Below are 72,089 nucleotides of genomic sequence, written 5' to 3'. Positions count from 1 at the left end.
ACATTAGCATTCCCACGTATGTCCTCAAATGTATGTTCACTATTTACTCTCCTTTTAGCTCTGGTTTGATCTCCACCAACTGCTGATGCAATTACTGTCTCTTTAGCAGCTAAATTCCCCACTTTTTTTGTTCTGTTTCTTGATGAGCACTTATTGTATTCGTATTAGTTGTTGCACTTATTGTATTTATATTAGTTTGTTTCTGCACTGTTCTTTTGCTCTGGTTTATGCTCTTAGATGCTTGTTTAAGAAAGGAGATGCACTTATGACTTCTGGTGACTAGTAGTTCTCTTGAATACCTATGTTGAAATCACTTATTGTAAGTCGCTTTGGATAAAAGCGTCTGCTAAATGACTGTAATGTAATGTAATGAGCAGGTGGCGTACAGGGGGTTTATTAGAGCTTTTTTACTAAAAACAAAATGGGTTAATAAGAACTAGTAAAGGTTACATAACCAGTACATAAGGTTAAGGTTTTATGCACAGGAGGTTAAGTTTTATACCACAAAAACTTTATGACTGAATTGCTCAGTGTTTTTTGTTGTTGTAAAAAAATAAGCTGTATTATTTTTTCTGAAGCCTTTCTATTTTTGTGTTCATTGTTAGAATGGGAGTTGATGTAGTGTACTGGAACAATCTCAAACAGAAACCTGTATTCTAAAAATCTAAAGTAATACAAAGCAGTAAAGGCATCAGGCCTGCATATAGAGACAGACAACCATTTTCACACCTACGGGCAATTTAGAAATTAGATCAGTGTGTTGATGCGGCTTTCAATCAGTAATTCAAATTATACATATATTTGTATCATTTGGTTTCAAAAATAAGGCTGTTAGGTTTTGATTGCAGAGTTTCATTTTGACATAAAAATTTGACAATAATCTCCAAGAGTTGTGTCTTATTTGGTTTGTGTGTAGAGTTGACACAATGACAGCAATGAAATGCTGCAACAAAGCATTTGGAAAAAAGCTGTAACCTTCGGTTGCTAGCATGAAAGGCCTCTTCTTCTCAAAGTCCCCGACTGAATTTCATTCCCAGTACATCGCTGGTCAGATCCAAGGCGGGTATCACCAAAGCACACCAAAAGGCATTTTGATGGGTTAAATGTTATTTCATGGCAAACTGGTTTTAATTCCCTCTTGAGTTTATTCAGTGGATGATCTGCTCTGAACCCATTGCCTCAACACCATATTTAGAATGTATTCAATGTGCCAAACATGGTCCGAGCCATTTGTTCCTTACAAGCCCCTTTTCTCAGAAGACCCTGAGCTGCTCACCTGTCTTAGTGATGAGCCTGGCTTCTGAGATCAGATGAGCAGCGTGATTACAAGAGATCATGGCCTTTGTGCTTCCACAAAGTGGGAGCACAAAAGCCAGACTCCATTATGCTCTACACTGTTACAGCTGCAGAGAGTACTTGAAAGAAAAAAATAACACAGGTAATTTCATTGTCCCCATCAGTGATCAGTGATGGAAGGTTTTGATATCGGAGACATAACACTCTGCTGTGTATCAATTTGCAAGATAGCAAAGAAAATTCCGTATGAAGACGGAAAATGTGTTTCTTCATCACCGTGAGCGCACCTGTTCCCTGTCAGGTTGACTGACTCTGAGCGTGGTGAACTGCATTACACGACACAAAAGAGAAAAAGATTAGGAACAACTCCCCCAAAATGTACAATTACTGGCTAAAAATGAAAACCCTGCTTAATCTCTGTCTGGAATCAAGGATCCACCGTAAAGACAACCTCTAATAATGTGTGACTTTACTTATTTTTTAAACTGTGACTCAGGATGTTGCAATAAATGATTAGACCTTTTAGAACAGCAACATCGTCTCCCTATGTATGTGTGCCAAAGAGTCTGAGCTATTAAAAGTCTGGTGACTCTGTGACAGGGTTATCTGTCACAATGTTATTGGAATTCAGTGGCAGAGCGACACTCAAGAGATCTGGGACTGCAAGGTTTTTAAACCCCAACAGGTGCCTCTTTCCTTAGATATGATTCCTGGGAGGGCTGATGGAAAAGATAAAGGCAATGTAATAATGTCAAATTTATTTGCCCCTTTGAAATGCCCCAAACGACATTTGATTTTGTTGCTGTGTGCGCTCTTATGACAAAGGCAACATTATTTACCCTTTCTTAAAGTGTCTGAAAATGCATTTGCTGTTGCCTAGCAGGAAGATTTATGACAAAAAACTGCTCTTCTCATAGGCCTTTGTTACATAAGGTTCACATGCAGACAATATTTGCTCACACTAGGCTCTGATTTAAAACAAAAAAGTTGAACTTAACTTTAAATCATGTTATTCAAGTTACACTATTTCTGTTATTTAGCACACCTGTCTATGCGTAGTTACTAGTGTTGGTCTGCTTTTCAACCATTTCACTCCTGCTTCCCTCCTCTTTCTTTATGTCATGCCAAAGTTCACCAAAGTGAACAGCAGTGCGTCTAGTTAGTGCCCAGGACAAAACACTGAGCAGCAGGGATGAAACATGGCGGAGGTGACGGTGACATGAAAAAGAGAAACAGCAAGGTGTAGATGAGCAGGTAGTATCAATGTAAAGGAGCCTGAAGACAAGGAGGTGTATGAGTAGGAAACGGTGCGTGTGATAATGAATGAGGTGAGAGCAGTGAAGATGGTGTTTCTAAAACTAGAGTGGAGGACACTGTGGTTTGAAAAGCAACTGAGGGATTGTAACCTCGCTTTGGGCGGCTCAGGGGATGCATGGACGAATTTTGATGAGATGTGAAATTTAAAGTGAAGTCAAAAGCCCATGGAGGCTAAAGTGCATTGTCCTTGTGTCTGAATGGTCTGTTGATCAGCAGCCTGGTTCGGTGACAGTGAACCTGAAAATGGCTTAATGGCGATTACCACTTAGTACACAGGATTGTAGACAAGCCATGATTTTACACTTTTTTTCACAGGTTTTAAGTGAATACTAACCAGAAAAAAGGACATTGAAAACTGTCTAAAAACAAACTACAATTGACATTTCTGTGAGAAATGCAAGTTAAAGACTAAGGATGGTAATATTCTTTTTTGTTATTCTCCAATTACCTATTTTCAAATGTTATCAGCCCATTAGCACTACCATTCTAATCCATCAGGTGGGCCAAACTGCACCTACCCGCATCTTGTTAAAGTGAAACCGTTGCAGTTTTTGGAAAGTGGTTAAAGTTGTGAATTGATACAGAACAACAATAAAACATCTTATTTAGGTTTAAGCAACTAAATGAGTTGGTTAGGTTTAGGAAACGATCATGGTTTGACTCAAAATATGTATGTTTGTTTCAACACTAAAAATAAGTCAATGTGACGAGTTTAGGTTTGACGCAGGACACAAACAGCGGCGTCATGGGTGAAAGTCCTGTCTTTGTTTGACACACCCATCCATCCAACCTGCCCTCCTTCCTATGCAGACTTAGTTGCTCTCTATACTACATGCTCCAAATCCCATTTAATGTCCGAAATCCGAAAAGTTGATCCTACTAACAAGCAGGAGTACATGTTCCTTTACTACAATGAACATGCACACTGTAGTTTATTTTGTCCCAATCCTAATTAGAAGGGGGGCGTAGGAGCCACCTCGGCATCTCGTGTCTCTGCTGTCCATCTCTCCACATGAGGTAAATAAGATGAGTCTGATAGCCACAGGCAGAAAATATTTCCTGTGGTGCTCTGTGGTATATCTTGGTGGTATCAGTCTACTGCTGAAGTTGCTGCTGTGTGTGATCAGCACATGACAAGCAATATTTTATTTATATACATTATTTTAAATATTTGTGAACCGCTTTTAAAACTTTACATCTTCAGTATGAATGAATGGGCTTTGGGCTTATAGCTGCAGACAGGTTAGAGAAGTAGAACAGCACTGAGAGACAGACAGACATGTTGTTGGTTGTAGGCTTTTGATGTGACTTATTAGACAGGAAAATAAAGCTACTTACAATAATTGTGTTACACTATTTAACATGAGTAAAGAATATTCTTTGAATAACAAGACAGAATTGTACAGGTGAAATTCAGTGTGCTGTCCTGACAAATCAAACCTTCTCGGTTTACTATTGTGCTCCTAAAAGATTCCTTGCAACACAAGTAACAAAAATTCCAAACTACAGATGTGTGGACCCCTTCTGTCAGCACTGTCACTGCTGGGCAATAATAATAATAATAATACATTTGATTTGTATAGCATTTAAAAGGTACTCAAAGGCACTTTACATGGTAAAGAAAGAAACATATATAAACAAAGCAGACAGACATTATAACAATAATAAACAAAAGATTGATTTGAGATGAAAGAAGGCCTTTTTTGTGATGAGATTGACGTGGCGTTCGAAGGACAGTGTTTGATCAAAAATGATTCCAAGGTTACGGATATGTGTATAAGCAGGAACAGTGGGGCCATCGATACAAAGGGATAAGTTGTGATGGGATTTGGGATTTGCATGTTTGAATACTCTACGTATACTATGGTAGTGCGAACTGCCGGTATAGTTTAGTTGGTAGAAAAATCTGCCAGGGTTAGCAGTAAGATTTCCATTACGAAATCTAACATAAAAATGTATGAAGTCATGGTGCTGTTAGCTGCCTGCGATAAAAGCATCAGCATAATAGCATATGCTCTGCCGAGATCCCCCCCATGAGCTGTAGACCCACAAGCTGACATGGTGCTGTATTATTCTGACTGAAAAGGCTGGATAGATGCAGGGATACTATGATTAATTTATACATGTGTCTGGGCCTGTCCTCATGCCAGGTTGAGTTTAAGGCCTGGAAATATACACATTGATAATTAGAGGATACAATCCCTCACATGACGCTTTGTTGCATTTCTTAAAGTAGTAATCTAGCAGTTTACTATTGCACATTATCACTATTAACATTGTGAGATCTGTCAGAGAGAACTGCAAAAAAAGATTGGTCATAATGGATGCAAGGGATGCGGAGATGTCCTGACTTTCGGTCCCTATGGGTCAAGCCCTAAAAACCTCCCCCATAATGCAACTTGATAGATCTTTTCTCAGACCCTTCAGCTTGGCTTGTAGTTTCTATAAAAAATTGGTTGTCCCCTTTAAAAGTCAGAATCAGTGCTACTAATGATACAAGATAACGATAGTAATAATTATATGAAAAAGAAGAAAAGACTCACATCGCACAACGTGCCAATGGATGCAGCATAAAGTGCTCCACTCTTGTCTTGTATCTTCCACACCCAGACGGAAAAAAAGCAAACAGTCACACAAAACCAAGTCATTTTAGCACTTCCATTTATAGATGTGTCATACATTTATTTATTCACTTACTTTTTCTTTTAGTCACGACACAGAAGAAAAAAGCCTGGTCCTGAGCTTTTAAATAATTTGTGAGTAACAGTCTTGTGATATCTCTATTTACAGAACTTTCTGAGCTTCTGACTTGGATGCTGTTTGATTTGATGCATCCAGTGTGACTCATTACTTACCTTGATGAAAGAACCTTTGCAAAATGCAAATGTAAGTTTAGGTATACTGTGTACATAATATCTAGAGAGCCTATGATTTCTGGCACTCCTAAGATAGTGTTTTTAAAACTTGGGGCAAATTTGTCATATAACCAATATTCGGAAGTGGCTTTGGTGCTGTTGCAATCAAAGCAACATCATCTTCTTTCACCCTTTGAAATAATCATGTCTGAATTGTATGTACAGAAATATTAAGAAATTCCGTCTTACAAGGTGGAAAAATATTGCAATATATGACGGGGAAAAAACATCTCCACAGCCCTCAATTTTGCCCTTGACTTTAAGCACAGGGCCACTCTGATTGAGAGTTTGTTAAACCGGATCATTCAAATCTCAGATAGCCCCCGACATGCTGACTGTAATTAGTTCCAAGATTAATCCGCACAAGCATTGTCAAATGTGGCCTCCTCCCACAGTGCTTGTGAAATAAAGACTAGCACGGATAATCAAATAATAGGTGAATATCAATGAATAGACCAAATCACGTCAGTCCCTTGCTCCCTTATGCAATTATTTCCTATTCACATTAATTATTGCAAACGGATGGCACTAATGACTTTGAGCGGAAGCTGGCCATGGCAGCCTTGCAAACGATCAATGTTATTTCAAATGGGGTCACAACCCTTTTCACACCTTTTGGTCCCTCTGATTGGAAATGGCACAGATGCAAACAGCATCTGCTACGTGCTAGTGAATAGTGCCAGAAGTTCCTTGGAAGGAACTGGGCTTTCTACACAGAACTTAAAAAGTGGACCTATAAACCATGAAGCGAAGACATTAAACACTGGTCTTTCCAAATTGAGAACGGTACCTTCTGCCTTTTCAGTGGTTTTTGATGCCTTGCAACTTATCAAAATCAAAACTGACAAAAACTAATATTTTTTGTAAAAGTTAAGTTTTACATAAAACATAAAATAGACAAATATATTTTCTCACCTCATGTTTGGGCCATAAAACTGGTTTCAAAAAGTGAAATATTTGGTGTATTCTATACGTATTCCAAATAATATAAGTACTGCGTTTGGTATAAATTGGTTGTCTGTCCTGCGAAACTGTTAAGTTGATAAGTCCATACCAATCTCTATGACCAGAACTAAAAAAAGCTAGTTTAATTTAATGAGGTATTATATTAGTATCAGGCTTACAGCAAAGAAAATGTTGCACTGGTACCATCATAGGATATGAGATATTTTTTTGGATCTCTAGCTAGCTAGTTGATTTCTCTACCTGCCAATGTTGATTTTGTCTTCTTAGTATTTTGTACGAGGCTGATGTTGAACACTCAGCTCAGCAGGATTAATGAGAGCTGTGACACTGTGTAATACATCCTATGTTAGCTGGAAAACCATAACAACGAGTCTGAAGTGTCTACAAGCTGACTGGAGTTGTACAGTGTTCATTCTAAGTTAGTTTGGCAGTATAAGTAACTCATCCACATAACATCACTGGAGGGATTTGGGTCATTAGTCAGGCAGAGAAAATTCATTTTATTTAATTTACAGTAGAAACATGTAAACTCATAGGGAAAAAAACACTGGAGTATAAACCAATAAACCAATCAATCAATAAACCTTAGATAGACAGATGGCAGCTTTATCACTTCAGGTAATTGCTGCTTCAGATTTAGAACTAGGGAGTCTATTCCCAAATAAAATGTATGTGATAAAATATGCAGTGAAAGTCCTTTCAAGGCTTTCACCATTACTTTCAAAGCTACCTCTGTCACCATGTATTTCGCATCAACTGAGGACATTTTTGGAGACAATATTCTGTGATATCAATTTTCTACACCCTTCTATGAGTTATACTTCTGCCTGAGTTACACTAAACTTTTCATTTAAGAGGCTTACAATAATAATAATAATAATAATAATAATAACTTTATTTATATAGCACCTTTTAAAAAAACAAGGTTTACAAAGTGCTTCGACAGACAAGCCAGCAAAAACAGTGCAATAAAGAACAATCGTTAGGATAAAAATGTTATTAAAAATCATCTGAGTAAGAGGAACAGTATGTGAATGTATATTTTGGTTAGTTTTGTAAACTCTGACCAACTTAAAAGCATCATCATCTAACTGCCGTCAGTTATTGTGCAGTTATGTTTGAAATGTGAATCAAAAGCAGACACATCAAGATGCTCCATGTTCAGTGAATCATGTGAGATCACAGAGGCCTCCCTTTAAAACGTTTCATTGACCAGCTTCAGAAAGTTATGATGGTACACCTGCAAGACCAGAGAAACATGAAAACACATCAAAGGCCATCTGAAAATTGGACAGGAAAATGTCAGGGTATTTCTTTATTAGCCTTTGGTTGGAAAGAGACAGCCATGTATTCAGCATATCGATTATTTGGGATCTGTGACAGAGACAAATGGGGAGCCATGAGGAATTCTCATAGTGTGTTTCCTTAAGACTGCAAGGAGAGCCATAATTAAAATAGTTGTCACTACAGACAAATAAAATTGTATATCCTGTTGATTTGTCTCTTTTTTGACAATGCTTTGTCAATGTTAGTCTGCAATGATTACAAGTTCTGTTGATTCACTACATTATAAATTATTTTCCAGGAGGTCCAAAGGAATGGAAAAGCAGGTATTCCTGCAGGAAGGTGGCCCAGCCTGCTGAGTCTAACATGCCCACGCAGTAGTGGTAGCGGCAGTGGCAGTGAACTGTCACTATCCAGTGCTTGTAGTGAGTACTCTAGTGGCTCCCACACTTGGGCAGAGGGACGTGGATTCTCCAAGCAGGTGGGTTTAATTCATCTTAAATTCATCTTCCTTTGATTTGAAGTATAAGGAAGTTGTAAGGGTTGTCATCTTAATGGCATTTTGGTGATCCCTCTGTGAATGCCATTTAATTAATTGTAAATATGATTTGTAATGCACAGTGTGCTGCAAGCCGAGACAAAAGGATGAGTACGGGTTCAGTATCCAGCAACCACTCTGCAGCCATCGAGCAGACAGACCTGGGATGGAAGGAAGGCCACATTCTGAAAGGCCTGAAGCGTCTCCAAATGTGCAGCTCCAAAGATCCATCCTCACTTGCATCTGTGCCACACTGCAAAGATTGTATGACTTCCAACGAGGGCATATACTCGTTTGGTGTCAAATTTAGCCAACAAGGAGGTACAGCCAAGCAATTAGCCCCTACAAGTAAACCTTTGAAGGCCGGAGTAGGGACTACTGCCCTAGACTCAGATGATGCCAATGATGAGTCAACTAAATTACAAAGTAAGGAATCCAGTGACCAACCAACAAAAGACCTTGTTTGCTTGCAGAAACTGGATGTCACAAGGGATGATGACAACAATTTTCAAGAAGACCCTGTAAAACTTCCAGGGAATTCTGGTCTGTTCCCGTCACCTGTCACAGACAACTTCCTATTTGTGCAGGGCCCCTCAGTAAAACCTGGTGTAAGCCCAACAGATAGCCTTACGCATCTGGAGGAAAAACAAAAGCCTTCAAGCATGAAGTTGAGTGACAAAAACAATAACCAGGAAAGGTCTACTGACCGTAAATCCAGACTTGATCATGTCAAAAGACAACAGGGCAGACTTGCAGTCAAGCAAATGGAAGCAGAGACAAATGACTTGAGCTCCTCTATTCAGCATTCTGCAACAAGTGCTCTGAGCTGTGTGAGCGTAGCCAGACAGCGCAGCTCCTCAATGGAGGTTCCTCACTGCAGAGACCAGGCGTGTCAAGCTGGCAGTGAAAAACCGGACAACACCATCTCAGAATCTCCACAGAGGAAACCCAAACCTAAGCATTTTGACTCAGCAAGAAAAGCTTTTATTCTGCGGAGCAAAAGTGCTGATGGAGGGAAAGAACAACCTAAGCAAACGCATTCTCCCCTCCACCAAAAACTAATTAAGGGCCACAGGTCCAAAGGACAGTCAAACCCTCCTGGACACAGTGATCCTAGCAAGAGTACAAATCTCAGTAAAACACAATCTTCAAACAAGGGACCATTACCTAAAGTTGAGAAAGATGACAACATTTTGTTATCAACAAGTTCCAAATCTCTTAAGAGTATTCGCTCTCCCCTCGCTTCCCCTGTGAAACATTCAAAGACATTTAAGCCGCCAGGGATCAATGAAAACTCAAAGAGCCCAACAAAATCATCTTTGCAAGTCACTGGACTTCAATCGAGCAATGAGTCCGTGGAAGAGAGCATCTATGACAACTTACCCTGCTCTCCACGAAAACAAAGACGCCAAGACCAGCACTGTGATGTTTCCCATTCAGAACATAGGTCCCCATCCCCACCACCACGGCCAGGTCGAACTACTTCTCTTGTCCTTCGGCCCAGTTGTGACAGCTTACCTATAGCACATACATCTGCAGGTCAGGTTCAAACATCTACAACTTGGAAAACAACATTGGGCACCACCAAGCCACAATCATATCTTCCTTCTATTTTACAGCCGCAACAATCCAACACAGCAAAGGACAATCAACATGCAGCCCCAGAAATGGGAGCTGATGGTAAGCCACTGAAAAATATCCCTGCCAAGCTCTACCATACCCAGTCATCCAAGATGCCATCGCTCTCACTTCAAGAGTCTTCAGAGTCAGTCCAGCTATCTATGGACAGAACTGCCACATGCCATGATGAACATGGTGCTCCCTCTATATTTCCAAATCAGAGCATCTTACAGAGATGCCAACAGAGTATTAGTGAGCCAAGACTTTCAGATGTCTTGCCTCAGACATATTCTAAGATGTACTACCATGGAATTGCCAATAATCCTCAGAGTTCCACCTCAAGATCTGTAAAAATGGCTGTCCCTGTAAATGCTAAATCCCATGAGGCCATTGCTGGACAGGAAACCAGTACATTCCTAGTTTTTGGAAGACATGACAAAGATGATACAAACTCCACTGCAAAAGGTATCCACACCTTTCAGACTTTTACGTGTGATCCCCAGATGATAAAAGATGACAAAGTCCGCAGAAAGATTGAGACCCGCTGTAACTCACTGGATTCTGAGCCCTCTGTTCAACCTGTTGCATCAGACAGCGGTGTGATGTTAGATTGGGGATTTGATGAGGAAGGTTGGCTGTTTAAACGTTCTGTGTCTGTGTCAACCAGACCTCCGATTAAGCCGGTAATGGGCATGAATGGGGCTAAGGCTCGTAGCCAGAGCTTTGGTGCACGCTACATGGACAGGCCAAGCTTCAACAGATCTGGAAAGGTCCGTACCCAGATCAAAACACACTCAGGTAGCTCCTTGAACTCTCTTAATGATGTCCTTCCAGGAAGTATGAGTTGCTCAAGTAGCTACCATTGTCCAATGAATCGATCCCTTCTGAACAACTTTTTGATTGAAGAGGGCCTGACAGTACCTTCACATTTGGGGTCCTCCAGTGAAAGACTTCAGAGTCTTAAACACCAACGAGAGCAGGCTAGGCGCCTTCAGATTGAGCAACAGTTTTCAAGCGCCTTTGGTGAGCCAGTTTCTGAAGAACCAGAGAGACAAAGTTCTATAACCACAATCGAAGAGAAAGTGATGCTCGGCATAGAGGAGAACTTGCACAAGACTCAGGAACAAGAGAGAACCATTGAAGTGAAGCAAAAATCGGGCTCAACCTTGGCAAATTGGTTTGGTTTTCGTAAGAGTAAGCTTCCTGCTCCAAGTAGCAAAAAGACTGATCCGCCAAAAGTAAAAGAGGACAAGCGGGAGCAAAAGATTACATCACTTCTGGGAGGAAAGCAGACAAAATCTGACAAAAAGAAAGACAGAAGAAAAAGTGATGGAAAAGACTGGTAAGAAATTCTTATAATCAGAATTGAATACCTTAAACCTTCTGTTTTCGTTAAAGCAGATTTCTTCATATCTTATTGCTAGTGAAGTAATTTAATGTAATTTAATTTAAAGTGAAGTAATTTAATGCCTCAGAGGACTATGGCCATTTTTATCAAGTGGTCTTAGACATATCTGCCAGTCTCCTCAGCCCAGAGACCATTTCAGACTTGTTTCATACAGAGGTATCAAAAGATATAGGGTAATTTATCAGCCGAATCGTCCAGGGTATGTTGAGTCAATATCAGAGTATCTCAGTATGTAGTGATTTGTTGATCAGTGTTTCTTTCAGCTCTGTGGGGATAAGAGAGTCTCATGATGCAGTGCGGGCATGCATCTCAATGCCCTGCCCAGGAATGTCGCTGAATGAGATACAAGGACATACTGACATCATCGGGGACCCGAAGGTAAATTAAATTATTTCGTAATACAATAGGGACAGTTATTTTATTTGTATGTGGCAAGTTGTAGTTCTAATCACAAAAATATCTTCATAGATGTGTCCCCAAAACCTGCTTTATGTAAAAGTATGTTTGTTATAGTAATATGAAATTACTGTTATTGTACCAGAGAGCACAGTAAATGCTAAGTAAATAACAAATTGTATCACTGTGTCAATAATTTTAGCATTGGAGTCCATTTATTCATCCAAAGAATGTACCAATAATTCAACAAGTGAATGTAACGGTAGAGCTAAAAACGCAAACAGAATATGGAGCAGATTCTTTAATTTGTAACGTTAGGACACAGTCAAGGTTAGGTGACACTGTACATGCCAAATTATGAAAAAACATGTAGGTAACTTCTCTTTTGTATTTTTACAAAAACAAAAAGATGCAGATGGTGAACCTGAGAGGTGATGGTGAAAATGGATCCACAGTGAAGAGCCCAAACCAGGATGCTGTATTAGGTCAGATTTTTCTATTCTATGTTGTGAATGTCTGTCCAGAATTCCTTACAGTCACTGCAATGAGTAATTCCCCAATTTGCTCTTTGCTCTTTAAGGAATTAAAGCATGCTAGGATTAAGGCTTTATCTTTGCTTACCATTTTACAGTTTGCAGAAAGAAGTGAAGACCAAATATGAAAGATATGTGTAAGTCATAAACATGATGCATTTGCTCCAAACAGCCAAACAAACATGCAAAATGCTCAATTTTGTCAGTGTGTGCTTTTTCCTCCATATTTATGTTCATTTTATATGTTCTATTTCTGCGTTTGTTTATGGTTTTGAGTGGCAGTTTGATTCAAGGCAAACAGGAACCATTTCACCACGATTGTATTTCATTCAGAGTTTGCCCATTACTGGGGATGTTGTATATATCCTTGACCGCTCATCTTCACAGATCCATGCACTGAAAATTTGCATGCACAGGATCATCCAATTGGGATGAACCTATTCATCCATGCTGGGATCCAAGCTCCTTCCTGGCATTTTTGGGTGGGCACCTGTTATGTGGGAAGATCGACTGGATTGTTCCAGCACTGACTGACCTGTTAAGATGTGTTGTCATATGATGGTGTTATTGAGGTGGATTGAGGATAGGATTATCCTTTGTACATTGCTGCACTTTCGGTAATAGTTTCGAAATTTTTGACCAATGAATCAAGTTGCGCTACTTGTTGCAAGTGGATAAACTATGCTGCTGTTTCAGACTTTGGGGAAGAGCAGTTTGACACGTTCAGCTTTAGAATAAATTTGATCACTCAGTAAGAGCTTTTTTCTAATTAACAGTATTTGTAATTTAATGCAAAATTACAGTAGGTGTTTCGCTATAAGCTACCCACTACACAGGTCATCAAATCCCAGCCAACCCTAGGCTGTATGCAAAGCTTACTTGAAACACACATAATAGTTTGTTTAGCTCAATGGCCTTTTTTCAGCTTTTTACTTTCCTAATACATACTTGTGTATTAATAAGGAATGTGCAATAGCCTCTTCTTCAACACATTCACCCAAAAATACTTTTTAGGCTAATGGAGAGGCCACTGCTTGGTCAGTTTCATGCGTAATAAGTCAAGGTGCTCTTGAAGATGAAAAAAAGAAAACCATTTTTTGTGACTCATGCAGAGCAACAAGAGAAGTCCCCTGAATCATAACTTTTTGGGAAAGGACCTTAGTTATTGGTGTACAGTTGCAACCAAACAGTTGCTTGTAGCTGTTAATAATACAAATAAAAATGATAGAAAGTAGTTATATTACTGAAACTCTTTGCCAGAGGTCTCACAGGTTACCTGGGACCAAGACCAAGCTTGGGACACAAGTCAATCTAAATGGGTTATTGAGTCCCACACTTAAAACAGGACTCAATCAGAATGTCTTCATTTTCGGGCTGGTTTTGTGGATTACGTGCTAGTCATGGTTAAATGTTGTGAAATAGTGATACTCATTGCCCAGAGAGGTTGGAAGGAGATATATGTTTCTTGAGAAGGGTAGAATCTATCAAAATGTCCAATTCCAAAATAATCTAATGACCAGATCAGGGTGTGAAATGTAAAGTTCAGGTAGAAATTACATGTATTGCTGCTGCAGGTATTCGTGTTTTCTCCCAATTTGGGTCTGCCTGGTTCAACCACATTTTTGATCTAATTATAAGGGTCTATTCAGATCAGGTTCAACTGTCTTTGGGTCTCTTACGAATCAGTTCTAATTAACCCTGGATGTAGTTCAAACGGGTCTCTTATTTCAAATGTATTCATGTGCAAGTATCGCAAATATGTCAAAACACTTTAGGTCCATTAGAACCTTAGGATGACATACTGCTCAATGACGCTTTGGTGCAGATGCGATCTACCTCGCTCACACTGACCGACACACATGAGTGCTTTTCCACTTACTATTTAGTTTAAGTACAGGTTGTAATATAGTCAAAAAAGTAAGAGACTGAGATTGAGACTAGACAACAAGTAAAACTTTATTTGGTCCTTATTTCATTGCGGTCACTTACTAAATTAAAAATAGCTGCAGATAAAACTCTCCACATCGCTCAGGTAGAGGATTGCTGATGGACACTGCTGGGATTTCAGTGGCCAGAGTGACACCATTGGCAAAGCGCTGCAAATATCAAGCGTGTTTGATTCAAGGGGACGCCTGCCCTCAGGGGTTAATCACCTCATTAAAATTTCAGTACTGCACCAGTTAAGCACGCTCACCCAAGCCACTGCTGAGTGAATTAAGTTTGCCTTCAGCTGTGAGCTGAATTAAACCATCTGGGTAAAAACTGGCATAAACTTGTTGGGCCTCATGAAGAGTTGACAGAGTAGTTTTAAACATGATGCTTTAAAAATATCGCGAAGCAAACAAAAACTAACAATAAAGCAAGGTCTGTAGTTTATACTAAGAAGCAACTTTTGACTATTTGAGTTATTTCTCATCAAATTAGACTCTTATTTTAAAGTTCTATTATAGGCTGATGGGGAGTGACACAGCCCAAAAAGTGCCACAGACACTGAACCAGCAACAAAAGTGTCAGTTTGCAGGATAGACAGCTGATTAGCTAGTCAGCACTTTGAACAACTACAAATGTATCCGCAAATGTTAAACTGCTAAATGTAAAAATCTTAATCCAGACAACTGAGCAAACACTGTCCATCCTCGTCTTGTAAGCTACTACCAGTTTGGTTAAATTGTGTCCCCGTGCTCCTGCCATCTCAGCTGTCAATCAACACATGCACTGGCCAAAGAATAAATCTGAAGATTATCACTGCAGTGTTGCTTTGTGACATGGAGCAGTTATTGATTGAGCTTGGCATAACAGAGTGGGGATGTGATGTGAGGAGGACAACAACTTCACCATACATGTGAGAGGCTTGTTGAAACCAATCATTTCTCAGCCTCTGTGATTCTGCCTTTCCAGGGAAGACTGTGTCACAGCAGTGTCTGTTGACTTTCAACTAAAGACCAAATTAATCAATAGTGTCTCTATTCAGTGTCTTCTCAATTCAATTATTTGGTCTTGTTTACAACAGGGTAAAAATTAGCATTTCCATCTCAAGGGCCGCTTCACTAACAGACACTTAAAGCAAATCTTTTGATACGTGGAAGCAGCAAAAGTGATATAACTGTAAAGGATATTAGTGACATTGGTACAATGTGTCCGTGACTCACGCTCTAAATAAAGCTATTCGGATCTACTAAGATGTTTTCAAAGCTGTATAGGCTACCATTTGCAACTAATCTGTAATATGATGTGAGTTTGTTTATTTTAACGGGAAAGTACTATACATAAAACTGGTCCTATAATACTGCAAGATTTCTGTGTTTTCGTAGCCATAAGTCAAGGTTACACATACGCAAAGTTAACATCCGCCTCCTGTTCACTAGCTTTTTATGCAAGTGAACAGTGGAAAAACATTCTCTTCCGCTGGCGAAGCTACTTCACATGTATACATTTGAAAGGAGTTCAACTTTGGTGAACTTTCAGGCGAACATCACCTTAGCAAGCGATGGTCACTGGCTTGCAATCTGTGACCGTGCCTTAAGACTACATTCTTATGGAAACAAATAGCTTCAACTTTACTTTAACATTTTTACCCTAAGGTGTCAAATTTGAAAAACTAAATTAATTTGAGCACTCTAGCTTAAACATGAAATGAGAAGAGGGGTATAAAGTCTCATGTGTGCACGCCTCAATAAATAAAGAGGGGACAGCTGTTGCCTTTGCTCCAGTGTGAGATTGCCTGCAGGGTCCTGCCACAGGGTACATATAACATGAGCCTGCATGACAACAGAGAGATATCTTTTCCTATTTTTATCTTTGACAAAAGATTTGTTTTGCAAGATAGATGACTCTGATCCAAATGTAAATGAAATGCATAAAGCATCAAGGTTCATTAGTGCAACAACTGTGTTATAATGTGTTATTCTGGAGTCGCGATGTCATCACATCACTAACAACATAACTGTGTGTTTTTGGCAGTTATGTTTGACATGTCGCAAACTAAATACACACATTTGGAGTGTATTAATGTTTCATTTCATATGCCATTCCGCGCCTTTCACATTCACAGTGTGATCGATGCATGCTAGCAGTTGCACACCCATTAAACAACATCTGTAATACAAAGCAGCAGTGGTTCAAGTGGGCTTGAGTTGCATTGGCCAAGTCATCCTCTGTGGCGGGGATACATGTATGGTGTAATTAGCAAAATCATTACGCAGCCTCACACTTACGTATGTGTAATAAGATATACTGAACCACCATTTTTCAACGTGGCTTTTAAGAGGAAATCTACAGAGTGTTATCTACAGCCCAGTTGCCAGGAAAAAAATGTTTGGCATAGTATGTTTCTTCAAACCACTGATGTCAGCGTTTTTGCATCCGATCAGAGCAAGTCATGTATTATATTAAGCGACCATTATTGTAGTAAACAATGACTTCACGCTTGCTACGTGACGTTGGTACGCTTATTACGTAACATTTTGTAAGAAAGTCCCATAAGGGCAGTTGTTGTTTACGATACTTATGTTGTTATGATATTATTTTAACACAAACCATGATCTAACAAGTAGTTTTGTTGCCTAAACCTAACCAATTGTTTTGCAACATAAACTACGTGTAATGTGCATTGCTGCAAGCGTGATACAAGGTTGATATTAAACATGTTTATGACTTGGTTTTTTTTTTCGTTCAGAAACGTCGACATTCAATACAAACAGTGGGTGGCAGAAACAAACAACGCCAACATTCTTTTGTGTTGATTGGGGTGTTATCAATGAATGACAAACAGTTTATTCTCCACATGGAACAACTTCACACAGACTGTCCTTTCAGACACTAGACAGTAAATTATTATGTTAGTGTACATATATCATCAAGTTCCTTTAGCTCCACTTCAACCATGGCTACCCTGTTGTTTCATTCCTGTTGTTGTCCCTCTCCTTCCCATGACCCTGAACCACTTCGACTGTTCTCCTTGTGCCGCAGGCTCCGGCAAGATGCGAACGTTGGACAGTGGAATTGGGACCATCCCCCTTCCTGAATCCTGTTCCTTCTTCTCCTCCATCCTGCACCTCCTCCCCAAATCCTCATCAACCCCAGAGCAGTCCCTCAGTCCACCCAGTGTCCCCGGTTCCTCCAGTGAGGACATATCTCCTTCCCCTTTACCCCGGTGGAGAATACCCTCCAGCTTTAAGGACTGCAGCCATGCAGGGGTGTCAAACTCCCTCTCCGGCTCCTCTATGACCCATATCCAGTCAGTGCCTTTCCCCACTGTGGCCTTCCTCCAGCCCATCCAACCCCAATTTGAACCCATTGTGACCTCTGCCAGTCTGTGTGATACCCAAAGCAGGCTACCCAGACAACGACCAGGTATAGTAAAGCCACAGAAGTTTCTGTAAGAAGCACAGGGTGTGGGCTGCTGAAGTAAAGATGGTGCTACTAGCGTTTTCTCCTTTCTCTTCCATTTGACTCCTGCACTAATCTCATAGATCAATATAAAAAGTAAGGATAGAAAAATGTAATCTTTTTTATTTTTTATACAACAAATTGTTCTGTTTAAGCTATATAACAGACTCGTCACTCGTTCATTAAGGAACTCTCCTTGGGTAACTCATTATTCATCTATCCATTCTGAGGAGAATGTGAAGGAGATGTTGAAGCTACTATCCCACATGAGGAAATGTGTTTCATGAAGATCCACTTGTTACGCTACCTGCTTTAGCTTCACAAGTGTGCCAGTGAAATTGAAGGAGCACATGTATCTTAAAAGCGGCAGCGATCTCAGTGTGTCATTACAGCATCCAGAGCCTCATCTTCACACTGATAACTTTCATGCAGAAGGATACAGTTTACACATGGCCTGCTCAGTATGCTAAACACACAGCATGTGCCAAAGAAAAACACGTATTTTCGCTGTCAAGAGGAAGGAAGTATTTTGCGTGGTGAGGGCTCTTAGTGAGTCATTTTTTAAGAGTGAAGCCCCAAGGAGTCTCCAACACACACATGCTATATATTTTCATCTGCACAGTTTCAGGAGGACTATGATGGGAAGGTGAACATACTGTAGGTACACTTAGGGAGCCTGTGCTCAGTTAAAGCAGCTATGTCTTGCTTGATTGACTTTATTATTTGAAAGTATTCCAAGCTTACTTATGTTCATCTCAAGTCATGTTGCGTTTGCAAAAGAAAAAAGAAAAGATCATTTTTTAAATGTTACAGTCTTGACGACCATCAATTGTGCAGGTTGAAATGACAACTTTCACTTGCAGGTTTTATTAAAGTTGCTTTGGCTAGCTAGCTGATCAAAGTCATGTTTGAGTTGTTTCTTCCGGCTGACTCGTTTTGAAAAGGGATCCCTCTGTCTTAAATATGCACATAATGGCTACATTCATGATGCAAGCAAAAAATGACCATCTTCACCAGTTAATGATAGAAAACATGGAAATAGTAACTCTCAATTTTAACATTTCAAAAGAAATGGCTTCTAGGATGAGGACTAAAAAATGTGTTTTCTGAACTAACACACAGTTAATACGTAAGCTAGTTAGCCAGACATGCTAACATTTGCAATTACGTTAGAGCTGAAAAACACAGAGTTGAATTCATTACTCTTACTTTTTTGCTCGTGTTTTCATATAGGACATATAAAGACACAATTATTTTTTGGGATGTTATTTTGAGGTATTTTGGAAAAACACTAAAGCCCATCTGGACCCAGAGACAGTGCAGATTGCTAACCTTGCGTCAGAATGAAAGTTTTTTCTGTGAAATGCATATTTAAATGTCAGTCATTTCTTCTGAGACACAGTGACTACTTTTAACAGTTTGATTCAGGCCACCTAAACTGTCACTCCATATTTGGCAAACTAGACTCAAACTTCATTTCAGCAGAGTTTGAGCTTAAGTTGTCACTTTAAGGTCAGAATAACAAATTTGTCATCTTTTAAGACATAGTCCTCACTCAACTCTCCTGCCATTTTGAATTCAGAATGATCATCTTGCTCTCTTTGAAGATGTCAGATGTCAGCCTGTCTGTGTCATTATGTTCTCCTAACTCCACATTTGACTCCTCTTCTTGACAGGAGAGAGGCTGAAGTCTGACTGCTGTGAAAACCTCTGAAATGAGTTTACCATTGTTCTTTTTCCAGGTGGGATGGAACCAAAGAAGTTGACCTATATCAAATCGAAAACACGAGCCACTCCAAGCCAACAGAAAGAGCAGACAAGACTTCAGCTTGCCAACTGTAAGAGGCGTTGGAACAGGTTTATTTAAATGACAACTTCAAGTCAAAAACCTGTTACATTGTGTCCACTTATCATTTTTCCAGTGTCTACATTTTAATTTTCTAACCATTTTATCCAGTGTTACATGGAAAGTGCGGCGAGTCACTGTGGCGTGTAGCTATAAAGATGAAGAAGCGAAGTGCAACAATTTAAATTCTTCACATCATAAAAATTCTGCAGCTCGCCTCAAAAGTGCACTTAAAATGCTTCACTTTCCTGTAAAACTCATTTCCATTCCCACTGAGCAGAAAGTAAGCTTAATGGTGACAACTAAACACATGACTAACACAAGTTTCCCAAACATAATTTGCATCTCAGTACAGTACATTAACGCTGGTATTTCCAACGTGTGTGTGTGTGTGTGTGTGTGTGTGTGTGTGTGTGTGTGTGTGTGTGTGTGTGTGTGTGTGTGTGTGTGTGTGTGTGTGTGGTAAATATAAGATAAGATAAGATAAGATAAGATAAGATTGACGATATACCTGTGGGTTAAAAACCAGCCACGATTTGATGTTGCATGGGCGCTGTCTGACACACAAACAAAATGCCTATGAAGATTATGTGTTGCCGATGGGTGTGATGATTTTTTTTTATTTGTTTTGTATACAGAAATATACTTTTATGAACAAGATTATAACATAGTCACAGTTTTCCCACAGTTACAATCCAGGAATCGGATCAGGTGTCAGTTGAATTTAGCTAGCTGATTTATGTGGGTAAAGTGATGCAACTTCAAATCAACATGCAGGGCAGTAGGTTTGTTCAGATATCATCCCTGCCAACTGCGATCAAATCACAAGTTTTCTGTTTCTATTTGCATTTTAACCACAGTTGTGCGAGCAGGACGACTGAAACTGATACATGTTAAATTTACCTCCAACAACACAATACTATTGAAATCACCATAAACTGTAATTTAAGGTGCCCTGCAGTCTGCAGAAAGAGTTGCTGACATTCTTTTGAATACAATTGTCTTTATATGTGCAGGTTCTTGGCACATATATTGAGGAGTGGTATTGGAGTATGTGATTTAACCATTTCCAGGGAAATAAACAAATCAATATTGCATTATACAAAACAACTTAAAAATTATGTGTTACTTTTCTTTATATGGCAGATGTTTTATTTTGCGTGTTGTTTGCATGGCACAGTGCTTCAGGATCTAACTCTGCTCTACATTTCAGAGTTACCGTGCCATCCTGAAGCAAGGAATCAATCAATCAGCTGGATTTATCACTCGAACACACATGGAGGATCCCTAAGTCCCACCGTTTGGACACGGCGTATCTGTGTCAGGATGAAACGCTCGGAGCTGGACAACAACTGAGCTTGGCATTGTGGGCTTCCACCTGTGCTCATTGCAGTGTTGAGATATTGAGTAGCCTTTCAGGTGTAGTAATGAACCTTCTGGCAGCCATTTTGGAGGTCTGCAGCTCATTGGCATCAGCTGGGAGCAGCTGGTTGAATTTTTAATTGCTCAGCTCCACTGTCTTACAGGACTGGAGGTAAACAGACATAGCTATTTTCCTTGACCTTTTTTTTTTACTCTGAGAAGTAACAATTTTGACAAAAACATGAACTTGACTTTTTGTTTTTGGTGATATGGGGTTAGCTACTGTAGCACTTTCATGGCTTCTTGTAATCATCTCATTAACATAGTTGCACACAAGCTAATGCCTGTATAGCTGGCCCAGTTTAAGATAACCTACAGCCTGCAGCTGCAGTTTTACATTGCTACGACATAAGCATGCTTGTTAGCTAGAAAAAGTAACTGCTCTAACTGAGTTTTTTCTTATTGAACAAAGCGGTATAGATAAGACTGTCAGTACTTTGCGAACACTGTTTAATACTTCCATAATCTAAACATGGAAACACCTTACAGCAAATTTCATACATATTGGACAGAGCAAATGCTAATCACGATGAATGACATAGCTAACATGTTTGCAATTACCTTTTTTCATATCCACCAGACACAAACCAAAATCCTATTTGATTGTTTCTGGCCACTTTCCAAATCTTAAATTCAAAGTAAAATATATAGTCTTTTCATCCCGCTTTTGGTCTCAACCAACTCTTTAGAAAAAGTTGTGTCAGGTGCGGCTGTAAAACCAACACAATGAGCCAAAAGAAGCTTAAAAGCTTAGTTTCATTCCACTTTATATTTAAAAAAAATTGGTTAATGCAGTTTAATCATTTAATTAATTTGCACAAATACATCAAGTTCACTACCAGACCTCCATTATGGCACCAGCTGTGGTCACTTTTGGAGATTAATGATGCAAATTAAAGACCTCCACTAAAATTCTGCTGAGCATGGATTGTTAGGCTACATTTATTTGCATTCTCCAGCAGCGTAGAAACATTTTAATAAATGTTTATGTGAAGAACTCATTCTGGTTTAGATCTTAAATATATGTCTAATCTACAATAAATATGTGAGTAATTTATTTTCAAATGGAAGCTTGTAAACTCAAGATTACAAACTATGACTTCCATCCTGAAGACATTTTATGTACAGCACTTACTACTGATTGCCATTCATGAGCTCTATATCTGACTGATTAATGTGATTCTTTAAAGTGTGCACTATCTTGTTGGAAACTTTTTTTATTGTCACAGTCTTAATATCAACTTGCATGCAACCACCCCCTGACTTATTCTACTCACATATAAGCATTGAATGAATCCGATATCCTTCATGTGACGAGTTTCATCACGAGAGGTAAAAAATACTGATGAGTGAAACTTGATGTGCACTGCTCAGTTTTTATGACATATTACATACAATCCGTCATTACTTAAGCAAAGGTCTATTTAGAATATCATCCATGGTGGGTCTGACTATCACGCTTAAAATTACTTTCAATAAGCGTCACATTTTGAAAACACATTAAAAAGCACATCGCATCTTGTCATGAAACTCGTCACATGTGTACAGCATTCTGTATTTCTTACATGATTCCACAGTTATGACATCAAGACAAAGCAGAGTTTGCATGTAACCTTAGCACCTAGTAGGCACATTGTGGACATTGTTGTGCTAGCTCAGGGAAAATACCATTTATTGTCTCTGATAGATGCTGTGGATTAAGTAAACCTCAACTTTAAAATGTACAACCATTTCATTGCAGCAAGTTAACCAGCCCAATCGCTGGGAAAAAATAATCGTCATTGTATGATTTTGCAAACCACAGATATGTTGAATGCCATGCAGCGTTTTCGCATTCGGACAGAGCAAGTGATGTAGTTCCAAAGAGCGACACGCAGAGCAAGTGATGTAGTATATCCAACGACCACTATTGAAAGATACGTGGTATGATAACAAGTACAACGAGCATGAAAGTCCAGTAAGGGAGGGTGGGAGTGGTGGTGGATGGGTCAAACAAACACAGAACCTTCACCCAGTAGACTGCTGTTAATGAACCGTATGAAACCAAAAGTAGACAATTTGTTTTATTGCCTCAACCTAACCAATCCTTTCAAAATGTTAACCATGTTCCATTGTGTGTTTCTGCAAGTGTGATACGAGACTGGCATTCAACGTATCCCGTGGTTTGAAGAAATGTACAAAGCCCTCATTTGTTCTGGCGACTGGGTTGAGTGAACACACCAGACTTCATTGTACTGTAATGGTTTAAGGATATTACCTGAAGTTAATAATTTCCTCTTGTTAGTTTTTGTCTCTACATTTAAATGTATAATACCTCACCAGTTTCTCTCTCTATAATGTATGCTGTGTCTTTTATAGTAATGTTTTTGGTGTTTTGAATGCATCCCGACATATTTGATGCTTTTAGCTGCTTCGCAATGTTTCCCCCTCACACCTTTGTCGGCTCCTTGCCCTTAATGCGTAAATGTTTGCCAAAATGCATATTGCCAAACACTGCTCTGAGCTAATCATATACAGAAAAATGAATGCATCTAAATCTACATATCAGATTTATCATGGTGACCATAGCCATATTGTTTTGAAACACTAGAGACAGTTTACACTTTAACGAGATGAAGAACCATGGAGCACTGTACTGTTGCACAATATCATTAGTTATGTCATCCAACTGTATTTACCTCTTTATATCTTTACTCACTTGCTACATGTATATGTTGAAGGTAATATTTGTAAACTTAAAGGGGAGTTCATGCCAATAGCATCACACAGGTTTAATGACTGAAATATGTAGCGTACGTTGGTGAGACGAGGTGTTAATGGATCAGGGAACAGATTGGCTGTACTGATACGGGTAGATGGAGCATGGCGTCTGTGTTTTTAAAATGCTCACATAATAAAGAGTTTCACTCTCACAAGAGTATTGTATTTTTCTAACATTTACTCTAATGCCCTGTATTTGTACTCAGCACTGATGAGTGTAATTTACCATTTATTGCACATATTGTTACTCACTATTATAGTAATTCTCCCTTTAAATGTTTGTTTTTTTTCAGAACCCAATAAAAACAGTGATGTTTTTGTGTGACAGTCACCTTAGCAGTACGGATTGAGAATTGTATATTACTGATATTCTTTGTTTTATGTAGAAGAAGAAAGAAAAAATAAACTATTTCAATACTTATACAACATTAAGGATGCTGCCTTTTGGTTTGTTGTATTTGACTGAATTCATGTGGCTATAAGAAGCAACAGGTGTGGTTTAATGCTAACAAAAGAGACAGATACTCCACCCCCAGACTTCAGCCCAAGCCCTGTGCTTCCCAGAACTAAGCTGGACCCAGCGCTACCCAGCACTGGGTCCAACTTACTTTTCCAACTCAATGACAATAAATTTTGGGTTTTTTGCATTAAATCCAAAGTCAGCAATTTGCAGAATAACAACCAGCATGTCATGTGCACTGGACCACATTTTCTCAAACTGGAAGCAAACTCCTGCTGAGCTGCCAAACAGTGTTGTCAGATTAAAACTAAAATGAAGAAAGTGAAGAATGCTTATTCTAAAATTTAAATTCATGTGTTGCAGTAATTGGTGGGAGTTTAATGTAGTAAAAGGAAACAAAGGAAATACGTGCGGTTGAAGTACAGTGTGTGAATAAGAATTTTCCTTTCAACACTCGCAGTGCTTTTTTCAAAAAAAAAATGTATCTGTCCATTACCACAATCTTTCCATTTGATCAGAGGAATAGTTCCACATTTTGGAAAATATGCTTTATAATTTTATGAAGAGAGTTAGTTGAGAAGATTGATGCTGTTATCATATCTGTGCGTTAAATATGAAGCTCGAACCAGGAGATGCTTAGTTTAGTTAGCTTAGTTAAGCATGAAGACTTGAGGTGGGGGTAACAGCTAGCCTAGCTCTGTATTAAGTAAAACAAAAACAAAAAATGGCCTACAACTACCTGTAAAGCTCACTAAGCAAAATGTTGTGTTCTAATCTGTACAAATAACAAATTTGCAGTTTTACAGGGGGTTATGTAACTGAGTATTTCTTGGCCAGGCACCTTGGTCAATCATTATCAAAACCATACTTTCTCATCTGCAGATAGTGAAGAAATAGCCAAATGAAAAACACATAGGGTAAAAAAAAGGATAACTTTATGTTTCCTCAAAAAGGTGCTTTACTGATGCATAATAGATTCACAAATACATTACTTGTATGTGATCATGTTGTCAGAAAAAGAAAAAAACAGCTCGGAATAAGATTCAAATGAAACTCCACACTCTCAGCGTATGACACCCAGCACCCACAGTAAAGGGTACACTGTAAAAAGAGTGTTTCAGTAGTAGTTGAAGTAAGGTAATGTTTTTAATGAGTCTCAATCAGATTTCTGCTTTAGTGATGGCAGTCTAATCTTGTAGATTATATCAATTTGAAATTACACTAGGTTCATTTAACCTGCTATTCTCATTTCAGTAAAAATGTGTCAATGAGGTTTCTCTTGTTAAGGTGATTGGATTGAAGGTAAGTCTCGTGCTAAATTTGATTATGTATGTACAAATATTGTTTTATGTTAGATATAAAATAGTCCACCTGAATTGGTTACATTTTGTTAAGTATTAGGTTACTAAGTATTTAATAAGCTGACTGAACCAAACCAGCTATTGGCATGCTAATGTTAGCGAGTTTTAATTTAACATTTTCGATGAATTTGCTCTTTTTGTGTAAAATATGTTATAGCTTTATGTTAACATTAACATTAATAGCCTAAATATACTTCCTCCGGCATGTAGCTATTAAAATAGCTATAATGTTAGTGCCCTGCTGCTATGCCAGTTAGCATTTTGCTAGCGAGTCTGGAGCATGAACTGGCGGTTAATTATCAGACCAGGCAGGAGCTCTTGCAGACCGGTAGGTTTAAGCGGGCTGGACTCTCATGTTTCAATACCCTCACTGAAAGTTTTGTATTCATTTTGTGTACTGGTGTAGCGCAGTGCTGCTAAACCAGACAGTGCTGGCTGTCCTTTTACACTTTAAGCCAAATGAGAAGTGAGCATGGTGCCTTGATCAATATTATTGTGTGCAATTGTGCAAATCATCCCATGACAATTATCGTTTCCAAGGTCTCATAAGCTGTATAGGGTAACTACCAAACTACACACAGTTCCAAGTGACAAGATGAGATTGATTGGACTGATTGATCAGGAGAAAAGGGCTTCACGGAAGCTGAATCAGGTGCTTCTCAGAACAAAGACAGCAAACTTCAGAGGAAAAGGCCTCAAATCAATCATGTCTTCCAGTCTTTTTTTTATCCTTTGAGACCTGATTGATAATATACAACGTGGCCCACAGAAGGGCAGCTTAGTTAAGTTCACAATAAAATATTTCATTTGCATGCAGAAGTAAAACTACAATCAAAAAACAATATGTCTATCCTGTATTTATACATATGTTGACCAACAGTTAGATTCAAATAAAAATTGATGATGACTCTACCTAAAATAATCATTAGTTTCTTTGAAACAGACTGATTTATGATAGATGGATTTGCATTTGCATCTTTAGAGCACTTTGCTCGTCTGGTGTTTAATTACCTCTACCAAGGAGGTTTCGTCTCAGTATTGTTTGTTTGTTTGTTTGTTGTCAGCTGGATTACGGAAAATGTACAGGCCTGATTTTTGTAAAACTTGGTGGAAAGATTGGCATTGGCCGTGGAGGAACCCATCAAATTTAGGAGCGGATCCAAAATCGGTCGGATATATACTTTTTTTTCGTTAATTTTGTTAACGTGTAATATTGGGCATTAGGCCCTGCCGGAGGTCTGTGCTCTCTGCTCTCTGAGAGCCCTTCTAATTCCAGCATGTTTTAGAAGAATATTCACTGTAACTAAATGTCGATTAAATTATCTTTAAACCCTAAAAACATATAAAGGTGGTGAAGATTTTTTTCCAGCCCTGAGTGGTGATCTTCAGTTCTTTGCTTAAGTCGTCATAGGGCCTCAACACAATCCACCAATGTGAAATGTGAAAAAATGGCCACATTTTTTATTTCCTACTATGGAGTAGGAAATAACCGCTCTACTCTTATCAACATTTTTATCAACTTAGATCTTCTTCCTATCTGGACTAAGGTCACTGATCATTCATAGGAGAATGTCCGGAAATGTTTAGTCACAAAAAAATCGACCGGAATAATAAAAATAGATTTTAAATATTGAGGCAGACATGTCCCCCTATCCCATCCCCAGTGCCGTCCTTGTCCTTGAAGACATCAAAGAAGCTTAAATATATTGTCCTTAACAGCAGATGAGGTAGGCACACAGCCTTGCTGGAAGTATCAAGGTTCCTGTAACCTTGTGCAGTTTGAGCTGTCAGATGTAATGCTTTAAGTCATGGAGTCTGTCTCACTTTGACATAATGATTTCATTTTTTTTATTTTAAGACAATAATTTAATACCAAGGCATGCATTATGATCCTTCTCCAAAGATAAAAATGTCATTTTTGGACATTTTGTTCAAAAAGTTTTACTTTCACTTTTATGCAGTAGGTTTTTTTTCTGATCTGATGGTCAGTCATCCTTGATTAGTCTAGCTGTTATAAAATGCTCTATGCATAATGCCTCCCAGTGTGACATCAGTCATGTTAGGACACTCGTGCTCAGAGGCTGCCATAGGGAGAAGCTACAGCTGGTGCACATTAAGCCAAACTCTACTAAACGCAGTGTTGCTCTCACTGCTGATGCCTGACTAAGAGTGTGTTTTATTCTAATGCATAAAAAAATTAAGTAAAACTCTCACATTATGAATTTTAACCAGTCAACTGGGACATTTTTCTCCTAAAATACTGAACTATCTTTTATTCTTACAGCTTCAATAGCTGCCCATTATGTCATTTACTTTCATACCAGCGAGGTTTCACTTTAAATTTCCTCCTGGACATCTCATTTCAGAGTAAAAAGTGTCCTGTTTCATGTTGTGAATCTTCACATTGCCTAAAATGTGATGTAAATGACCCGTTAGCAAATTTAAAGTTCCACCAAAGAAGGGATTCATAACATTTATGTGTGTCTTAATGTGTAATTACCCAAGTTCCATTTGAGCTGATTAGCACAGTAAATCACAAACAATTTCCCCACAGCCTCTTGATGGAGCACTGACAACGTGTTTCATCCACTAATTGAAACAGGTTGAACCATGATGACTCTGAATGAAACTACGGTGGATTGAGACGGATTCAAATCCTCTGAGATTGGTAAAGAATGAAAAAGAATTACATGACCCCCCCTTTGTTGTAGATCAGCAGTTTGCTCTCATCTGGGTTTGTTCCTCTTACTCTTTATGCAGCAGTGTGCTGGTAGGTGTGGTGAGGCATATACAGTATAAATTAGTTTGGGATCCAGCAAGAACAGGTTGATATGGTGTCAGGCTCAGCACCAACCGACAGTTGTGAAGCAGAAATTGTTCAGCGAGGTTTTAGCCCTGTATGAAATATTAGTGCTGAAGAGACTAATCCATCTTCTGAATTTGTGAAAGAGTATCCAACTGTTTTTTACCTCCCTGAAGTGTTGCAGACGGTGTTATTAGTTTTTGAAAAGTGCCTCTCTTCACAGAGCCTTATCGCCAAGCCTTTTGTGGCACATGTTGAACTGGAGAGCCGCTCTGTTTACCTGTACCTTATGATGCATTTCACGGCTTGCAATATTTTCCTCAGGCACACATTGTTTTAAGTCTTGGTTTATGATTTGCTCGTGAAAAGAAGCCGTTAGATGTCCTACGATAAAACTTTGTTCCCACTGAGACCACAAAACCCACGTTACCCAAAACTGCATTTAAGTTAACTTTTGTCCAATCAGAAAAATCATGTATCAATTGTTTGAAAAGTCCTTGCATACACATCATGCAGTTAAGATGTATTGCCTTTAATGGATCTCTTGTTCTCATACTTTGTCTCTCTGTCCCTCATCTACAGTCACATTCCCTCTTGGCCCCTTCATTGCCATTTACCATCCATCCACAAGATGATGAGACTTGCTAAATGCCCAGTGCAACCAGATTACCTGCACCATCTCTACTCCTCTTTTTATAACAAAGGGGGTGGATGCTATTATCTTTAATATATTTGATATATTGGTGTCAAAGGGGGAATGGAGATAAAACTGAAGTGTGGTAATGAAGTGATTTCCCGCACTGAGATTACTAAAACTCTGATTTGGGACTTTGGAGGTGAAAGCACTGAATCTGTACTGTCAGTTTAATTTCTGCAAAATGACGAGCTATAAATAAAGCAATGATTCCGGAGTTATTTGGCCTCGATAAGACAGATTTAAGGTGGGTGGGAGAGCAGAAATGAGTGCCTGTTAGCCTCTTTATTAGTATTTTTATGAGACTTTATTGATCCCAATAGAGTGCTGCAGGAATGGTTCCTAAAACCTGGATATAAGTCAGCAGCATCATTGTACTACTGGTTCAATGGGTTTTTGAATGGGTTTTCGGTTAGATGCCTGAAATAAGGTCTGTGGTTAACAGGAGCTTAAGATATCTTCAAGTCTTGTTCTACGTTATAAAATACTTCAGATACCCCTCCTGGGGTTTTAACTTTTAAGTGTCCTAAAAAGGCGATTGCTAACAAGTAGCTAAATGAGACTACAAAACGTCATCAGGCCAACTAGTCTGCCTTTAAAGCCTTGTTGTGTCTATGCGCACATGACCGTAGTGTAGTTTTGAGATTATAATTTTTATAATTAAGCCTTTATTAGTCCCACAATGGGGAAATTATTTCTCTGCATTTAACCCATCCCGGAGGAGCAGTGGGCTGCAATGAAGCGCCCGGGGAGCAACTTGGGGTTAGGTGTCTTGCTCAAGGACACCTCGGCATGTTGCCGGTAGAGGGGTTTGAACCACCTTGTGGTTACGGGACAAGCGCTCTACCTCATGTGCCACAGCCGCCCCAGATTGCATTCACGCTTAGAAAATATAAAGTGTTATTTATTCGTGAAGATTATCTTGCTGAACAAAACTTGTAAGTATCACACATGTTTGTTTGCCACAAAACTTATACTCTAAAAGAATCCAAAATCCAATAGAAAAATCCCACTGGTTTACTGACTGGCCTACAAAAAGACATCATCAGGGGGCTGTGGCACATGATACCCGGTAGAGCGCTTGTCCCTTAACCAGAAGGTTGGTGGTTCAAGTTGCTCTCTACTGGCAACATGTGTGGAGGTGTCATGAATGAGTTAGAGTCTGATGGTGGCACCTTGCATGGTAGCCTGTCATCAGTGTGTGAATGGGTGAATCATATGCAGCCCATGCTCCTGTAAGGGATGGGTTAAATGCAGAGAAATAATTTCCCCATTGTGGGAATAATAAAGGCTTATTATTATCATCTCTGCACCAATGGGCATATCAGGTCGTTGCAATAGAAGCAAATGGGATTTTTAATAGACTTTGTAAGAAATAAACATGATATAATGTTATTTTTTTATAACAATAACACAAAGTAATAATAATATACATTGGAGGTACCTTTGCATCGCTTTCCCAACTGTGACTTTTGGGATCACGTGGTACACCATACAGCCGCGCGCGTGCGTCAGCGGCGGACAGAGGGTGACGCGCTGGCGCACCATGCCAGGCTGCGCGCTCAGACCCGGCGTGTCTGCTCCGAGAGCCACTGAGCGGACCATGCGGCTGTTCACCGTCTCAACTTTGCTCCTGTTCTTCCTCAGCTCAGGTAAGGACGCAAAGCTTCGCAACACTGCGCGGGATTAAAGCGCGATTTACCCAAAAAAAAAAAAAAAAAATCGTTTGACCATAAAAACTTCTCGTCCTTTTTGGAGAAGGAGCGCGCACAGCTTGGAGCGATGCGCGCTGATCCAACGTTGTCTTTTTTTTTTTTTTTTTCTTCAAAGTTGAGCAGATTTTCTGGCTGTGGCTCGTCTTTGTGATGGGGGGGGGGGACTTGATTGTGCTTAGGATGAAGCATAAATTGCCTCACATTTCTTATTGGCACCAATAGGAGATTGTTCACCGCTCATGTGCGCCTGTAACGATCTAGGTAAGTTTGCGTAAAAGCTGCTGATCAACAATGTTCAAACCATCGACTCCACTTTAAACAATGAAATGTCTCCCTGATTTTGACCTCTTCTTCATCATCTATAATGTTCCGCTGTTATCTCAGTGACAGGAAGACGAAACGCGTCTCTGTCAAGTCTATTTAGCCCCTGACTATTGTATCAGTCTGGGGCAGAGGTGGAGGGAGAGCTTTTAGTTGAGTATAAATGAATTACAATTAAAGTACTGGAGTAAAAATTACAATATATATATCATACTGAAACGTGGTGGAGTGCATAAGATAACATGGCAATACCCATGTAAAGAACAAGTACCTTCACTGTACTCATGTAAATGTATTCGTCACATTCTACCACTCCAAATATTTATCATAACTTCCACTAAAACGTCTGTAAACCAAAACTCCTGTTGAATGCATTACTGTACATTGGCAAGTTTTACTGATGTTGACCAAAAGTAAAATATGAAGTTTGATAATATTGTGCATAAATGATCATCTTCTTGTCCTTTTCAATGCCAACAACATGTTTAAATCTGCAGCAAATGCAACATTCATTCTCATTTCTGATGTATGTGGTTGTAGAAGACCCTCTTATTAAAGGTGGACTGTTATCAGTTTTGAAAATACTGACAGATACTTGGAACTGGTATTTTGAAACATGAATAGGGAATGATTATAAGCCTAAACATTTTAATTGTCACTGTAGCCAGAAGAAAATAATGGGTCAAAATAGGCAGTCAATGCATTTGTGTCTGGAGGGTATCTCTACTGGTTCATGGAAAACTGTTCAGTCATTCAGAATAAATGAGTACTATGAAGGACACTCGATAAAGCACGTTCACTATAAGCATATCAGCTTTAAAGTGAAAAATACTGAAATATCGATGATCAAAGCCAGATGTGACGAAATGTTGCAACAACGTGCTGCCAAAATAAATGTAGCGCCAGCAGCTCCAATGCAGTTGAATAATTGAGCATGTCTGTCACATAAATTTGAGATGGTCAGAGTGCAAGGAACCAAAAGTCAGAATATTCAAGAAAATGAAAACTGAATTTCACTTAGAGATGAAACTCTCTTTATTCACGATGCATGTATGTAATTAAAAAAATTAGTAAGTGGCTGATGGTGGTGCCATCTAACCTGCTAAAAGGTTTCATGAAAATACAAAGTTATAAATAATTAAGGGGGGGAAAAAACAATAATATATGACCAAAAAACTTCCCCAATCGATTACTTACTACAACATACACAAAGACAATTGTTTTTTGTATTACAAGTTTTCTGAAATGGTATGTTTAAATATGCAAACGGGGCATTATCTTAATAAAAATATGCTAATTTGCATACATTTTCAGAACAGAAATCTTAACATTTGATAAAACCACGTTTGAAATTGTTGCTCAATTTTGTTGACCTATTAGAGACAAAGGTTCTTACAGAGGGAATTTGGGATTTGTCTTTGTATCACTCCATAAATCAGGTAAATAGTGATATATTAACAAACCCCTCTTTATTGACCTTCAGAATATAGATAGTGCAGCTGGAAAGTTTGGTGTATGTAAGTGCTACTGAAGTGGAGATTTATGACTCAGAGATGGATTAAAAACTAATATTGAGAAAACTGCCTTGAAAGAAATGTATTGTAAAATTCCATACATTTTGAAGATGCTATGGGTGAATATTGTAAAAAATGTAACCTCCCCAGATGATTACATACATTAAGACAATAATTTCAATAAGGTTTCTAAAATTCAATGGGTAAATATGCAATGAGGTATTATCAAATGCTACTTTTGGGTGAATTTAGGAGAAATCTACATAAGCAAATATACAAAGTAGTAAAATAAACACCTACTTGTGTATTTAAGATGTTTTCTTTCCACTTGTCTAAAATAAGACATGTAATCAAAGCAAAATAACATAACAGCAAGATTGACTAGTGCATGAAAACAATGTTTTTTGCCTGGGGTGTCACCCCACTATGTTTGTGTGTATGTGTGTGTCTGTGTTGCAGGACTGGCTCTGCAGATTCAGTGCTATCAGTGTGAGGAGATGACACACGACTGCGCCACGCCAGAGTTCATAGTCAACTGCACCGTGAACGTGCAGGACATGTGCCAGAAGGAGGTTCTGGTGAAGGATGATGGTAAGTCGCATCACCAGGGAAGCTTGTTTCTCCTTCTTGCTGTCATAAATAAATTTTCATCTCAGGATACATCAGAGCAGAACAGATTACAGTGGAATGTGGACGGATTGGCCTCAATCCAAGTAAAGCGGTTTACATTTTGGTGGTGATGTGGATCTGGGAAGATCTGAAGAGTTCGCTTTGTTGTCATGAAATCAATATAGCTTAAAAACTGGATGGGAGTGATGCCTGCTTTTGGAAAGCGATTGAGTAATGCGCCATCTAGCTGTTTGTGCGCAGGATTAGTTTATATGTGTTGTTCAATCACACCCTCGGCTCTTTGTAGTGTTCAGACACAAATATTTTCTGAATCCATGGAAATATTGTCATGTTTCTCACCAAAAGGATGTTTTGAAATGCCACAAAGGAAATGGTTGGTCTTGCTGGCATGTTTGAATCGTCCTTTACACAAAGACAAAGGTGGAGAGCTCCCCAGCATGTTCAGCCTGAAGCCAGGCTCTCTGCTGTGAGCAGAAATTGAACTGATCTGAGGTTAGCACGGACATGCGCTTCAGTGCTCTGTAAGCATCATTAAAGAATGAAAGTCTCAGCTGCAGGTCAGTATTTGAAATAGCAATCATGAATATAAACTATTCCATTTCCATCTGAGGAGAAAATCTACTATCTTATGCTGTGCATGCAATGGCAGGTGTGTGTCCTCTGTGTGTTCAGGCCTTTCCAAAAATCACAAAAACTGCCAATTTATCCAGCCGATATTAGCTTGACGCACTTATGTCGACATTCGTAGATATGTTGGCCAATAAGCTACAATGATGAGTTTTTTTATGTGAATTCAGAGATTTTAGTAACCCCGGGCACGGTTAGGAAATATGTAAACATTTTCCAACCATCCATATTCAAACCAACAACCTCTGATTGCCGTGATTTCCATGCAGGTGTGTGCCACAATTGTGGTTATTTTGCAGGCTGGTTCCTGCATGTTTAGCTGCAATATACTTAAAGCTTTACAAACAAACTTTTTTACATTAGATCGCATGCCTATGTGTAATGTGAAAGAACTAACCGACAGATAATTACTTCCCACTTTCTGCAGTTTATGTCAGTTCTATGGAGCATTTTAGCATCTTTCAGCTAACTGTTTTGGTTTTTGTTGCCCGCTTTACTGTTTGGTTCATTTTCACTTTTCTCAGTAACCTCATTACCAGCAGCAGCGGATTTTAAAGTTTAAAAAAAGCTCTAAACAAAACACTGTAACAGCAGACAAACAAAGTAAGTTATAGCAAGATTTAGATATTTTTCTCACAGCAAACAGAGTTGAAATGGAAAGTGAAAATTAGATCTACGTCTATTGGGTTGCTAGAAATATTACCAAATAATTTTTTAGGTTGCTCTCTGTCTTTTTTACATGGCCAAAAGCTCAATTAATACAGCTTTAAATTTTAGTTCTTTAAAGAAAAGTCTGGGGATTGTTAGGATACATTGCCTTGAACAATTAATGTCTGTACAGAATGTATTGGCAATTAATCTGGTAGATTGGGATTGGGATTTGAAATAAATATTGCTAACAAAACATTTGACCAAAAGACAAAATATAGGCAGGGTCAGCAGTATCATTCTCTTGTTACCATGAATGTCTGTCCAAAATCATATTGCAATAAATCCTATAGTTTTTACAGAAATGTCAAACTAGCTCTAAAATATGGATAACTGCAATCGCACTGATCAGATAGTAAATTACTTCCATCTCTTTGCTTTGGCCTATTTGTTAATGTCTTTGACCTTCACAAACAAATATCCCAATAAAAGTAGGAGTTAATATTAACCTGTAGTTTTGCTTTGGTTCATGTTGTTGAATGCAGAAGGGTACTTTTTTAATGATTTACAAGGCCATAAATCCAATCCTCTTTTAGTACACATATGTTACAGTAATAACTGTGCTGTACCAGATATCAGAACCATTAAAAACAGTATATAGAAAAATTAAACCAAATTTATGGACCTAGAGCCGCATACACTAAAGTATGTGGGCAACATCATTAACCTGATGGGTTCACACTTAAAAAAGACATTTTATAATCAGCCAATGGAAGAGATTTATGTATTAGGTGACAGTTTCCATTCTGCTGTAAGCTTTTTGCAGCACATTTCTCTATTTTCTTGGCCTTTTCTAAGTGTTGCGCATGTGTCATCACATTGATAAAGATGTTGATGATTGCTTATGCTGTGTCTACTTGTCTAATTTGCAATGATTTGAGCTGTCAGGGCCACCGTATTTACACTAATTCAATCACATTCAGTAAAGATTTACAACCTGTGCATGCCCGTTGGAATATCATTACATTACATTACATTACAGTCATTTAGCAGACGCTTTTATCCAAAGCGACTTACAATCAGTAGTATATTACATATCATTCACCCATTCACACACTGATGACAGGGCTACCATGCAAGGTGCCACCATCAGACTCTAACTAACATTCATGCAACATCCAGTCCACACCGATGGCAAGCCTTCGGGAGCAACTTGGGGTTAAGTGTCTTGCCCAAGGACACATCAACTGCCGAAGCCGGGTATCGAACCACCAACCCTCTGATTGGAGAAAATTTTAGCTATGGATTATCCAGCCTATGGTTTTGCAGGTTTTAATGAGTTCCCTATTTGCCACAGGTGGTCAGAACCTAGACACTAAGGGTCACTCTTATGCCTCAGGTCTACTCCATTTTTACACCCAGCAAAAATTACGTGGGTCATTTTCTCCCCTCTCTCTACTGCTGATGAGCAAAAGCAATAAGCTCCTGTCTTTGGAAATGTGGTTCCCAATCCAAAGGGCAGGCACATTGCACTATGGAGTCGACAGTTCTTTAATAAGAAAATCTCTGCATGAATGCTCGTGTGCGTCCCAGCCTTTATCTACCAGTGTTATCATCATTGCTGCTCTGCATGAAAAGGAGGCTGTAGAAATTCCACTGAACCCACTTTTACAATTGCACCGCCACTTCAGTGCAATGTTCTAAAGTGATAAGAATAAAAATCAGCGACGGTGTTTTATTCTTCCTAAGTATACTTGCCCTCTGATTGCCTCTATGAGCCTATGACTTAACATGCAGCACTATAATGTGGCTTACATACGTCCTCAATTGGGATATTTTCTAGTAAAGATTAGTCTGTCTTCATCTGGAAGGCATTAAACAATCCATCTGCTCTTCCTTCTATGACCAAGCTCTCCAGCTGAGAACGAGGCTGGCTGGCAGAACTTCAAGGTATCAGTCAAGAGTGAAAATCCTCTGTCAAACCTACAGTCTATGGTTAAACCACTCACATTCATAACCTTCATTCGGATTATCGCTATTTTTCAACTGGGCAGCATGAGACAAGATTGGCTTCCTATCCAAGCCCGTCTTCTATTAGTATCATCATCACTCCCTCTGATTCCATCTCGAGAAATGATAAGAAATAGTGAGCTTTTACCTTGTGAGGACTGTTCCTCTCCCAGTGCCTTGAAAGGACTGAACAGGGCCATCTTTCATTTCAATGCTTCTTTAAAGGAGGGGGAATAAGATGTACTGTGATGAGGGATATGAAATTGGCCACCCTTCAGTTTCTCAGAGGCAATTTTCAGGGGTTTGTGTCAGAATCAATGTAATAACACACACCAAAAAAAGCATGGTATTAGAGTTTGCTGTAATCAATTTTCATCATAATGGATCTATTCTTTTTGCAACAAATATGTAATACTTTTTTTGTCCGAATAATATTTTAAAGGTTGCAATAATTAATATTTTTATGTCAATAACAGATGAAATGACGGAGCTTTTATTGTCTTTCATTCCACTGTTATGGCTTTCTGGCCCACAAATGTATTGTTGTCTTCAGCTTCGCCGCTCTCCTAAACCTCATTTACAGCCGCAGCAGGCAGCTGTTTGTGGTGAATAGGCTCCGATAAACTCACTGTATAGTACCTGCTCAGCATCAAACAGCAGCAACACCATTTTTCTCAAGGGGTGAAGACCAAAACAGAGCTAAAAAAGTAAATATTGGGCTTTACTTGGCCAGACCCATGACTTTAAATGAATGCTAATTTAGCTAATGTTGACATTTTGGAGTAATGTTTTTCTTTAATAGGTAGTAGCTAACTTTGCTTGCTGTTTGGTGCTGGACAGGAAGGCTTGCATAGTGTGCAGTCTGAGCACTTTTGCTAAAAAATTGCTTCCTGCTGCTGCTGGAAAAAAACAGCTTTGTGAAAAGTGAAGTTTGTGTGCCAAAGAAACAAAACAATGAACCAAAAGATGCTAAAACGTTAAATAATTTTTAGGGGGAATTAGAGATATAATTCCCTCTGGGTTTGACAGTAGGAGCAACACCTTTCATATTAGGCTTTAGAAACAATTGATTGAATTTTCATATGAAAAGTATTGATTAGTGCAGCTTTTAGCTAAACTAAAGCTGTTCATAAATTACATCATCAGGTGGATGTTGTAGAGCAGGTAGCTATGTTGTCGCTGAAGCATCATGACAAGGAATATCCCAAAATGTTATAGTAAAAGGTTTACAAATAACTAGAGCTTCTTGAGCATTGTGATGCTAACTGCTATCTTTGTGATACTGTACAGAACCATCTGCCAGCTCCCAAAAAGTGCTTTAAAGTAAATGTTTAATGTTATACAGATGAAGAGGTCACTGTTCCTGTCTGTCATTGCGATGTGCCTTAGTCTCTCCCCCGATTTGACTTCACAGTGAAAATGTGTTATTATCACAGTATCCACAGAGGCATCACATTAAGTGAAGCTTGATTTCACCACCTGAAGCTGCTGCATTTCATCAAGAGGCAGTGGTTCAATGTCTGAAATCTAGAAGGAAAAATTCAAATCATTTGAGGGCTTACACCTTAAGACTGCCAAAAAAATATCAAGCATGCATGCTGATCAGGAGATGAAGCAGAGAAAAGGCCTTGTTTCGTAAAGACCTTGTTGATACATCGGGTTGGCGCCATCAGTCAGTATCACTCCTCAGAATGTCTCAGAATCCAGCTTTAAGATGTTTCAAAATGGTAACAGCAGACTGATGCACAGTCACTAACCCAGTTCTGATTATGTAATAGCAACGGGTCAATTTGTCCCAACTGGTGCCACACTGACTGTGCAGGGTCACACTGCTCTTCATGTTGTTAAAGAGATAGAAGGATGGAGTGCTGCACTCCTAATTCCATGTCTTATCTTAATTAGCTTTCAGAAAAGTTAATTTACTGTATCTGGGAAAGGGAAATGAGAATGTGGTTAGTCACAGTAGTTTACATTCTTTTGGTTAAATAGAGCGACTGTGCATGGCTGCTGAAGCATTTTCGCTTGTGTGATTCTGATGGCTGTGTTGTGTTTCAGCAGTGTTTGCTCTGGATGCCCAAGGTTTTTTAATCATAGATTTCTTTACTAAAGTGTGCAATTAATTCAGAGCTGAAAATGGATCGACATGGATGCATGCATGTAATGAGTGGAAGTTGACACGCGGTACCTGAAACGTCCCAAAATGTATGCTAGAGAGGTACCGTCATAGCTTAAAGCGTAGGGCCACTGACCAAGCATCGGTAATTGACGAGGTGGAAGTAAGAATGTGTTGGTCAGACATGATTTTTTTTATTCAAACAGGGGCTTTTGCAGCAAAAACAATTCACCTCAATAGAGTGGCATGGAGTGGCATGGAATGGCGTAATCAGCTGATTCACTTGCAGGATTAGAGGAAATCCATGTGAATATTTTGTATTGGGTTGAACTTTGGTTAACCAATATCAAACCGCCTTGACAGTGCTGACCTTTGAAAGATCAAAGAGCTGGAGAATCCTATTAGCCTTTTTGATAGTAAAAAATAACTATTTTTGAATAACCTTTGTGAACTTTGCAATAGTCAGAAGAGTCTGTACCCATCAAAATCTGAGAGAACATTTAACCAAAATTTGGTCGAGTAATTTCCAGATTTGTCTAAATGTGATTCAATACCTTATATGATTGAATGCTTTTCACCTTTTCCTCTTTAACCCCTTATTCCCGTTTTGGTTTTGGGTCACATAATTGTGGTGCTGTTTGGGCTGTCTTGAAAATTAGCTTTATATATAAAAATGTCAAACTTCCTAGTTACATACAGGTCATCAAAGGAAAATACATGTATATGCATTCACAAGTGCTCAAAATTGGATAACTTTTATTTCAAGAAATTCAGGCTTTTATCACCAAATATACCTGCTAACAATTTTAATGTCCCAACTGACCATTTATCTGGATGACATCTTTATGTTCGCTCACATAACAACCGCCATATAATTTCGCTGCTTAGTCAGGTTTGATTTAGATGGATAATAAAGCCCACGGAGCAGACTGATACATGTCTCACATCTTTGTGACAAGGGCAGTCTAGTCACTGTTACAAACAAGATGCAAAAGAATTCTGTAATGAACCAATTAAGTTTTCCACTCTGACATTGACTAACTCTACATAACTATAAGGAACCAAATGCCTGTTTTATTATTTGCCTTTTCTCAAAACTACAGAAGTAGAACCAGTGTAATTTGATGTATTTGGGTAAAATCTCATTTAGAAGGGCAATCAAAGGTTCTCCAGACTCTCGGACATATTGGACTGCTCACTCTTCCCTGTGCAGCCGACCATGCTGATTCTCATTAGACTAAAGTTCTCACAGCGCTCCAAAGTTGATAAGAAATCTCACCCTTTCTCCCATAAATTAACTCAACAGCATAAATAGATTAAAGTGCTGAATCTTAGAATCCCCAAGCAGAAATTAAATGAAATCCTCACATAAGCATTCCAAACTTTGGAAAGTGAGTGTTTTCCTGTTGTTCTGGCTGAGATTCATTTCGTGATATTTGCTCAGCAAATGCAGCATGGCACTGCATATATTCTCCATGCCCATAGTTGATATATGACGAATATAATCACAGTGTACAAGGGAAATGTTTGTTTTAACAACATAATTACAAAGTAGGAAGTTTTAAGGTTGATTAGAATAGATAGTTGTAGACTTTAACTTTTTCTCTTCAACGTCTACATCAATTAGAATGTCCGATGTCAATTATCAGACCTGCAAAAGAACAAATAAATATGTTGTACTGTTGTATCACAGTACAGGGCGAGCTCCGGAAAGAAGTTGCTATGGGGTTTTACTAACAGCAGGTGAGCTCCTTCTCACAGTTTTATCATTGTATTTAAACTGCTGTACTGTCTTGACACACTCATCTGCCGGGACAGCTGCAGTGTCTTGGTGGATGTGCTGTGAAAGTAATATTTCAGAATGGTGATCCGTTGTTATCTACACATCTCTCAAGGAGTTCTCGAGTGGAAAGTAGCCACAGAAAATCTTTTGTTAAACATACACATATGTATTAAAATGTAAATTAAAGTATCAGTGATCAATTAGGCCAAACTTTTCATGATTTAAGAAATCTTGAAATTCCAAGCGGATTAAGGAAATTAAACAACTCTTTGAATTTGAAAAATAAATTTGATTTGAATAGACAGGAATGGAATACAAATTGTTGCATATTGACTATTCCATTTTAACTGTGGAGATTTTTGTTTTAACCTGAAGGCTTTGAAATGTATCATGTCAGCATGCACAACATTTTGACACAGACTTTCAAAATCAGATACTCAGGTGGTAAGGCTGGAACGATGTATCATCATCTGCATACAACTAAACACAATACACATACTGTGTTAGTTCTGTAAACAACACAACAGATAGATTTGCCTAAATACACCCACAGGGTGCAGCAATTTTTACACCAAATGCAAACATGCATCTCTGATACTAATCTGATCCTTAGTCTAGCCAGAAACTACTGGCTAGACTAATTTGCAGTCGCAGTCTGTCCTCAAGAAACCTTTCATTCTCTTTCATATTCTCCTTGATTCAGGGTTATTTACCAACTACCTGGCTATTCATTAATGATCCATTAGTGATTTGAACTACACATTCATTTGTGAACCTTTAGGGATATAATTTATTGTGCACCTGTGACCTTGAAAAGCTCCAAAATACCAAAGGCTTAGTTTTTGTGAATAAATAATTAATTATGATGATAATAATAGTAATATTCGTACTAATGATGATAATCAAATTAATAACAATAATGATGTCTTTATTTATTAATCACGTATCAAACAAAGTTACAATTTGTTTCTAATAAAAACAAATACAAATCACAGGAATAACCAAATATAAGTTCTAAAAGACCAACATAAAAATAAAAAAAGTAAAACACATGAAACAGAATATAAACTAGAATCAGGTGAAATCAGTGAAGACAGTGCGATAAAAGTAAGTTTGAAGCTTGGATTTGAAAGTAGCCACTGAGCCATGGAACTCTTATCTCTTAAAGCTCTGACCCCCCATGTCTTCAGCGAAGAGACTGGACCAAATATACGGGGATGAAAGATTTGAGATGTAATTAGGAGTCCGACCATTAGTGCCTTGTGAGTATTGGGAAAAAAAATTGGAATCCTATCCAAAACCCATTGAAAGCCAGTGTAAAGCGGCTAAACCTAGGATAATGTGTTTAAATCAGTTTACTTTGGTTAAAAGCCTGTCAGCTGAGCTCTGTACTGTCTGTAGCTAGTCTACTGTTTTCATGTAAAAAGGCTGTTTCAGTAATCCATGAGATAAAAGCATGTAAAATGGTTTCTGTATCTTTCAAACTTAAATAGGTTTGTACAAGTTTGGAAATGTTCTGTTCAAAGTTTAAATTACAGTCAAAAAAACTGCATACTGAGGTCAGTGGGCTTAATGGGGACATACAGCTGTGTGTCATCAGCATAAAAGTGGAAGGAAACCCCATGTCTACGAATAATATAACTCAATGGGAGCATATAAAAAGAGAATAAAATTGGTCCCAGAATTGACCCTTGAGGTACCTCAGCACGATTACAACATAAGGTTGTTTAGACACAGAGAATTTTCTGTCAAAAAGACAGGGTTTGATCCAACTCAGTACAGTACCCGATACACCCACCCATTTCCTCAGTCTAATAAAATGCTATGATCAATGGTGTCAAAAGCAGCACTCAAATCGAGCAATACAACAATGGAACTGGAAAGGAACAGCATTATTGGGTCCTTTTGTCATTTTTGACTTTAAGACACCAACCAAGCTCAGTCCTATTTACAGTAAATCTGTGCAAAAGTGAATGTGAGTGTTGTGTGTAGTTTGGTAAAAGACAAATCACAAATTTCATTTTTATATATAAAACCATTTCAAGTGACTGCAATCATTTTTCGAAAGGTCCTCTGAAAATCATCTCTCCCAGAAAAGTGGATTTATCACCAGACTCTTTAATCCACATCCCAATGAAATTTAGTCAGGAAGCCGGTGAATTTAGGAGACCCTCAACTGTGAACAATTCAATTGTGCACTATAAAGCATGGATTTACTTGAAAAGCTTGTTGGAACAATTAGTTTGTGGGATTAGTGGAGGGAAACGTTAACATTTGGTTGACATTTCAAGGAAATATAGTTATGAGCACATAAACTTCCAGTAACCCTTGTAATGTGTTACTCCTCCAACTTGAGTGTAACAGATACAGGTATTGTAACACCCAAAGTACTGCATGTTCATTTAAATTGTGCATTCTTCCATGTCTCATATACTGCAAATATCACTGGAGGTCCCAGAAGGTGTTGAGTAATCCAATAGAAACAGAGTGTGAAATGTAGAAGGATGTTGGAAGGAAATGTCCCATCTTCCCACAAATCCTTGAGAATAAAACCTGTCCCACACAGTGTTTATATCCTTAATTTCAGCTGTCACACTCTTAAAGGATGGCAGACTCTTCCGAGGATCTCGGTCATTTCCTGCTCAAACCGAATAATGGCCGTTGTAAGAAAATCCTGTGGTCATAAATGGCAACAAAATCTGCTGGTTTTTATCTCGAGCATTAATTGGAAACTAGCGAGAGCCGATAACACAGGCAGTCAGTGGAAAATGAGGTGCAGTAAATGTGGGATGAATCACTGACAGAGAATACAGATTGAATGGCTTTTCTCACCTCAAATAATAACTTACCATATGATCATATTAATGTTGCTTTTTTTTATACATTGGATAGTTTTTAAGTTATTGGAAATCAAGTTTAAGTTCCTACATCGTGTTTATTGTGAAGAACATTAAAAGTGGCCGAATGAGCGGATGACATCACAAGTTTATCTCCTCAGCTCTTTAACCCACCGACCCTTCAAATATTCACAGTGCAGACACTTCAGCTATCCCTGGCAATTCAACGTCACCTGCCACTTCAACTGCTTTTAGTTTTTCACTGGACTTCATGTACCAAGGAGAATGTTAAAAATATTATTTGTCCAACCCTAAAAGGTGCAACCAAGCTCAAAGGAGAGTGATGAAATGTCAATCGAGCTCAGTCTGCACAGGAGAGTCTTGAGACAGTCAACACAAATAATAGAAATCATGTTTGTAGTCCATGGGTGTGCATTGACTTCAAAACAGCTTTCATAGACTGAAAGTGATGTCAATTTAAAAAAGTACAAAAAAGAAACTATAAAGCAAAAGAAGGATCAAGGCAGCACATTGTTTTGCTCTGAATAGTGAATCCTTTTGTTTTTCATTGAAAATTTTATTTAACTTAAACTGAAAAAAATGTTGATAATGATTAAAAAAAAAAAGTAAATACAGTATGAAGAACGAAAATGTTTAAAGGGCAGACATTTTTACTTGTCATTAGAGGAAACTCACCATTGTAAGTATAAACATTAGTTATGATTCAGTTGAATCAAGTGTCCATAAGCTATTTCAGTGAGCCAGCATATACAACCCCAGAACCCTTTAACTGGCAAATGTTATCGGACTTATTCATGTAGTTTATGTCAATTCAATTCAATTCAGTTTATTTTGTATAGCCCAGAATCACAAATTACAAATTTGCCTCAGAGGGCTTTACACATGCGACATCCTCTGTCCCGGAACCCTCACATCGGCACAGGAAAAACTCCCCTAAAAAAAACCTTTAACGGGGAGAAAAAAGGAAGAAACCTATGGGAGAGCGACAGAGGAGGGATCCTTCTCCCAGGATGGACAGAATGCAATAGATGTCATGTGTATAGAATGAACAGCATAACAGAGATACACCACATTCAATGTATATGACATAAATGATTCATATAATAGGAGTAGTAAGCAGAGTAACAAAGGAAAAAATTAAGACTACTTATAATAACAGCAGCAATTATTATAGTAGAATTATAATTATGAAAATAGGGAATAGTAATAGTAATGTGACTAATAATAATAATAATCAAAGTAGCAGTGGGTGTCAGCTGGCTCACAGAAGGAGGCACGACTACGGTCCAGGTACCACAACGATTCATGGAAACCTGCAAAGCGAGAAAGCAAAAAGTGCTTCAGGGTGGAAGCAAAGCTAATATGCATAATGGTACAGGTAATAGTAATAGTAATGTGACTAATAATAATAATGGTAGTAGCAGTCGGTGTCAGCAGGATTAGCAGGATTCAGACCACAGTCCAGGTACAGCCACGAAACATCTGCCTAAAAGGTTCACATTGCCACATTTTGACATGCCATAGGAAAAGCACAAGTGTAATTAATGGAAGCAGTAATGGCTGCATTCCATTTAGGTGGACTCACTCTGATTAACTATACCGCTCAAAAATGCAAAATTTCGTATGTATTGCCTCCACACAGCTCTCAACATTGTGACGGCTGAGCTTGAGACTTGCAGCTAACGGTGCTATTAGTGCAAACAGTGCTTACTTGAGGGGGAATCGGAGGGTGGGTGCTACGCTCTTTCGACGAAACCATGGGTCTGGAAGGTTATCAACTGTTACAACTGTATAAGGTCAGTTTAGAGCAGCAGCCATGAGCTAGCGAGTGGGGCAAGCTCCCTCACATGCACTAAAAGGCACAAGCGGATGGCTTAAACTAACTAGCACAGGGGTGCTAGTTAGCATTGTTGGTTCCATTGGACTAAGTTTTTGTCTTTAAAGTTCGTCTGGATATGTATAAACGAAGTAAGAAGAGAAGTAGCACCCACTGAGAGCACCAGTTAAAAACCAAGAAGAGCTGTTTTCCTCATTCACAAACTAATTATACTAGACACTGTGGCAATTGTATGCAAATATTGTGGAGACACAAAGGAGACCTAAGTGACTGCAAAAGGAACATTATCCCAATTATACAGAGATGTTTTCCTTCAAGTTGGGTTCCCCTTGATGAAAGAATACATAATTTATCCTTAATTACATGCTTCCATCTCACTGTTTCTGTCTTTGATCCCTCTCTCTCGCTCACACACACAGACACACTCAAACTCTCACCCTCTAATCCTCTCATTACCGGCCTAATTCATCCATTTCTGTGCTTATTTCAGGGATACACTACCGCAAATCTTGCGCCTCGTCAGGAGCCTGTCTTATCGCCTCGTCTGGTTACCAGCAGTTCTGCACCGGCAAGCTCAACTCAGTGTGCATCACCTGCTGTAACACACCGCTGTGCAACGGACCACGGCAGAAGAAACGACCCCAACCGTCGGCGGCCATTAACCTGACCACGCCTCACCTCTCCGTGTTTTCTCTCTACGTTCTCCTCCTACTGTCCTCCACCCTGTGCTGACAGACCTTCACACACTGAGTTAACATGTGTTTTGACAGTGGTGACAACATGAACTGGAACTGTATTAACTAACTGAGACAGTGAGGAATACATACTGTGAAATGTATATTCTTTGAGGCGTGTGGACGCTTTGTACATTACTCATTCTCTCAACTCCCTTTCTGTCGCAGCTTGCCTCCAAAGGTAATTTGGGGAATTGTTTTTATCATCACATGTGTCATGTCACAAACATGGTCAAGGTGCAGCTACAAGGGCACATGGGTAAGGTCAGATGAAGGACAGAGCGGCGGATGGAACAGCTTCTGGCTATTTTGTTGGGCAGCAGGTGGCTCATTCGCATCTGTCTTTGTTTAATTACACTACAAGGTCAAATAAGATATATTGCAGGAAAAATAGTAAATTCAGATTCATTTATTTTACTGAGTCTGAGGAAAATCTCTCCAGAATAAATAACGCTGTGATTTATTGTAGATCAATATGGTAACTGGGACAATCACAAATTTTATTGTATTGACGGAATGAAAAAGACAATGTATGATATGTATGAGAATGGTACTGTTTAATGATTGGGTGCAGTCAGGAAAAAGGTATCGGATGAAGAAAATCGCACATGCTAGTCATTATGTTTAAGCCACCTATAGCCCTAAAGCCCCTCACAGATACAGCATCATCTTATCAGTGGAGGCCATGAAAATGTTTTATACCAATACTTTCCTCCATTAGTTCTGTAACAACACTTTCTGTCTGCTCACAAAATTTTACATAAAGCTGCAAAAGCACGTTGAAACACACACACCTTTTTCAAACTAATTACCACATTTTCTTTGCATCTATAATCACTTAAACCGTTTGCATTGAGGTTGAGCAGCAGTAGTACAGTGAGTGTGTGGTGCAATTAGGGGCATCTAGAGTGGCTACATGTTGGTGACTGCTGATGGACTTTAAAGAAAGAGTTCTGAAGTTACCCTGAAAGTTATGCTTGTTCCCTACGATCAGGGAATATGTCGTATGTTAAGGCGTAAGAATACAGACCTTGTCTGAGTTTATTTTAGAGCCAAATATATTATGACAAGACGTAATGTGATCTGCGAAACATACAAGTTGTTGGTGAAGTCCATCAGAATGTGATATTCCGTTGCTTTTGCAGTGGTTGAGTTGTTGGTTTGGAGGTGACCTGAACCTTAAAGGTACCCTGTGGAGTGTGTACTGTAGTGTCAACAAACATGTCAAATGCATTTTTAAAGCCAATATTAAGCCAAGATCTGCATGGCCAACGTCAACGTAAACACCAGCTTACTGTGCTCTTCTGCCTCATCTTTGCTGAGCATTGCTAAGTATATTGTTGCTTTGATGCCACCAGCCGTCAGTGAGTGCAATAGGTTGATGCCAAAGGACTTAATATTTCTTGCAAGACATGGATGTATTAAGAGGAAGTGATTACAAAATTGTTTTAGATGGCCACCAGGTTCATATTATGCTTATTTTAAGGAACACACTGTTCTCCCAAGAAAAACGCCCCAAAACAACACACGTTTACAGATAAAGTGACAGCGCCCTCTAGCAGCAAACAAGGAAGTCAGGTGGCGTTGTTATAGAGCAGTGTTTCCCAAACTTTTTTTCAGGGGACCAACTTTTGACAAACCATCATGATACAACTCAAAATATGCTTTATCTGTAAATCATGATAGGATCAAATTTTTGCTTTAATTAATGTTCCTGACCATTCTTACTACTACTTTTCGCATCAACTTATATTATCTTGAATAGGTATAACAGCCATTCTGACATCATATGTGTTTGAGAAATCACAACTTAAGTTTATGCATGTGTTATTGAAAACATAATTTCTTCTTCTTCGTTGCCATCTATAAATTACCAAATAAATGTATTTAGGCAGAGTAAATCTCATTATTTACAATTTCTCACATCAGCTAAACAACATACATTTAGATGCTGTTCAGTGCAGTTTAAAAAAAAAAGAATTTAAAAGAGACCTTTATTTGATTCAATGTTCCAATCCAATAAAAAACGGTATCCTTCATTAAGTACATTTTTTACATTTTTTATTTTTATGTGGGCCAATATACCACCCTCTTGTACATTGGGGTATTAACATCATTGGGACATCAAAGTTTAAATGACATTTAAGGCATAGAAAACCACAGTTTTTTCCATTGAAAGTTGTATGACACCAAAAAAGTGTTATTGGTAACTTGGACTGGTGCATTTATTTGATGCATTGAGCCTAATGACTTTATGCTGGCTCCCCAAAATGAATTACTTGTTTATTGCTGTTTCTGACTTCTAAAAATTTGAGGGACCTAAAGGCTAAAATGCTAATAATGAGAGTCCTTACTTTGGGATGAATGTGGAAGAAAGTGTTTTTGACCGGTGCATGTCAACTGACCCGCTATTCCAACTGTGTACAGCTCAGTCCTGTTCCTAGGGGCCTTGTTGTATGCACAGCACATTTGCAAGTACAATGTATCGCCCGCATGCTTATGAGTGTACATGGGTCCTCGTGGGATGTTTTCCCACGGGATGCAAACATCCAAAATTAAGGACTGGTGGTCAAAAACTCTGCTGGGTACCTTTAACTTTTACTCAAGCTTTGGGGGTCTTCATAACTGAATATTTCAACTTTTGTCTAATAATTTTCTGACTTGATAACAATTTCTTGCGGAGTTCCATCAGGCTTGCTATTGTTCCAAATTGTCAGCTGAGCGTGATCTGTTAATGAAATTTCTGACTTAACACGTACTGTGATCAGTGTATGAGGAATAGCTCTATATTTGATTCTGATGGCACAGCACAAGCAGATTTAATTTTACTGTTCATTGTGTTGCATTAAATTGTACAGCACACTATACTTCAGTCTCTGATGGTACACCTATCTTTGTTTTGAGAATTGTATCAGACTCCTCAGTCAGGCTGAGAGACGTTTGAGTATTTGAACCCACTCCTGAGTCACTTTGACTCTGAAAGGTTGTAAAGGTAGGAGGAGTTTTCTCTTGTGCCAACGTGGGACGGTTGGCTCTGCTTCGACGAAATGACTTTATCAGCAGGGGCTGGAGGGAGCGCGTAGAGACAGCTTTGGAGGTCCGCACTGTGCGCTTGTTGATGTGTTCGATGGTGAGGCGGCACCGCATCACTTGAAGAAAAACCTCCCTGAACTGTCTGGAGGAGAGGTTGTAGAGGAACGGGTTGAGGACGGAGCTGAGGTAGAAGAAGGAGTCGGCCAAGGGGTGGAGAGTGACGTAGCTCCGGAAGTAGGAAGTGGTCCATCGAGACTTGGGCACGGCGGCCATCATTAGACGACGAATCTGGTTGGGAAGCCAGCACACCGTCAAGGACCCAACGATGAGACCTGAGGGAAAGTCAGAAACAAATGATAAAGAGATGTGGTGGGAGCGCTTTATGAAAAGGAAATCCATGAAAAGAAATATGAAAATGCAGGAGTAGTGATATTTTGGGAAATACTCTGATTTTCTTTCTTTCATGAGAAGGGTTTCGATCTACACATCCAAGTCTCGGCAAGTAACTGAATAAGTATATTTCCCAAAATGTCAAACTATTCCTGTCTGTCAAAAAGTATCCTCAACAAGCAGATTGGAGTTTTCCCCTGCAGCCCATTTAGGGTTTTGTGAGTCACTGTGAACAAATCTTACGGAAGTAGACCTGCAGTTGGAGGGCTGATCATTGCAAAATTACACAGTACTGCTTCTGTCACATGGTCTGATACCAGAAACTGGCGATAGCAGACAGCATCACTCTTTGCCTTAATAGGGAAGAATAGACATGATTGAATCCAGGCCTATCATACCTGCCAATGTTTTATTCCTCCCAATCCTTTCTTATTTCTAACTACACTGCAGGTGCTCCAAAATGTGACCCACGGTTACACAGACACACGTTTGAGTACCTGCACTATGTTTGCCACTGATTCACAAAAGTGAAACCCAGACCGTTGACCTCCAGGGCACAGGATGACATCTGTGACTGCTAAACTGGCCCGCTGACATCTCTTATCTGTCATGTCTGAGTCATGTGCTTACTCTTTGGAAGGACTTACACATTATCCTTCTCTAATCTCGTGTTTATCCATTTCCCCTCAGTGTTTAAAATGGGAATTACGCTGTGACCAAACAGCTTTTTATCATTTACAAAATGATATGGCTTGAGACATCACTTCATGCTGACGCACGCACATATTGACACATTTATTTATAATACGTCTTCCAAGACTGCTGAGGGATTTGTCATCACCCCAGTGTCATTTGAGGAAAAAGGAAATGTGAAGAGCTCTCTTCACAGAGAAGCAAAAAGTAGGAGGTTGTGTCATGTCAAGTCATCAAACTTTTACATTTTGACACACTGAAATCACCTCATCTTATATTTGCTGAAGAAACAAATGGTTTTATTGCCTCAGATATAGTATTTAATGGAAAAACAAACAATTAAAAAATCTTCAATAAGGTAATCATAAAATCCCCCTGTATAAGTTTAGGAAAATTGAAACATTGCGTGAGTCTGTGCTTTCTTGCATGATAATTCATATGATTTTTTTTCACATCTCTACTATGATAGCAACCTTGACAGCTTATTTTCTGAAATTTCAAACTTATAGAGTTCAACTTTAAATAGGCCTCTAAAATATCACTTAGAGTGATGATGCAGCTTATTACTGATTAGCCAACAAGGCTGTCTTTATTATTGGTGGTCTTACTCCCATCAAGGCAACGCATCATGTATGAAATGGCAGTATCTCTCTCTAAGATAGATTTATTTTTTTTCAATTTGGTTTTACCTGTCACGCCGGCTCATTGATCACAGTCTAGGCGCTCATCTGGAAAATTGCCACTGACTCAGCACAGATCAGTAACGTCCCCACAAAGAGGAGTGTATGTGTGTGTTCACTTTACTCTCGGGTATGGTTGAAGCACTCATATGTTGTTGATAAATCTTTACTATTAGTATTATAATTCAACTCTTGACATGCTGAATATGCCCGCTTTAAACCTCAGTCTAAGCTCACAGTTTCATCAGTGGTGTGCCCAAGCTCTCTGACACAAACACTAACACACACACACACACAATTACTGTCTCCCCACCAGGGGCAAAAACATAACTGTCTGCTAATTAGAAAGCAATTAAACCAGATTATTGGAACAATTAATTGTCTGTCTTTGCTGTAATTGGAGTGTGTGATTGAGCTTCTTCATGGTGGGGGAGAACAGGGTAAGTAGAGCCATTGATTCAAGTAAACATTGTTAAACATGTTTTAACATTGTTAAACGTGCTGAGAAGACTAAACAGACTGCAGAAGTCTTTATAAAGGCCTCAACATTACATGCAGCTATGAAAGTTGGAGATAAAAGTGTATCCTTTCACTTCCAAAGGGGTTAATCTTTTCTCCCTCTAAACCCATTTTTGATTCATTTTATGGTCTGCATTTTTTCAGCAATAGCCATTCTTAATGTTTATATTCTGTAAACATCGCACTAAAGTCATTGGTGATGCCCAGGTGAGAGCGGTGTCCTTATTCGGACCTATTTTTCCAAGAACCCATGAAAAGAAAATGATGAAATTTAATTAAAGACACAACATGGAAGCAATTAAAAGCAATTTGCCTTCTCTAAGAGCTGATTACAAGACCATCTACAACTCACAATCTAAACGTTTCCAAAACGGATAAATCTCCTTAACTACAGAGTCCAGGTCCAAACCTGATTATGACACTATGGTGTAATGGAATGAATATTCAACAGCACAAGCCAAAAAGATCACTTTGAAACTCCTTCACTTGTCTCTGTTGGAAGCAGTCTACCATGCTGCAGAAATACCACCTGCATTTTCAGCAGGGCTTTTGTGAATGCAAAATTTATTTCATAACTCAGGGAGAAACTTTTCAAATAGAGGGCATCAGCACATCTTTGGTGCCCTTCAGTTGCATGAGTGGAAACGGCTCCCTCGATTTAAATTGAATAACCAAGAGAAGATAAATATTTCCTCCAGTATTTATAGATACCGCCTGACTGAAGACTGAATCTAGTCGGCAGCCAAGACCGTCTTGATTGCATATTGATTTAAAACATATGACAAATCTTTAGCATTACCAAAATAAAAAGTGTTAATGATGGAGAAGAAGAGTATGTGATGAAATCTGGATGATTTGCATGATGAGGGGAAAGTAAAAGGAAGGAGCTTCTTCACTTGTTTGTTACTGATTGCACCCTCAGAAGATATTAATTTCAGTCTGCATCAGTAGCCCACAAGATTTACTGTAGTATGATTTGTGGGAATCTAGGTTACTTATTACCTCTCTCAATGCAAAGCAAAATACAGTATGTAGTTTATGTATATGTAGAATCCATCATTGAAGGGACACGTTTTACCTTAATTATCACTTTCATCTATCATTTAGATCTTGAAACTGGAAAAAGTTAAATAGTATAACTTAATGCATCATAATTAATACTACATAATGAACAATTCTGTTTTATCACTTAATTTTAGAGTGACTAAATACAATTAAATGTGAAAGCCATACATTAAAACAAACCATCTCTGTACTGGTGAGGGAAAGGAAAATAAAAGAGAAACTCTAAGTCGTGCAGAACACTGAGATGAGTAAATAATCTAGCAGCCGTCGTATTGATCTGGTTAGATTTTTTCTTTAGACATTGGATGAAGTTGTGCTCAAAGACTGTCCTGTGGATAATAAGCAACCTGTGATGAAGGCAAACATTATCAAAGCCAATGATAACGAGTACAAATATCCCTTCAACCCACACACACTGTCAAAAGAGAGTAGACAGTGGCCGGTGGATGATTTACACCCACAGAGAGTATGAAGGAGCTTTTTGTAGATTGGAATTTTGGCATATCAACTGCCATTATAATGAGTTTGAGTTGCCAGATGGGTGGGTTTAACTTGCAGGCCAACTCAGACAGTGCCATGTAGATAAATCACAGAAAAAACATCCTTAATTTCAAATAGTCAAACAATTTATCATCATTCTTTAGCATTTTCTGGCATAAATTGTGCTGTCCTTAATGGCAAACACCGGCAAAGATTTAATGAAACCACGAAGACTGATTGCAAGAAAAGGTCAATTAAGGTTTTTTCCTGCTATTAACAGCTGCATGGGATTCATTACATCTTATCCACAAAAGCCTCTCAGACTGAGAAAATCTAAAGGGATTTATGAGTCTGTCAGGCACAGTAGAGACAAACAGAGAAGTTACTGTTTGTAATGAGTGTGAAGAAATTAATTTCAAGCCTAATAGATGATCCTTAGTCATTGAAGCACTTGAGTAATAATATATAACTTGAGTAAGTCACAGAGGAATATTGTTCATAATCGAAGTAATCTAAATATTTTCAAGGAGAATTTCTCATGGAGACATGGGTGCTCTGGTTTGTTATTTTGGAGAGGGTGCTATTGAATATGCAGAAATGTTTCTGAATAGAGCCTAGTTCTGTTGCAAATTGTTTTCTTATCATATTTACTGTCAACATTTGAGGACCATCGCAATAATGTTATTGTGTAGATTTTGTCTCATTTTGTGTTAGTTTTGGGATAAATTATGTTGTTCCAATGGCATTGCTAAGTTAAAACAATTGAAGGTCTTTGTGTCACCTTGGCCAAATCTTGTTTAACCCTAAGCTCAGGTTGAAGCTAAAGCAATATAGGAACAAAAACAAAAAAAGATTGTACAGGTTTTTGTTGTCAATAATTCCCTGTGTTTCTTTAATGCTTTAGAGGGTTTTGATCAATTCAGTCATGCAAAAATTGTGCTGGAGTAGTACCTATCAATTTAAATTGGTTTTGTTTTCCCTTAATTTTCATATCATGCAGATTAGAGAACTCATATCATTATTGGGGTTAAGGAGGGTGGTTTATTATGTTCGGTCATGTTGTTTGAGCAGCTACATGCTAGTAAAACATCTGGTGGTGTGGGGTTCATAATCCGATAAATTAAGCATTTTATGTATGGAGATGATGTGGTCATATTTTCTGTCTGCAGAGCTGCTCTAAAGCATCTGTTGTGCATAGGATCTCATTATGGTGCTGGCTAATAGGATTAAAAGGTGAACAAAGGAATGCACTGATATTTAGATGTAAAGAGGACAGAAGATCTGATTGGAGGTGCCCTTGAGTGAGCGGTGAGGTCAAATAGCTTGGTCTTGGATGATAAGAGTACTAAGAGTATCAACAATGTCGTAAATTAATATGGTAATGGTATCACTCTTGCACTTTGTACTCTCTGTGCTGACTTTATGCGAAGGTCTATCGGTTCACTGTCGGCTGTTTACAATTTACCTATGGTGTGCTCAATCTGCAGAGACCTACAGACAATTACAATCATGCCATGAGGATATTGTGCGTGCCAAGATTTTATAGTGCTGCCAGTCATAAGTTCCTCAATATAAATGAACCGTCAGGCAGTGATAAGTAATCTCATTTATTGATGGATGTGAACAGTAACAGATGGACTGGCTAATCCTGTGATGGATGAACACATCAGAGCTGGTTGACTCTGGTGTGAGGATGTGCTCGGGCCCAATGCGAAGCAAATTTTCAGACTAGAACAGGCTTGAAGGTGCTTATACTAGCTATCCAGTCTTCTGAAGAAAAAAAAATAACTTCAGGAGAGCCAGGATTCCATTTCTAAAGTTTACTTAACTAGTTCTTTTTTTAGCTGTAACAAACAGAAAATGACATATGTAAAGTATGTGTAAATAAAGGTAAGTATGCTAACATTCAAGTATTAAATTAGCATAGGATATAAGTTAGTAACTAGTTTAAGTTTTTAAGTTTTAGTTTAGCTGCAATTATATGTCATCAACTAATTAAATAAATCATTTGCCATAAAATCTTTCAATATGCTGTTTTCCATATTAATTTGTCACAACCCACTTACAGACAATATGTCCAGTAAGTGTTTTCCAAAACTTAACCAAGTAGGTTTGTTCAGGGTTTCTTCATAAATGAGAGGTATGTACGGCCGATAGATTTACTGTTTGGCCGAATAAGAATAGATGATCCAGCGGTCAAATTCGGTCAAATTGGGTTACGTCTTTGACAAGGTAATTAATAATGAAACTCTAGTTAACTCTAGTGTTCTCAAAACCAAAGCCAGCAGGAAGTACTTCAGCTCTGAATAAAACTTTGATTACTTTCTATGAATTCAATCAAAAGAGTGCAGCAACATGTTTACTCATAACAACTCACACAAGCCTGCATCTATTTTAGTAATCTCAGTAATGCTTGAATTGCAGACTAAAGCACTGGTTGGTTTTACTCTGATTAAATGAAGGTGTCATAATACTTGAGCAGGGCAGAGGAACAAAGGGCTGAACACAATGTCTCAGTTTACTCTTTCCTTTCATCAATCCACATCTTGGCAACAAGAGCTGACTTAATGGAGGACTTAACGCAGTCTGCTGCGCTCTGTTCATCCTTTCAACACAGACCCGTCTCTCCGTGCTTTTTTTATAGCGCAGGAACAATAGATGTAGGAATGGAGCCATCTTTTATGGGGTATCACACCCATAGGGAAGGATGAAGAAAAACAAGTAAGGAGAAAAATAGACTGGTCAGAAGTAACGTAAACTGGCAAACTGTGCACACACTTTGAAAAAAATAGAGGAATATTTGGAAGAGTGCTTGTTAAGATGCACTCTTGTTAATGATACTACTTCTTATGGCCTTCTGCCTGTAAAAAAAAATTGTATTTTAGTTATATTTCTGATACAACTTATCACTGAATTATAATTCCCCTCTTTTACTGTGAATGCTCTGTGCATATTCTGAAAGTTTTATGGAGCATTTACAAGTGACATTTCAGGTGTCTTGTATGCTGATAAAAGCTGTTCATTTCATCCAGCCACATCCTCTTCACAGCTATAGTTGTATGGCTGATTGGTTAGGAAATAATTTAGGAAATAATGTTCTTATTACTGTTCAGTCTCTGATGAGATTAATGTGAAGCTGTGGACAATATTAATAGACCAATCAAAAGAAAGAGTTTCATTCTACATGTATTTTTTGCAAATTTTAGTAATGAGGCAAACTAGCAGTAATAATCAATATGTTATGTTTGTTGTTGTCAGAGTGTAGCACAAGAGAAAACTAACAGCGGCCTCTCTACTGAATACGCCGGAATCATCACAAAAGCGCAATGTGACTTATTCACAGAATTAGAATGATGGGAAGCCATCAAGTCGGTATCTTAGCTTAGGAACATAGTACCTTGGGAACACATAATGACCTTACTAAGTGCTCCACTGTGTTCACCAAGTATTTGCTAACTCTGCTGTTGAGCTGGTGATAATTCTCTGTGGGTTCGTCACTTTGAACAACCCCTTGTAAAGTCTTATCATCATTGTGTTATTTTATCTTATCTCATTTTATCTTAGAGGGAAAAATGTGATTGAAGAATTTTCTGTTGTAAATACAATTCAATCCAAGTTAATCATTCATTCACTGGTAAAAATAAGTCCAAAACTGTGTGCATAATTGTGGAGTAGCAGCATCCTAACACATAATTGCTGCAACACGGAAATCATCACAACAATAAAAAACTGTCATTTAGCAACAATGGCATATTACTGTGATTCATCAGTCCTCCTACAGGGCACATCCTCTGCTCTCATCTCCTGCTTTAGGGTGAATGTGACAAAACATATGTATTTTTCATTGAGGCAAAGCTCCTTGAAGCGGTGCGTCCCCGAGAACATTAAAAAGCTCCTCCAACCCCACCTGCTCCCACTGCTGCTTTCAGCCTAACCATTAGCAACATCCAACATGAAAAAGAGCCCTATTCCCCCTAATTAGGGAAGAAAGCAGTTTTGCTGTGATAGAGTCCTGAAAATAGGGAGCTCAGCAGTGTTCAGCTCTGGTCTGGAACAGCAAACCTGAAACTTTTATCAGTTGCTCATTTCTCACTCTGATTTTGTATAGTTAATTGTCTTGAAAGCATATTGTGTCAGTATGGCAATGACCAGCAGCTGTTTGGCAGCTGTTTGTTTTTTCTAAAAGATAGTGGAGTCTCAACATTCAATTTTACTCCTTTAAATGTGGCATACATTATCGTCCCTTCTTCTACGGGAAATAATTCCGAATATTTGAGTCAGTGGTTCTTAAGAAATAAGAAATCCTCTATCGGCTGCCTTGTAGTCAAAATTGATGCTATGGATATGTCATAAAAAGCTTCCATATATCATGAAATACTTATCATTGTTCTTATAGGAAAGAATATATGAGCCAGATGAGACTCCCAAAGTGTGAGTTATGTGCTGCCAGTGAGTGCAGACAGGCCAGTAAGTCCATCTAATCTCTCCTCAAGGTTTTAGTGCTGCATGCTGTGTTGATGCTGGGAACATTACTGCAGTCTGTGCTGAAATGGCTGTGAAGGTTTACCTCATCATCTGCAACTTCATCAGTAAAACGTCAGAATAACTGCTCTTTAAAAAACAATATAATGAGGAAAATGTGAATATCAGGTTTAACCTGAATAATCCAAAAAATCTAATCAAATTTACATAAAATATTATGTTCTAATTATTTTATTTTCGAAATATTACACCTGCACTTATCACTATTTAATTATTATTAACAATAGCTTAATTGATTATGTGTGATGTGGAAAGGCTTGCTCACTTCTTACCTCACTTTTCTCCAACTCTTCTGAGCATTTTAACATCTTTCAGCTGGTTGTTTTAGTTTAACAACCTATACATCTTCAGTTGATTCAGCATCACCAACCTCAGCATCTTCATTCCATCCTACGACATGGAGCTCTGCAACAAATCTCCAATAAACTCACTCCAGCACCCAACAGCAGTTACATACTGTAACGAGGCATTTCCCTCATGAGTTAATGGAAACCAAAACAGGAACTAAATTGACATTGGACACACTATTGGTGATTGTGTCATAAACTTTATAAGGTGATAATATGTCCATTTTGTGCAAACAACTTGTTCAAGTAGCCTACAGTACCCCCCAAAAATCAGTCAACATTATTTGAATGATCCAGTCTGTGAGTGAGTTTCAGAGAAAAGTGTCAGAATAAGATTTGAAACAGATCACCTAACATCATGCTACAACATATCAGCATGTGTGGAACTTTACAGTATAACTTGTAAAACAGATAAGGAAACAGTCGAACCTAGTATTTCCCCTCAGAGCACTGAAACACAACGAAGCTACACTGTCGCCCTCTCAGCCATCAACAGGGTCGTCTCCCAGGTGGCTTGGTGAGTGCAGGCTGTCACTTGCAGTAAGGCTTGCCGTTAACTATGTTAGCTCCAAGGGGACACAGAGCCCTGAAGCTTATAACTTAACTATGCTGCTGTCACTCATTGAAGAGTGGATGCTGGCAGACGAGGGAAGGTTAGGGAGGAGGAATAGAGAGGTGCATTCACCGACCTGCCCTAAGAGGGTCAACAACATCCTTCCTGAGGTTTCTTTTAATATTTGTAACTAAAAGGTTTGGAAAAGAGGCCACCCAAGCAGCATAAACCGGCCGATGGGGAGTCAGGATCTGCAGTCAAACACAATAAATAAGCTTCATCGATCCAAAGGAGGTTTGTGGGTGGCAATTGGGCTGTCGCTGCAGCTCATGAGCTATGGCCCTGTTCTGGCGGGCCAGCAGAAAGTGGCTGATGGGAGCAGGTAAGACAATAGGAGGCCAAGGAAGTTATGAACCCTCTTTAAGGGGTAACACACCGAGATATTATGTTAAAATGTCAGATGGCATCAAGTTAATATGTTTGATTTCAGGAGTTAATTGACATCATGTCATTTTCCATTTTACTGCTGTGTTTTGACAAGTTGCTTGGTTCTTTTTTCCTGAGCTTCAAAAATTATTTCAGACATTTCTATAATAGCTTGGGACATTGTTATCAGTGCCTTTTTGAATGATGTTTTTCCCTGCATGAGTGGTAAACGATAGTGTCTGCACATGACTAGCATTACAAAGGGGTTTCCACTTTACTCTCTCTGTCATGATGCATTTTCACACCATAGTCAAAGAGTTTCACTGAAAACTTCTAACAAAATCCCCAGATCATCTCTGTATACAAATAAATATGATGGGTTCATAGATTTCTGATTATCTTGAAGCCTCCTCAATTTGCTCTCCTTTCCACTGCAGCCTCCATTATTCTCAACCGGGAAATAGAAAGAATCTTGCAGACTTCAAGTCTAAGGTCTTAAAATCTGAACTAATCAATAATCTAATATTAAAAACAGATCAAATTAGTGTTAAAGTTAAATTCACTGAGAATGATTACCTTACTCTGCAAACCATCTGTCTTTGCAAAGTGAGAAAGCGAAGACAGTTGGAGTTGTGACACAGATGTTCAGGGAGTCCTGGGGGAGACTTAGTGTAGCAAAGACAACGGTGTGGAGATTCCCAGCTAACCAGCCATGACCAGTACTGTTAGACTCTCTGTTTCTAAGCTGGAAAGACAGTCATTAGAAGAACCTCTATGGCCCTTTAACAGTTTTACTGTGTGGGTATCTGAAGTGTTGTAGCTGTGATAGTAGCACAATTTTGGTCTGTATGTTGTGTTTTCTGCCACAGCACAGGAAAAATTGTCCCTCATGCAAAATGTAGCAGCCACGAGTGGTAAACCTGCCACCATTATCATTGTAAATTGGGTTACATACAGTGATCGGAATGCTCTTCAGATGTGGAAACATCATGTGAATAAGGGGTGCAAGGCTTAGTCAACTGTTTCTAAATTGTAATTTTGTATGCAGTGTTTTAATAAATGTGTACATTCACAATTGTCCTTTTGTTTGGTTAAGATCACGCAGGATTAAAGATCTGTTCACTCCAGACAGAAGGTAAATGTCACAGTCACACATATACTGCAAAGCTAGTGGCATATATGTGACTTATTACAAAGCATTTCAGCCCTTGAGTCTCGTTTATTTTGTGTATTTTTTGATACGCAGCAATGATAACAGAGGGGAAGACAGGATTACCACTGCACACATCTTGACAAAAAGTGTTGAAGAATAACAATAGCACACCCTGCTCTCTTATTTTTCTCAAGTCTCCACTCACACCCTCTTTTCACATCTGTTTAGCCTCGCTGAGAGCTGCCATCCCAAATAGCCCGCAAAAGTCAAAGGTCAAAGGCCAAAAGGCTGAAGGCAGCAAAACAGAATTACTATTCAATTCACAAATGCTGGCTCCCAGTCACTGAAAAAAAACTAGCTGAAGCAATTAACCTTCTGTCCCTGATGTGATGTGTGGGCAACTTAACAAGGATGTTCTCTGCTTTTAATTAGTCTCAAAAGTCGCAGAGCCCAACCAGGATTAAAAGTTATTTCAAGGTAAAGTGGAGTGGTGACAGGAACGTGGCCACTTGAGAGACAACTGACATCAGTGCTTACAACAGGACTGTTTTCGAGTGTGCATCAGAGCGGAACTCCATGCAATGTGCAGCAGTTCTTTTTTATCTGCCGACTGCAATAACAATTCATATTCAAATTCAAATTTAGAATATTTTTGCTGCAGAGAAAAGCCAGCAGCTAATAAGGAAGGGAGTGAACACTGTTGATGCCAGCAGACTGTGTCGTGACCCCGCACAGTATTATTCAGTAAAATGTAATATTCCATTATGAAGACGTTGGAGGCCAGTTGCCAGTGTATTGCTGCTTGAGTTGTTGTTTATGAGGGCTGAGCAGTTATGAATTTTGAAGTAGTTATAATATACATGATAATGTGGCTGTGAGGTGATTACAGTATGGCCTGGCCAACAAGTATGTTGTTCTATTATTCATTTTCGGTGTGAATATTACTTTGTCACATAGTTATCCCATTATTTGTAAGACTAAAAACACCTTCATTATTTTACAATTACCTTTTATTTATTTCAATTCTTTTGGTACAAATATCACGACATCATGACTTTTATATTAACCGTAAGAACCACACAATACCCTCTCAATCTGGCCTCATCAATATTTATAAATACACCAATATTACAGTCCGGTAGAGCAATAAAACTTGAGTGCAGGGGCATGGAGGTGGAGCGTGTACACCCACACACAATTCCAACTGAGATGAAGTACATTCATACTTTTTGCATAAATGGCAAAATGACTCCAGTCTCACTCTCAATGTTGGAAAAAACATAGCTTTTAAAACTTGGATGTCCCTCTTGATCCAACTCTTAATGTAAAAAACATATTAAAATGCTGGGTAACGGACAAAATATTTAACGTTGTGAATTTTTAGACATATGAGCAATTCCCTTAAAGTTGCAGCACCAAATACCGTTTAAAATGCAATGATTAGTCCACATTTTTCATACTGTATGAAGAAAGTCTCAGGCAGGTGAAACAGCGCTATGACCACTATAATCATTACATAAAAAGACTCCTAAAATTCATTATTAAAAAAAGTATACTCACTGAATATATTCACTTTTACATAGCAGACTTGTAAATCACCTTGACAGGACAGGTTTTCTTGTGGACGAGCAAAATGGATTTAGAAAAGCCAGAGCATGTGCTGATCATATATATGTAGTCACTTCCATTATACGTGCAAGGATTGAGGAGAAGAGATCTACATTTGTCTGCTTTATTGATTTCCAGAAGGCATTTGACTGGATTAATAGGGAACTTCTTGAATATAAGTTATTAGATTCTGGTGTAAACGGGAAGTTTTATTTTGCCTTAAAGTCCCTTTATCAAGCACCTGTTGCCCATGTTCAAGTGAATGAATATACAACTGGATGGTTTTCCCAACAATTTGGTGTGAAGCAAGGAGATGTTTTGTCTCCAACATTGTTTTCCATTTATATTAATGATTTAGCTCTACAAATTAAATCTTCTAATTTGGGGGTCAAAGCAGATGATCAGACAGTGGGCATTGAAATGTTCTGTTTGTTTGTTTTCTTTGCTCCTTTGTGTTCTTTTTTTGTTTTGTTTGTCTTCGCCCTATGTAAAGCGTCTTTGGGTATCTAGAAAAGCGCTATATAAAATTAAAGTATTATTATTATTATTATATTATTATATGCTGATGATGTAGTTTTACTTGCTGAACAGGAAAAATATCTGCAGATTATGCTGAACATTGTTGTGGAGTGGTGCTGGAAATGGAGGCTAGTGGTAAACCAAGACAAAACACGAATAGTACATTTTAGACACAAATCATTACAGAGAAGTTCAGTTGTTTTTAACTTTGGTTCAACAGTGTTATCTTACTCTGAACAGTATAAATACCTTGGCATTACTCTCGATGAGCACATGACATTTATAGAAGCTGTCAATGTTCTAGCTCAGTCAGCGGGAAGAGCACTAGGATCTGTACTGAACAAAGTTAAACACTGTGGTAATTTAGGATTTCATACATATACGCAACTATATAACTCATGTGTATGTCCTGTGTCTGACTATGTTTCCGGTGTTTGGGGTTTTGGTGAGCACACAAGTTGCAACACTGTGCACCACAGAGCGGTTAGATCATTCTTGGGAGTTAAAAAATCAACATCAGTTTTGGCCATTACTGGGGACATGGGTTGGGAATCACCAAAGATCCGACATAAATGTCAAATGCTTCGACTTTGGAATAGACTTGTGAACATGTCAGATCAGAGACTTACAAAAAAGATGTTTCATTGGGACATTTTGCATGGCCATCCATGGGCTAAGGGTTTGAAATCTCTGTTTTATATGATTGACCTGTCTTTCATTTTTCAGAACAGGTTACTTTGTAATAGTCAGGATATTAGGACCAAACTGTTTCTTATGCATAAAGAAAAATGTTGACAGTTGACATATGGTGTAAACCAAAGTTACAAACTTATTGTCTCATAAAGAACAACTATAATTCAGAACTTTATGTTAAGTATCATTTAAACAAAAGACAAAGATCCCTATGTGCACAGTTACGCTCAGGAACATTACCATTAGCCCTAGAGACCGGTAGGTTTCATTCCACTCCAGAGGAGGACAGAATCTGTTTGTTGTGTGAGAAATTGAAAATGAGGTGCACTTTTTGTTTTACTGTCCTGTTTACGAGGACATAAGGGATGTCCTCTTCAGTAAAATGACTTCCATTTATATTGATTTCTTTTGGCTGGATGATTATGAAAAACTTGAGTTGTGTTTCCGGAAAGGAACCTTCTTTGTAGCAGTTTTTATTTGCCAGGCCTGGGAGAGAAGGCAGAATGTTTTGTTTAAGATGGAGCGGTGAAGCAACATGTCATTTTGTAATCAAATGTGACCTGATGAGATGTAGATCCACTGCAGCTGTACTGTGGGTGTCTTGTAAACCCATGAGGGTTGGGCACGTTGTTGTGCATGACACGAAAATAAAAAAATAAAAAGATATCTATATTATGTTCAATTTTGAAAATGTAATTGTGAAAGCAAATGTTTGTCAACGAATCATTCGTAATGCTGCTCCTCCTCCCCTGAGGACAGAGCTCAGAAATAATATCACGAGCCACAAGGAAAGATACTCATGGGGAAGTGCAGTCTTCTAAAACACAAGGCCTTTCTTGGTATAATCTCTTTTATGGCCATACAACAATGGAAAAATATCCCACCAGAACTAATAAAATCAACAAATGTCAAACGTTCTCCTGTGTGAATAAACCCTTCGGTTTGTATACTTGTGTTGAGTACCTTAGTACTGTCATTTTTTCTCTTGGAATGCCGTGTCTTTTGCTGTGCAATTTTAATGCCTAATCTTCTTGTCATATCTATCGTCACTATTACAAACGTTTCCTCATCACGTTTCTACGTCAGCTCATGTCCGTGCGACCATCCATACGGAAAGTATAAGCGAGGCTTTGGATTCTCACTTCCTCCATTTCTCTGCATTATGGAATCAGCCTTTAGCATATAATCCTCATCAAACAAACCAAGACTCCAAATCCCCTCAACTCTGTTGATAACTGTACTGGCAATCTTTAAGGGACCTTCCAATGAACTGAGCTAAAAACAGCAATAAAGCAACATTTCAAACAAAAAACACAGCCAAAAGCTTTAATACATTTTAATATATTATATATGTAGGTTACTTCTTCCAAACACCGTGGAGAAGATCCAGTCAATTTCACTTGCTCTATGAATCTGATGCTTTAATAATAAAAATCACTGCACTATTTCTGAATTTATGGTTTGGAAATGCTGTGCACTAACATGCACTTGCTCGGATCACAACACACACAGAGGGAGAGAGACTTCATTCTCTGCTAAGGTAGACGTTACTCCACTATAACTTTACATAGAAAATAGTTTTTCACCGCTATATTAATGCTTTAAATGTTAAATACAGCTCATTTAAATCCCGGCTAGTTCTAATTTATTTGTGAATTATCTCTTGTGAATGTAGTGGGAAAGCAAATTTGCTCAATTTGCCAAATAAATGCTCGTAATGCAAGCTGTATTTGAGTCTGAGAATTCAATCATCACAGTTATGAGAGAGAACAAACAAGCTATTCCCCAAACAGAAAGCTGACAGTGCTGTAATGAAGATGAAGATGTTTATGCAGGTAGTTTGATTGAATGGATAGATTCCCCTCAGTAACAGAAGGTAATGTGTTTTTTAATTACATGTTAAACAGAACGAGCTGGAAGTAAAGCTGAGCAAAACACAATAACGAAGGACATTTTTCAAAATTGTGTTTGTTCAATGATTGAATGTGTCATCTATGAGAGACAATTCTTCCTATTCTCAGGCATAGCACTAGAAACAGGGGAATGGTCTGGACTGTTTGGTGGCTTGAATGGCTGCCGACAATGTCCTGGGTTCAAAAGGAGGCCTTCAACCAAAGCTGCTTGTTCACTGCCCCCTGTCTTAACATTTCGCTTTTGAACTACATATTGTAGAAATATCATCAGTCTTAGTTTAAAGGGGCACTTCCCAGGAGAGGCAGCTTCAAAATGATTTTCATATTTATAAAGGATGATTCATGTGGGATTAAATTAGCATTGCAGACTTGTACCAAGTTATAACAGTGGAAATGCTTTGGAATAAACACCCCTCAGACTCATTATGTGGTCTTCTTAGATAAACATGTACTAAATGCACCAAAGACAACAAGTGAACTGGGAAAATCAAGCTGGCCTTGCCGTTGCGCACACAGAAACATGGACAAGAGGGAAAAAAGACAGCTTTTGAATGTAAAGTGACTTAACGCACAGGCTTACAGGGACCAAAGTCCAGAGCCCCGAGTACCAGGGATTACATTACATTACATTACAGTCATTTAGCAGACGCTTTTCTCCAAAGCGACTTACAATCAGTAGTATATTACATATCATTCACCCATTCACACACTGGCTACCATGCAAGGTGCCACCATCAGACTCTAACTAACATTCATGCAACATCCAGTCCACACCGATGGCAAGCCTTCGTGAGCAACTTGGGGTTAAGTGTCTTGCCCAAGGACACATCGACCGGGTATCGAACCACCGACCCTCTGAAGGGAGAACTACCTTGCTCTCCACTACGCCACAGCCGAGGGATCTCTCTATACATGAGCTTAAGATATATCACTCGAAAACAAACAGGTGAAGTTTAACATTTCAATACACCACCAAATAATAAAATGCATTAAAAGTATTAGTCCTCCATTGAAACTCTAAATTACAGTATAAAAGTTAGAAGATTTAAAAGTTTGGGTATGTAACATCGAGAAACCAACAAGAATCCACCAAATAAACATGGCTCTTGTAAGTACTCACAGCTAGCTTGTGGAAAAATCCGGCAAGTCTTTATTCAGGGACAAATAAAACTGATTGGACGGGCTCATGCGACAGCAACATATACCAGTCTTTTTTTTGTCAGAGCATTTGATTTATTTTTTGTTGCCGGGATGTAAAGAGAATTTTTCTAAATACAACTTTTTTTTTTTCTAAAATACATTTCATACCCTATTTTGAAGTTAAGCATGTACTTAAGTATTTAAAGAAATAAAAAGGGTAGTATGAAATTGATTGAGTATAATATGGGAATACTGATTCTTTATTTTTTTAATTTTTAATTCTTTTTTGTGATTTGGCTATACAAATAAACTGAATTGAATTATTTGTTGCCTCTTAAAGTTGTTATAGCTGTTCCTTTTTTGGAAAACAGCTGCATGCTTCGGCTGGAAAGCAGTAAGACTGAACTAAAACAGTAAGTTGCGGGCTAAAAACCAAAACAAAGAGCTGAAAGTCACTAAAACCTTCCACAGAGCTGAGAAGAACTGCATATTCTGAGGTAAATATAGAAATATTGATGAGCACTGACAGATAATTTTAACACATTACTTGCCACCACCACCTTTAATGCTCTGTTGAGAGGTTGTGGTAATTTAATGTATTTCTGTGAGATCAGGCTGGTTAGTATAGAGACCTACTTTTTGCCACTAGTTCTTCATCTGAGTTATCCACTCTTTTTAATCATCTTATTACTCATTTGCATAAACCTTACTATAAATACCATTGTCATCATTTTTCTTTTCCCTCCTTGCTGTTCCATCTCCTCCTTCTAAACATCACATCATTGTCACCATCACCGTCTTCAACCTCCCCCTAAACATCATAATTATCATAACTGCTCATTTCCATAAGGACCATCACAATCACAGGTTCATAAAGTTCATAATCATGTCATCATTCTCCAGTGGTGTATAGTAACGAAGTAGAAATACTTCGTTACTGTACTTAAGTCGTTTTTTTGGATATCTGTACTTTACTTTACTATTTATATTTCTGTTGACTTTCACTTTTACTTCACTACATTTTGCAAAGAAAACTGATACTTTGACTCCGATACATTTCCCCTGAAACATTCGTTACTCGCTACAAAATCAAATCTATCTTTAGAAAGAAAATGAATCATGAGACCAACGTCGGGACTGTGGTGGAACACAGACTGCAAGCAAGCAGGTTAGTGAATCAGTGGTCCTAGCTAGCAAGTTAAATCACTGGTTAATCACGTTAATGCGCAATTGCAAACAAGTGCTCTCAAAGCCGGTTTGTTGATGCCCAGTGATGCCCAGTGATGCCAGCTAGCGAGCGACCACATGAGTAGAGTTCCCCTCTACGATGACTGGTTTCATGATGGAAGCAGAAGCAGAAACGGAAGCACCTGCTACTCCTAACAAACCACGGTGGAGACGAAGACCAACACCTGTGGCCATATCTGCGAGAAATGTTTTCTTATGTTGGAGTGAAAGACTCTTCGTACCGGATGAAGAGCCTCTTATGCCCAAAGCTACTGAAACACTGGCATTCAAACACTCCCCATCCAACCTCAGGAAACACATTGAGGTCAATTAAGATTAATCCCATGAGCCGCAACGTTAATGTTTAGTTATCATAATTAGCATAAACCTGTTAAGATATCTAGCAGTGTTTCCCACAGGGTGGAGTATATCTTTGGTGGGGGGGGGGGGGAGACAGGTGTCTGATCTTCTAATTTAGCTATACATGGTGTATGTTAGGCTGCTGTCTCTGTTTGTACCTCCTTGTCCTTGGTCATGGTGGCCACAGCACTTAAAATAATAAACTTCATAATTCTCAAAATTCTGACCCTTTGCTTTTTTATTAACAGCATTTACTTGTACTTTTACTTTCAATACTTAAGTACCATTAATATCAGAAAATTACTTTTGATACTTAAGTACAGTAAATATTAGATACTTTAAGACTTTTACTCAAGTAGTATTCTAATAGGTGACTTTCACTTTTACTGGAGTCATTTTCCAGTAAGGTATCTTTACTTTTACTCAAGTATGGCTTTTGGGTACTTTATACACCACTGCCATTCTCATCCATTAACACCAGTCGATGTGAATAAGTGAAAGCACGTTCAAAATTACATCCAAACAGATGGACAGAAACAATTATGTTCTATCAGGCATATAAACTGCACAGGGATTGTGACTAATGGAATAAAAAAACCATTTTATGCATTGGTTGTAATGCAGCTGACCCCTCCTTCCTCATCCGTCTGAGGTCATCAGAGCACAGAAACTCAATTTGCTTCTCACACTGTCCAATACTTGATACATAATTGGACTGGTGAGGATGTACGATTGACTGGTAATTGGAATGCCACAGTCCTGGCTGTACTCAAGGAAACATTGAAAACTTACATAGGTGTGTATAAGTAGATGGGGTAGACTGCTCACTTATTAATCATGCTGTAAGAGTAAAATAAACATTTTTTGTGTTAGGTTAGATGAGCAGATATGTCAGTGTTTTATTAAAAGATAAATGGCGAAGGAGTTAGCAGAAAGTCAGCATGTATCCATCATTAGTTTTTCTCTTTGCTGCGAGGCAGATTAAATGTCTCAGTGACTCTCTATGGTGGTGATACATGGCTGTCCTGAGGACTTGAGTTTAGTTATAGTCACAGTGCTAACCCCTCAACAGTGTAAAGGGTGCATACTATAAATTAAGTCCTGGTGAAAAACATCTTCTAGACTTTCCGAAATTGAAAAGGAAGATTTGTGATAGGTTTATTGATGCTATTTAAGGATAAAAATGTGTTAGTGTATCATTATCTTATAATTTTTGGTATTCCACTGATTACGTTGCCATGGAAACATTCAGTGTTTGTAGAAAGAAAACCGTACACACACACACAAACAATTAGGAAAAACTATGTGATTCATTGACCTTGCAACTCCATCAGGAACCAGTCAGGTTATAAAAACGAAACCCTGATAATGTGAGATTGTAAAAGTACACAATGGATTCCAATGCTGTGATTCAGAACCATGTAGCAGCTGTGAGTATTTGGAGTAAGCTCAATGTCAGACTGACTAACATGACATCATGGGTGACTCTCTTCGAGTGGTTTTGTGTGTGTGTGTGTGTGTGTGTGTGTGTGTGTGTGTGTGTGTGTGTGTGTGTGTGTGTGTGTGTGTGTGTGTGTGTGGTAAAACACACAGGATGTGTGGTGATAGATCGCCTTGGAATGCAGTGATTTATAACCGCAAATTAACTAATGCTTGTTTCCAAAGTGAAAATACTGGTTGGGGTCTAGTGTTTAGTGAAAATTTCAGATTTTTAACATCAAAGTCAGTCATATATTCTGTGGGGAAGTTGGTACTTTTGCACCAAAACAAGTGAATTTTGTTTGCTGCCTTCATTATACAAACTTTGAATTCAGGCCAGATCCAATCACGCCAGCTTACCCCCTCCTATAGTACACCTCTGTGCACCATGCTTACTGTGGCTAGTCATCAGCTGCAAGTAGCAGCTTGGGATGTAGATGGCAGAGCTGCAGGGAGCGGAGCCTCTTCTCGGCATTCTCTTTTTCTTTAGAAAGTGTATTTTCTACAATTATGTCCTTTAAACCTCAAAAAGAGCAGCCTGGTTGATGTCCATGTTGGAAAATGTTACACTTAGTAAAGAACAAAAGTCAGAACAAAAATCTGGAATGATGTGTTTTAAAAATGAACAATCAACAGTTTACTGAAACTTTTTGAGAGCTTTTGTCACTTCCTTCCATCTAGGTTTCTTTCCTTGGAGAATAAAATGGTGCTTAATTAAAGCTGCATTATTTTATGCATTATTATTTTTATCTTTTTGGTCACCTGGTGGTAGCAGACCAATCGATTAAGTGTTGGCTAACAACTGCCTGTTTACACATCCAGCAGACAAGGAGCGGTCGTAGCAATCATTAGCAGTCGTGTTTCTGGCCACCTGACAAATCTCAATCAAATATTTACCCACATTTCACCCCTGTGGGTCTCTGACAACCACTGAGAAAACTCTCTGGCTTCTTAGCTGCTAAGTGCTCCACTTTGTTCACCAGCTAGTGCTAAGCAGGTAGCATTCAGTGGGTTCATCAGATATTTTTCATTGACAACAGCCATTTTGTCCTTTACTAAGAGACTGTTCTGACTAACATGCATTTGTAAATTATACAGGGAATAACAGTGAGTTTATCTTTAACAGCTTCCTTCACCAGTGTCGGGAATTGAGTTCCTGTGTGTCCTGCTTCTTTTCAGTGTTCTGTTTATTCATGTGGTCGTTCTCCGTGACCGCTCTGCTCTATGACTAAGGGACTGTGGGAGTTCATCGGCGGTCTAATGCTGCTGTCCTATCTTTCTTTCATGTCAGCCTGTCTGCACTGTGGAATGTCAGCATCCGTTAACGTCGTTGGCTCCATCCCTTATCATGTCCAATGCTAGCTGATGTCCATTGGACCAAGATGGTGCCAATGTGCTCAGGATGTCCACACCAATGCTCACATTTTGATATCGTGAAAATTTCAGTCATCAAAATTTGATCTGGTTTGGCCAACTATTGGCAGTTTTGGCTCTCTTCACTGCACTCGCTTTTCTAAGAGGTCTTCTGTGCGGTTTCTCTCTCTTTTTTTTCAGGGTAGTATAGTAGTGTTTTTTTGTCTGAGTCAACTGAAATACCTGAATTAATGGACACCCATGTTGTGAAATATTTTGTAACTTCAGTGCTGTATCACCATATTTTGACTGGACAACATGCAGTAGTTACTATCACAAGATGGTTTCTCTTTACTTTGTTACTTAACAAAGCAGTGGGTGTGCACATAGTCAATGTGGTGTTTACAGTGCTGGTGTAAACAGTTGAAGAGGCTGTCTGAACAACCCAGGCAACAGTGGTAATATATCAACATCACAAAGATACACACACCAACATACATAGTGCCCTCAAAATAACACTTTTCAGAGATTTCAACTTGATGTGAACACCTGAGTTTCAAGAACTGGGACAACACATGCACAACAGACACGCAGAGAGCTCCAACATCATTTGTTTGATCAGACACAACAGGCGGAACAAAGTGTATTTTTTTAGATAAGAAACCAACAACCTACCAAGAAAAATGATGGTCTGCTTCCTGGCTGTCTTGACCTTTAAACTTTCGTGCTTGGGTGTTCCGTTGAGGGTGTCATCCACGGACCCTAAAGGTCTACGAAGGACGAGGACCATGGCCCGGCACATGAAGGCCACGCAGATTAACACGATCATGTAGACAATGAAAGCCACAAAGATGCTGACCCTGTACATCACCCATCGCTCCCTCAGATTTGTACAGAAAGTCAGATTCTGGACGGGTGTTTCTGCCAGGAAGGGAATGTGTCCCTGCGTTCCCGTGGCAACCAGCAACGGCAGGGCCACAACCACGGACAACAGCCAGGCAAAGGTGATGAGGGCAGTGGTACGTTTTCCACCCAACGCTTTGAAGCGAAACGGGTGACAGATAGCCACGTAGCGCTCAAAGCTAAGGGTGGCCACGTTGAGGATGGTGGCATAGCTGCAAGCCTCGAACAGGAAGTTGTAGATCTTACAGGAAGCGTTCCCCTCTGCTGTCGTGAACGGGAACCATATGGCGCTGTAGAGCTCCACCGGCATGCCGATGAGGAGCACCAACAAGTCCGAGCAAGCCAAGCTAACCATGTGGTCGGTAACGTTCTTCTGCAGGTAGCCATTACGCTTCAGCACTTGTGTCACTCTGATGGTGACCGAGTTACCCACGATACCCGTCACCAGGATGAGGCTGTAAAAGATTGTGAGGAAGATTTTGACGGAGTAGTTGGGTTCAAGCTCCCTCCAATCCTTCTCCTCTGATATCTCTATTTCCTCATTCATGGTCACGGAGCAGTGAGCTCTGATTTCCCAGGTATTGATTTTGTCCTTTAGCTTATCAGTTCTGCTGGGCGAAGTCTCTGTGGTTAGAGCCAACAACCAGAAGTGAGCTGTTTTCCAAGATAACAACTCACACTGAAGACTTCTCTTTTTCGTGTATATAATCCCGGATTCTTCAAGAAGAGTATCCCAGTGGGTGGTAAACTCCAAATCACAGCAGGTGTATCATTTCATGACCCTTTACAGAAGAAAATATGAGGAGTCTTCTGTACTTTCTATTTTGTTCGGAATGTTCAGTGCCTTATCACCAAAAGTCCAGTGTGTGGCCCCAAGTCATGGTCCATCTCCTCCCATTCCTAAAGACCATCTGGGATTCCGGAGCGTCGTCTCAGGTTCTAGTCCAGAGTCGTTGCTTTCACCTCAGTCAGAGCATAGCGTTAGCCAACACTCCTCTCACACACATTTCCTCCTCCCACCAACAAGGGCAGGGCAGTTAAACATTAAACACTCCGACAGGCATTTCTTATCATCAGTACTAATGTGACACACTTTATTTTACTTCAAGTTATGGCTGAGACTAGAAAAATGGTTAAATGTACATGAGTCATTATGAAACTGGAAAACAAATAATAATAATAATAATAATAAAAAGAAAAAGAAAAAATAATTCAA

General features: G+C 38.8%; 2 protein-coding genes across 2 annotated transcripts; one reads left to right on the top strand and one right to left on the bottom strand.

Moving 5' to 3' along the window:
- Positions 1–30,592: 30,592 nt before the first annotated feature.
- On the top strand, positions 30,593–47,608 carry LOC129104585 (ly6/PLAUR domain-containing protein 1-like). The gene is made up of 3 exons (XM_054615329.1): positions 30,593–30,659; positions 33,017–33,148; positions 45,554–47,608. The coding sequence occupies exons 1-3, from the start codon at positions 30,611–30,613 to the stop codon at positions 45,793–45,795; spliced, it is 423 nt and encodes a 140-aa protein (XP_054471304.1). The 5' UTR covers positions 30,593–30,610; the 3' UTR covers positions 45,796–47,608.
- A 106-nt stretch (positions 47,609–47,714) lies between these two features.
- Positions 47,715–71,847, bottom strand: gpr39 (G protein-coupled receptor 39). The gene is made up of 2 exons (XM_054615328.1): positions 70,646–71,847; positions 47,715–49,162 (listed from the first exon to the last, which is right to left on the bottom strand). Exons 1-2 carry the CDS (start codon positions 71,418–71,420, stop codon positions 48,660–48,662), a joined length of 1,278 nt encoding a protein of 425 aa, XP_054471303.1. The 5' UTR covers positions 71,421–71,847; the 3' UTR covers positions 47,715–48,659.
- Positions 71,848–72,089: the final 242 nt, after the last annotated feature.

This window comes from Anoplopoma fimbria, chromosome 16 (genome assembly GCF_027596085.1).
Source record: "Anoplopoma fimbria isolate UVic2021 breed Golden Eagle Sablefish chromosome 16, Afim_UVic_2022, whole genome shotgun sequence".
NCBI classification, from domain to species: Eukaryota; Metazoa; Chordata; class Actinopteri; order Perciformes; family Anoplopomatidae; genus Anoplopoma; species Anoplopoma fimbria.
The sequence above is the reverse complement of the archived record's forward strand: the minus strand, read 5'-3'. Positions and strand labels throughout refer to the sequence as shown.

Coding starts and splice junctions, on each gene's coding strand:
- LOC129104585 (XM_054615329.1), top strand. CDS start 30,611: ATGCGGCTGTTCACCGTCTCAACTTTGCTCCTGTTCTTCCTCAGCTCA. Junction 30,660..33,016: donor CCTGTTCTTCCTCAGCTCAG/GTAAGGACGCAA, acceptor TCTGTGTTGCAG/GACTGGCTCTGCAGATTCAG. Junction 33,149..45,553: donor GGTTCTGGTGAAGGATGATG/GTAAGTCGCATC, acceptor TGCTTATTTCAG/GGATACACTACCGCAAATCT.
- gpr39 (XM_054615328.1), bottom strand. CDS start 71,420: ATGAATGAGGAAATAGAGATATCAGAGGAGAAGGATTGGAGGGAGCTT. Junction 49,163..70,645: donor GCAGACCATCATTTTTCTTG/GTAGGTTGTTGG, acceptor ACTTTCCCTCAG/GTCTCATCGTTGGGTCCTTG.